Here is a 72,089-nt window from a genome sequence, read left to right as displayed (position 1 = left end):
CAACCTAATTGAAGATACCTTAATGAACCTACACTTAACTGAATACACCACCACCTATCAGGTTAGAAAAAATGTATCGGATGAAATTTAGCTATTATTCCCCTACACCAAACCTGCAATTCAAATGAACGAGTTCCCATACCATTTTTCAATTTTTCCTCCTTCCACCCTGAAGTGGGGAAGCAGACTCTAATTTTAGCATAGGTAATTTTCTTCCTGCTAAATACTAAATTCATATTTCGTACATATTTTCATTTGATGCTTGTACCTCAAGATATGTTGAAGTTTGGAGAAAAAATCAGCCTATATATATACACACTCTCATCCCTCGTCCTAATAAAAATCCTCTATTTTTAAAATCGGTTAAGAAATAATCATGAACGGTCAAATGTTTCCGATTGTCCGTAACTTCCTGCAGAACTAATATCTACAATTACGTCGCGATACAATGTTGAATAACCCAGCACTATTTACTTTCAATCAAGAACAATATCCAACCTGGCCTGTAAAATACAATCAGAACTTTCAAACTAAATCACTTCTTCAGTTTTTGGGCGTGGGCGTCGCTTCCGAAATTCGTTAAATCGAGGTAAAAAAATCGGGGGATGAGTATAATTATATAATTATAACTTATTTCCATCTTCTTTGAAAATGCGTGCTATTAGTTAAAATACCACTGGACTGGTAAACTTAATTGTGGTGGACAAACACCGTGCTCGTGGGCATTTGGAGTTCTCCCGTTTCCCCCTAGTTTTTTCATTCCACCATTTAATTCATTTCTCATAATCACCATCTCCTTTAACCTAACTGGCATAACCGTGGGACATAAAACGTGAAGATTTCATTTCATTTTAGTAGACTTGACCGAAAATCTCTCCCTGATTTCCTCCCTACTTGTACATTTAAAAAACACGTAGGAGGCGAATTATTATTTAGCACTGTATCTAGAATTGAAAACATTGCTGGAAGAAACAATACACTCGTGTATATTGTTGATGCATATATGTACTACGAATTTTAATTTAAATAAATACAGATTTTCGGTCAATATTCCTTGTGATTTGATTAATTCGAAATAGTTGATTCTAAACTTAGCAATCAACATTACCTATCCCAGCAAAATTGCAATTTACTCAAGGATTTGGTTTTTGAGGTGCGTACAATGCTGAGTAAAACGCAAAATAATAGTGTACGAACTTTGAATCGATCAGCTCGAATAACCCACCTACAGTAATAGTATAAATTCCTTATAATCAAAGGAAGAACACAACGCCATCAAAAGTAATTATATGTTTCAATATGTTTGGTCATAAAAACATTTTCCCCAATTACATTCTTTTCCTTGCAAGAATATTCCGAAAATGGATAAATCTTTCCATCCTAATACCAATCCAAATGTGTCATGCCATCAAAAGCTCTGCAAAAGATTCCCTGAATCTTTACCAAAGTATATAATATTTATGGATTTTAAACGAAATAACTGGATCTAGAAATATAAAATATTTCTTATTGTTATTTAAAGGAAAAAATATTTAGATTCCCCATAATTTTCCAGGGGTAAACGTGAAGGGAACGTAGGCGGACGACCTTGAATCCCTTCCAAAAAATTTCTATGGCATCCCCCACTTCCTAAAAAAATGCAAGGGCAAAGATAGAAATGGGGGACGACGTGATATCATGCATCACCCTACTTTTTCAGATCCACTGTTTCCCCTGCTTTTTTCTAGACAATAATTTAAATCGGCTGGTGGGAAGAAGTCGACATTCATTTATTTAAGTCAAGTAAGTTCATATAACTGTCCATATATATCCAATTAGAAGCAAGAATTTTATTTGAACCTCATTGGTTGAGCAAAGGAAAGCAATAGTATACCGATTTACACCAAGAACAGTAGATTTCAATATGAATAAAAACCAAAATATACAGGAACAACCTTCTGAGGTACCTCTTCTAAAAGTCAATGAAAGTTTGTCTATTCCTTTACGTTAATAATCCGATCTTTTGAGGTATAACCCTTTAAACCCTATGACCAGGAAGATAGCTTTCAGTGGGCCGATATTGTCTCAAGTTCCCAGAACATAGAGTTCCTGTACTATCATTTCTTAATTTGCACCTAACTTTGCTACTTTGTATCTTTCTATCTATCTATCTATCTATCTATCTATATATATATATATATATATATATATATATATATATATATATATATATGTCACTTCTGACGCTTGAAAAACACAAAAAGACTTCATTATTAATATGGAAATTTGGATCTTTGCATACAAAGATATGTTTTTGAGAACTGTGCAATTTCACCATTCTACGTACATTCCTGGCTTAGGCTGCTGAAGAACGCGTAGCCCAACCCAGGATACGTTCAAAGTAAAAATTGTAGGTCCTTTCGCGGAAGCACAGAAAAATTGTACCTACATTTAGGTATTACCTGTGCAACATTTCGAAACCCTAGAATGATATCTTATGTTCTGGCAGGGGACGAACATTTTGAAAAATCATTGAAAAATTCAAAGCATTTAACTCTTTTATTAGTAGTATGTATACCTCACTTCTAGCGCATTTCCCCTCCACCCCCTAACTACCAAAAAATTACGAAGCCGCAACTAACTATTACACTTTAACACAAAAGGATAGCGCAAAGTATCCCCGTAACTACAATGTTAAAGTGAGATCGCATAGGCTTTTATGACATTTAAAATCATAAAAACTTTCATCTAAAAACTTACAATCTAAAATCTTACATCTAAAACTACATCTTTTCTATCTTATAATGACCCCATGGTAGGGTATTGATCCCGTCTTTTAGAGCACATCTTTTATCGTCTACACAACTTAAAGCTAACTTATTTACTTCTATACTGTACAAATCGTGTTTATAACTTCTAATTAAATTCATCTTCTTATAAAACTCCGTTTGACTAATCAAGCAGTCCTTATATTCGTTAAATATAAGTTCTTTATACACGACACTCTTCTTAACGCCTTTAGCTTTCTTACAACACTTTTCTTTATCGAACTTACCTTTAAAGTCTTTATCTGTTAAATCTATTTGAGGTGCTTTTATACTGTACATCTTACTTCTTAAACCTACAAACTCTTCTATGATTGTACCTTTAATCTCATCCTTCATCTTACCAAGTATTTTCTTATTGATCTGTGGTATGTTGTATCTATTGTTTTGAGGGTAATCACTTGTATCGAAGTAATCAATATAATCTTTCATATCTTTGTACACATCTTTTGTTTGAATGTGGTAAATGTAACTATCTGTGTCTGTGTAACATATTTCTATCTTGTCTTGATACTTTGGCTTCATCACATTATAATGAAAGTCATACATTAAATACTTTGAAAGATCTAATATACCCATTCCAACATATATAGGTTTGTTAAAGGTTAGTTTAGTTTTATTTAATACTATCGCACATAAGTTCTCTGTGTAAATAGTTCTACTTTTAAAGTTTGGTTGGGCAATTAGTTTCTCTACTCTAGCTGGATCACATTCTACTTTTATAGGCTTACATCTCTTTCTAATGTTTTCCATTGTCTTCCCGAATACACTGTTGTTCATCAGCTTATAGAAGTCTTTCTCAAAGTCATTTTTTGCTTTTGTTCTCATTTGTGTGTTTAAATCTATATAGTTCTTTAACCAATCTGATTGCTCAAACTCTATTACTCGATGTATCTTCTTAAGTTTTAATCCAAGTGATAGACACTGTTTTAAGTTTCGATAGTGAATCACATATTTCTCTTTATCATATAGAGTTGTTAATAGCTTTGATTGTTTTGAACCAGGTGGGCATATATTTTGAGGAACTAACGGATAATCTTTGTGATAGTCATGTAACTCTTTTGAATATTCAAGATCAACTTCTAATATGTAACCAGTATTACAATTATCAGGTATGCTTGCGAAATCGGTTTCATTTATCTCTTCTTCACTCAACCATCTAAATTCCTTATACGGTAGATACTGATTCATAGCCCATCCATATGGATTGTTTGCGTCTAAGTACATTAGGTAAGAATCATTTTTGTTCTTATTATATTCTTCCATGTATTTATTATTTGCTTTTACATATCTTTTGGAACATTGACTAATACCACCTCTTATACCTTTCTCTATCATCAATACCATATCATAATCAGTTAGTAACTCTAGTTTTATATTTGTCATCTTTAACATTGCATCCCAAGCTAAACCTGGTGCTGTTATATACCATGCTGGATCAAGACCATAAGTCTTAAGACATGTCTCCCTAAAGTTTTCAAACACATCTGCTAATAACAGGACATTAGTTTTTAGATATAGATCATGGTATTGTCCGAGGTTATTAATTTTAAATGTCTCCCATACTTTCTTTGCATGCTCATAATCCTCATCACTAATATGTGTGTTAGTTAACTTGTTGAAGAATGCTTCCTTTGATGGTAACTTTCTCTGTCTAAACTTATTCCAGTCACTAACATAATCATACGGGTAAACACATTTTCTTATTACAAGTCTGAATTGTTCTTCACTAGTGTAGAAGTGTTGTGTATGAATCATTTGTTCTCTTGTTAGGTTTGACGATAGTTTATTTAAACTGCAAGTCATAAATCTAAATGAGTCTATGAATTTTAATTTGATGGTTCCAACAGTTTTACTGAATGATATATATCGTTCTTCGTTATTAGGAATTGAATCTATTTGCTCTTTATTACATCCTAGCTCTTTAATAAACAAATGGGAATCATATCCTGTTAGATTATGTATAATCACTGGTACAAACTTAGGTACTCTCACTTTTAGATTACAACTATTACATAATGCAGCTACAAACTTTCCAGTTATGTGATCATGATGTTTAACTTTATGATTATTTGTAGTATATATTACTTTACAGTAAGAACAGTGTGTAGACTTATTGAATTCTTTTCTCTCCTTACTTGTTAAAGGTACTTCGTTATTCTGTTTATATATATTCGATATCTTTTTGGCTTCTTTCTTTAACATACTTATGAACTTCTTAGCTGCATCTTTACCTCTATACACAACAGGATTTGTTTTAGTTCCATCGCTCTTTACAATATAGTAACAGAATCCAGATGGTTTATGTTCTTGATATTTCTTAGTATATGATTTATTTTGTAGATAGCATTCATTACAACCCATAACCTTGTGTAGTAGACACTCTAAGTCAGCATAAATCACAAATGGCATCTTCATCGTATATTGGTAGTTCTTAAATTCAACGTATGTATTTTTGGTGGCATTTCTATTTTAACAGCTTCATGACTAGAACAATCTTTCTCATGTCTATCTAATGCATCTTGTGAGTAGAAATATAACAAACATCTATCACATAAATATTTTCGGGCTCTCCACTTAGTCATTTGACTGCTAACTAACCTACTCAAGTCTTTTATCAAACAGTAGTGTGTTTTATTTTCTTCTTTTACATATAATAAATTAACATGTGTTTGTTTTTTGTTTTGAGTGTTATATAAAATGTAGACCATGTATTGCTCGTTGTAGGTATAAACGTTAATGGATATATCAAGTATTCTTTCAATTTTTGGAATATCACTTAGTTTTACTGGAAAATGAATATCTTTTAGTTTAGATTCTAAATCTATGAACACGTGCTTATATTTTGATGGTCTTTGGGGGTCTTTCTCAACAGGATGTAATGCAGAAGAAATCGCATATAAGAAACATTTTTCATCCGTGTTCTTTACATTGATAACAGCTTTTTCCGTTTTAATTGTATCTGGTAGTTCTATGTATGATGATCCTTTATATGGTGGGTATTTATTAAGTGCTAATTCTAAAAAGTTAATATTGATAAGAGCCCAACCAGAACCTCTAGCTTGGAACTCATCCATTCTTGTTCTTAATATTTGTTTTGCAGTAGTTATAAATTCTTTTAAGTTGGTTGATTGATGCACTTCTCTATTATTGGTATTGAAATAGAAGGTCTGTATTTCTTTTCCTTTCTTATATTCACAGTTTATCAAAAGATTAAATTTCAATGAATTATGTTTCTCTAAGCTGATGTTTATTCTATTTATTAAAGCTTTCGATGTTGAGGTGATATATTGTTCTAGAGGATCATGTTCTTTATAATCGGTTTTAAATCTCCATGTTTCTAATCGTTTTTTAAATGCTGTTTCTTTGAGTTTTACATCAATTGGTACTGATTCAGTTTTTACTTTTGATTCTTCAAATAATTCTTGTTTAAATGGGAATATATTTCTAATCTGTCTTCTGCTTTGCTCATCTTCATATTGTTTAAGAAGGTTTATTAGTTCATGTTTTCGTAATCGGGAATATCTTTTGATTCCCTTCTCTTTACATTGTCGTCTTAACTCTATTACAGTAAACTTACTATAATTACTCATCTTATTTATACTATAGAAAATCTTACTATACTCTTCAATTTTTATCTACACCAAAATTTTTTACTTCATTTTCGTCCATTTTTTTAACACATCGTACAAACATCTGCATGTGCCTACATATGTTTAAACTGCGTGTTAGTCTAGAACTTTCATGGGAAGACCCATCAAAGTCACATATACACATATTAAAATTAAATCATTTTTTTAAACTTACACATCAAAATCATCATAATCATCACTACCATATTTATATTCATCATCACTATTCAAATCAGATGTTTTTTGTTGCATTATTAATAATTCTTTTTCCTTTAACAGTATTTTCTTCTCTACTAGTGCTGCTAAAAGTTTAAGATCATGATAAATTAGTTTAAGTCTATCACGTAATAAATCAAAATCTTTCTCCATATTTATTATATAGAAAACCAACAAAAATGAGATAAATTTAAAAAATGTGGTTGTGGATTAACGTGGGGTATTGATTCGATACCCCCTAACTTCTGAAAATTTTTTCTTATAAGAAGACTGGTTACTTCAATGCTACTAAGCTGTGCCGAGATGGTGGAAAGAGATTTGATCATTGGTTAGAAAATAAACGATCTAAGAGACGTGTAAAATATTATGAGAAAAAGCTTGGCTCCCGGAAAATCGGGAACTTCAATAACGCGACTTATGAAATCAAACTTGGTGGTATCAAAGCCAATAATGAAATATCAGGTACATACGTTTATAAAAAATCAAATTCTTTCTCCATATTTGTTATATAGAAAACCAACAAAAATGAGATAAATTTAAAAAATCTAAGAATAAAAACAAACATGACTAGTGCTAAGGAAATATTATCTTACAAACCTATATTTGATTGTGTATGTAAATATTTAGATATTGGTGGTTATAATAATGAAGACAAAATAAATTTTAGCGTGTCCATAGGTATGTTAGATCATTTGTTCAAGAAAGCCACTAAAGAAAACAACTCATTTCTTATACAAAACATTCTCTATGCAAACGTTATGAATTTGTCTGCTGAAATATTAGTTTCACTGACCGAAGAACAATGGCTATCTATAGGTTATGATGATTATGAGGGGGAATATAACTATGATCACATTACAGAAGACTTCATACGTAAATATCTGCAGAAAGTTAATTTAAGTGAAATATGTTTATGGAGAAAGTTATCGGAAGAGTTTATAAGAGAATTAGCTGATAAAGTTGATTGGGAGATTATTTCAGGAAGCCAAGACTTATCAGAAGACTTTATAAGAGAATTTGCAGATAGAGTTGATTGGAAAGAAGTATCGTATAATCAAAACCTATCTGAAGAATTTATTAATGAGTTTATAGACAAAGTTGATTTTGATGCTATATCTTATAGAAACACACTCTCTGAAACCTTTATACGAGAACATGCAGATAAAGTTTCTTGGTGGTACTTATCTGGAACTCAACAATTATCAGAAAACCTTATAAGAGATTACGCTGACAAAGTAGATTGGGAAATGATTTCAATGTCTCAAAATTTAACAGAAGAATTTATTGCAGAGTTCAAAGACAGAGTTCATTGGGATAACATTTCAATTTATCAGCACCTCTCTGTAGATTTTATATATTTATTTATACATTATGTAGATTGGAGAGCTATAATAAGAAAATATCATAATAATCCCGATTTAGGTGGTATATTGAATTTAGCATTCGATGTTACAGCAGATGGTTTGTTTAATGTTTAACTAATTATCTTTTATGGATATTATACCATAAAAGTCGTAATAAGAATGAGTAGAGACCGGACTCATTGATGAAAATTGTATGAGGTTGTATGTTTGAAAGGGATCCAGTGCTGGTGGACCCCAGTTGTAACTTTAATTATCTAAAATATTAACCTATCATACAAGCAATCAATTTCTTTAACCAAATCTTCTTCTTATAAGGACGTCCGAAACTCATTATCCTTAACTTTACGAATCTCTTATACTTAAAAACAAATCAATAACAAACTCATCACCTTCTTCTCCATGTGCATTCTTTAGGTCTACATGACAACCATGCGAAATAACACAATCATACTTTTCTTTTACTTTGTTTAGGAGGTTAATTGAGTTTGGGTCTTTGGTTTTAGACAATATAGTCTGGATATTTTTCTTGTAAGCATTGTAATCTTGTCTTTATGTTACACTCTTGAATTCTTCCAACCCAATACCTGTAACTCTCATAGCTCTTTACTTGTTCTCTTTTGTCTGTTTCGTACTTTTCTAATATCTTTTGTAGTTGAATAGGGGAGAGATTCTTTTTAATAATAACTAGTTTGTGTACTTTCCCCGGATCTTCTGTATGTTCAGCTGCTATATCTCTAAGTCTTGTGTTTTCTATTCTTAAATCGTACATTTGTTGTTCTATCTCTTCTACTCTTCTTTGAAACTCTTCTTGATCTTCTTGAATCTGGTTAAAATTAGAAACGAAATAGTCTTCGATGATCACAGGACATTTTTCGTAAAAGTCATGTGATATCCAAAAAGCAATAGCTAGGAAAATTCTTTTGTATACATATGTTCCGGAAATTATATTATTTATCTCGTTACCTGCAAGTTTCTTTTCGTATGTTGAACTTTTTAAGTGGAGAACATCTGCTCTATTTATTTTTTTGTTGTAATATTCAATAAGATTCTTTGAGTTAACCAATCGTAACCAATCTTTAAACGGCTTACCACCATCTTGACACAGTTTAGTAGCATTAAAGTAGCCAGTTTTATTTTCGATAATCAATCTAAAATCACCAAACAAACCATACCAGTAATCATCTTTAATCTGTTCATAGCAAATATCGTTTAAACTAGGAGAATTATCCATAGTACCCCTATTTATTATATAGAAAATCTTTATTTTTAACTTCATTTCGTTACCAGCTAGCTTTTACTGTGTAAGATGAGTTTCTGAAGTTCCTAGAATCCTAGGAACTTCGAATTTTGTTGTAGTAATCTAATAACTTTTTTGATCCTTTATTTTCTAACCATTTATAAAATTTCTTCCCTCGCTGTTTCTTTATCTCCTCCTTTTACTAGGTATGTGGAGCACCTCCTATGATTAAAGGAAACGTTTTTCTATTATAATATTCTATTAGTTCTTTTGATTCTTTATTTCTCAACCAGTTATCAAACCTTTCTCCACCTTTGATTGTGTACATAGAGCGGTTGGTAGAATCGTCCCCATCCACCCTTTTTTTGTTGATAATTTCCACAGCCGGAATATATCTTCTCCAGTGCGTTTTTCTGTAAACAATGAGTTTTCAAAGTTGCCCGAATTCGGTCCACTTAGTTTGTTATTGCAGTATTCTAATAACTCTTTGGAATGTTTATTTTCTAACCATTTATAAAATATCTTACCTCATTGTTTCTTTATCTTCTCCTGTTATTTGATAAGTAGAGCGCTAGAGCACTTTTGCTCCGACCCTTTTTTTTTTGTTGTATTGCTAATTATTTCATTCCATATTTCTCCTTTCCCACCTGCTACTTTTTTGATAATTTCTACAGCTGGAATTCCGGCTCGGGAAATTTCACCCGTGGTTTTAACGGGTAAAAATTTAAAACATCCATAGAAGTTGTTCGAGGGGGTAGCGTTTTGCTACCCCCTTATTTCATTCAAACTATCCTTTTATCGAGTTGTTTGTCTTTTTGAGCAATGGTTTTGTTCTTTTCCGAAAACTACTTCCCTTTAAATGTTAGTTGATTCTGGAAGCTGGTGATTATCTCGAAGAGCTAGTTGGGTTGCGTTAGTTTGTATTGACCGGTTTGTCTAATCTTTGGTAGCACATCTTCGTAAACCCAATCTTGAAATCGCTCAGCCTCTTTCTTTTTCGACATCATGATTAGAGAGTACAGGCCTGGTTCTTGATGAAGGTTGTGTGAGGGTGCACGGTCGATAATAATGTGTCAGTATTTTGGACACTTGTAGTTTCCAGGTCTTCAAATCTACTCTGAAATTTTGGTCTTACGCTGTCTTTAAGGAGTTATCTTGAGTTTCCATAACCTAGTATATCGCTGATGTCCTTAGCTTTGAACCACACATTGCTGTCTTTGTCGAGTACGGTTGTTAAATGTTGATTGTTATAGATGAAGTTGAGGTCTTGTAACGACATCTTTGGTTATGGGTTGTTTCAAACTTTGGAGCTCATTTTTACTGAAGGTCACTTTCAATTAATGTAGAGATGTGTTGTAACTGGCTAAGGACTCTGTTGCCTGTGTTCCTTAAGACGGTAAACAAATTGATAGAGTTAATATCATACATCTGCAAACAACTTTCATCTTCTTTCTTTAAGGTCGGCAAGCGCGTCTAATGTACTGTGGACCTTAACGCATAGTAACAAAGCTGTCATCTGTAACGTTCTTTTCTAGAAGCACAAACATATTCCTCTCAGACTCGTCTTTGTCACATTTGGCTTAATTCTTCTATGTCTTTTCTTATCTTGAACCGTTCCTATGGTGTGTACTGTTTTCGAGCTGTTTGTCTTTTTGAGCAATGGTTTGTCCTTTTCCGAAATCTGCTTCTCTTTAAGTGTTAGTTGATTCTGGAAGCCGGTGATTATCTCGAAGAGCTCGTTGGGTTGCGTTAGTTTGTATTGACCGGTTTGTCTTATTGATGGTAACACTTCCTCGAACACCCAATCTTGAAACGGTTCTGCTTTAGGCTTTTTTGATCTTAGTAAGAATGAGTAGAGACCGGGTTCGTTAATGAAAACAGTTTGAGGATGAACCGTAAGGTGAGCGTTTTGCTCACCTTTAAAATCTCTATATGCCCGTTGATATTTTCTTCTTACATGATCTCTGATTGCTTCTTGTGGGTTTTGATATCCAAGAATGTTCCTAACGTCCTTACCCTTAAACCATATATCTCCGTTATCATCGATCACAGTTAGAAGCTCTTGGTCTTGAAATTTAAATACACTCATGGTAACGGGCTGGACTTATAGTTGTTTAAGCTTGAGTGATTCATTTTCGTTAGTGTGTTGAAGTTTGATTAAGCGCTTGATAGACTAAGTCTATAAAGCAAGGTTTAATAATTTTTAATCATATACATAACATCACTAAAAGAATACCCTTGATTTAGAAGATTTAAAACCTTAACACAAAGATGACCACATATAACTGAATTAAAGTCTTGTATTCGTTCGTCATTGTAAAATAAGTTTTTAATACCAAGATATTGTACTAGTTGTTTAGGAGGAACATCACCATAAGAATCGAACACGTACTTTATGTTGTTATCTTTCCAATAGCATATCCAATGAGTACCAATGTTTTCTGATTTATCAAGGTTAACTATACCACACTCATGTACATAGGGTTTTTGTGGAAGTTCATCACTCATAAATACACCTCTAAATCGTTTTATCTTTAATTCTTTAACCAACCTCTCTATATCGAAGTTGGTCAATGGTTTTAGTTTTTTGACTTCTTTGGTTTACCTGCCCCCTGCTTTTCTTCCATAGCCATATTGTGTCTTTTTTGTTCTTCAAGTTCTTGTTTATTCTTCTTAGCATCAAGTACAGTTTTAGTAATTGCTGCTGCACCACCTGCTAATGAGCCAACTGCTCCTAAAGCTGCTAAAATGGCTGGAATTGTAAAAATAAAACCATCCATATGCTCTTTCTTAATCTTTTTCATTTGTGCAGTAGTTAGAGTTAAATCCATTCCTTCACCTTCTTAAATTTTCTTAGATTTATCGTTAAGTTGTTTCTTTGTTAATACATGATCAATATTTAAATCCTTTAGTTCACTGTAAGTATCACTAAACATACAACTTTTAATAGAACACATCTTCCTATTTATTTAAGAGAAAATCTTAGTTTGTAAAAATACAGTTGTTGTTGCTCCACCAAAATCAATTAAGGAATCATTCTCATCTGTTATCCTTAACTCAAAATTATCAACCTTGTCTTTCGATATAGGGAAAAATAATGGATAAGTAGGCTCATAAATAATACTATGTTTAAACTCAGCATCTGTTTTAAATGATGCTATAATTCCTGTTTCTCTATGTGTGTATTCTGTATCTTTAACGAACATACCATCTGCTATATTACAGTGAACATTTATTGTATCGAATGGGTGAAACTTTGGCAACTTACTTCCAATATGTGTTTTGTTCTTTTTTAAAAATTCAAGAGCACTAAACCCGAGGACAGTATCTAAATTTCCTATTACGATATCAATATCACCTGTTTCTATTTTTACTCTATTTGTTATATGATCCTCTTTTAACGTTATGTTTATGGAGCGAGATTTTAAATAATCATTAAGACTGTTTAAGCTGTATTGACCATTTGGTATAAGAACAGGTTCATCTCCATAGTTAAACCACGCATTATGTGTAACGTTTGGTGTTAGATATGTACTGTAAAACCCAACTAGTCCTATACTTAAATTGCTGTCACTGTTGTCTAATTCATAAAAGAGTTTCTTTAAAACAGAAGTATCACTCGTTAACTTAAATACCTTAGCCATTTATTATATAATAAATGAATGAGTTTGATTTACCTAGAGATAATCCAAGAGAGAAAGTAATCAAGTTAATAGAAGATGTCATTCAAAAGTTAGAATACAGTTTAAAGAAGAAAAAGAGAAAACTACGAATTGTTAGATATGCATACTACACTTTGATCACGTTGTCAGTTATAGTTTCTGCAACAACTGGATTTATTAATACTTTTATACCTGTAACAATTTACTCAATATTAACAACGTCTCTTGCAACTGGAAGTGCTATAATAACAGGTTTGTCTTCTAAATTAAACATAAGCAAAAGAAAAGATGAATATAAAACCATTGTCACTTGTATTAACTCATTTAAAGAACAGTTAGAGATGATAATAACATTAAATGGTGGAATGAATAACGAATGTATAAAAGATACGTTGCTTAAGATCAGAGAACAACTTAAAGATATAAGATCATAAAAGAGACGATTTTCTCTATAATAAATGAGTAAAAAAACTATTAATTGGGATGTAAAAGAGATGATAAAAGAAACAACAGTTAAGAAAAGAAATAGAAAACTTATATCTGATGATATTCGATGCCTTATAGTGGGTCCATTTGGTTGTGGTAAAACTTTTTTGTTATTTAACTTCTTATTACAGCCAGGTTGGCTAAACAATAATTACTTCTACATATATTCTAAAAGCATGAATCAGCCAAAGTACGTACAATTAAAAGATTGATTTGAAAAAGCAGAACTAAAGTTCAATAAACAAATAGCAACGTTCTTAAGCGGTAATGATTCTATTGTACCTATTGATGAATGTGAAAAATACTCTATAGTTGTGTTTGATGATTACATTTTGGAGAATCAAGATACTTAGAAATTACTTTACAAGAGGTAGGCATAGACATTTAGACTGTTTCTATCTTGCGCAAACATATTCAAAAGTACCTAAACAGCTTATAAGAGATAACGTTAACTTCCTATGCGTATTTAGACAAGATGATACTAATCTTACGCATGTGTATAACGAGTTTGTTGGAGGAGATATGTCTTATGATAAATTTAAAGGGGTATGTTCAAAATGTTGGCAAGAAGATTATGGTTTTATAGTAATTGATATGACAAGGAAGGTAAACAATGGTAAGTATAGGAACAAGATAAAACAATTCTTAAACGTTTGACGTTTTTTCACGTTTATTGAAGTCCTTTAACGTTTTTTGACGTTTAATGACGTTTTTTCACGTTTATTGACGTTCTTTGACGTTTATTCGTTTTCTATATAATAAATGGACGAGAAAGAAATTAATAAGAATATCAAGTTAAAGGAGTTCTTGATAAAGGGCTTCAAATTTTGGAAGAAAGAAAGAGCAGGTATATATGATAAATTTAAGACGCAAGAACAACCTGTAATTGATGCTATTCAAAACTTGGGAAGTGAGATCAAAGAAGTAGCAGAACAAAATAAAAATCTAATAACTGAACTTGTTCCAGTTGTACATAAGACAGCTTCAATAGCTCCTAGTCTACTAGAAACACCTAAAAGGATAACTTATGATAGTTCCCCAAGTAGTAGTGATACGCCTATAACAGGAGAAATAAAACAAATGAGAAAACAAATTAAAGACAGAGTGGAAGGAGTAGAACCTTTAACAGCAGCACAATCATTTGGTAAGGTTGCAACGAAATATTATAGTAAAAGAAGTGATAGTGTGTTTGGAATAAGAACTGTAGAAGAAGATGGAAAAATAATAAATAAGATAGGAAATTCTGAAGTTAAAGTGAATGGTGATGATTTGATAATTAATGGTAAAACTCATAAAGGAACAGAAGGTCTATGGGAGTTGTTAACGATGAATACTAATAAAGCCATTGAAGATTATGATGATGATGATTTTGAACAGTACAAGAAAATAATAATAGAATCAGATGCTGCCTTCCAAAAATATAATCGAGATAAAAAAGTAGCTTCTAGTAGAGGTTCTAAGTACATTAATATTATCAAGCCTATTTGGGATAATTATATTAAACCATCTTTACCTCCAACTCCTAAAAAGAACACGACACCTGAAAGGACTGGCGAAGGAATTAAACAATATACAGAGATACCTAAAGAATATATATGGATGGATGATGTGAGAAAGTTAATTGATCGGTTAATAGTTATAGATGGAGAAGAAAAGGCCGGTAATAATAACTTTTATAATGAGAAAGTAGGTATAGTGAGTATGATTAATAATAAGCTTTCACAATTTATTCCTAATGATCCAAAAGGTATAGGTTATTTGATTAAGATCTTAAATACATTACCACCACGATTCTGGAATGATGAGAAGCTTGGGAAAGGATCAGTAAATGACTTGATTAATAAAGTCCCATTTGAATTACATATTCCAGGATTTTCTTATTGCGGTCCGGGAACTAAGCTACAAGAAAGATTAGAAAGAGGTGATAAAGGTATTAACCCATTAGATGAGGCTTGTAAAGCACACGATATATACTACAGAGACAAGAAAGGTACAGAGTCAAGACATATTGCAGATAAGGAACTAGAAACTAAAGCATGGAAAAGAGCATTTAGTAGTGACGCATCAATTGGTGAACGATTCGCTGCTTTTGGTGTTGGTACTGCTATGAATGCTAAGGTTAAGTTAGGATGGGGATTATAAGTTTTCAATTGTTATTATGTATGATTCTTTTATGGGTATATCCCATAAAAGCGCCAAGGGGGAGTTTTACCCCCAGTTACAGAACGTTCATCCTCAAACAGTTTTTATCAACGATGTTTCAAGATTTTCTTTATAATAAATGGATAGTGTTGAGAGTTACGAGTTACAGAGTTTTAAAGCTAACAAAAGAACATTTAACAATTTGAATGAAGCTAACAAAAATATTGAGTTTGATTTCGATGTGGGGGATGGCTTCATACATCCACACAAAGCAGATTGTCATATGACTTTTGAAGTTGTTGGTGCATCAGTTGGAGGAACATTTGGCGCAAATGATACTATAAAGCTTGTAGATAACTTCTTCCCATTCTTCTTTTCTCAAATTGAGGTTAGAAAGCATGGTGTTGTTATAGATAAGATCGAACTACCTGGAATAACATCTACAGCTATCGGAACATTAAAGATTTCCAAACCAGAAGTTGAATATCTAAAACAAGCAGGATTTGAAACAGATGATAAACTTGGTCTAAGAAAGGACTTTAGTGTTTTGTATCCATTAAGATTAATTCCAGGCTTTTTAAGTGATTATAAAGAGGTTGTGTGGAAAGGTGGATTGAGAATAACATTTACAAAAGCTAACAACAATAACGATGTCTTGTACAAATAGGCTGGATCAGGAGCAAGAGCAGCAGCTCCTCATGATGGAAAAATAACAATAAAAAGTATGGAGATAAGAATGCCTATTGTTAAATACGAATCTAATTTTGAAAACAAGTTAAAGTTGAATATTCTTAAAGAACCTAAAATTATGTTTTCATTCCATACTTATCAATGTGTTCAAAAGACTGTTGCAGGTTCTTTCTTGGAGCTTGATGTTACTTCTCAATTTAATTCTAGACAACTTGATATGCCTGATTTCGTAGTTGTAATGTTCCAATCTGATAGAAGTGGCAAACAAACAGTAGATGCAAGTAAGTTTGATCATTGTAAGGTAAAGAATATCTATCTTAAGAATGGGAGGAATGAGGTATTTCCAAAAGAATCAAGAAACTTAGATATTGCTAACAAGGATTATTTTAAGATGTACGAAGATTATACTGCATTTAAGAGAATAACATGTGGCAATACCGAAATGTACTATGGTCCTAAAGAGTTTATAGATAACAGACCAATGTATGTGATTAATTGTAGTAAGAGGAAGAATGTATCGGTAAATCAGAGAACAAACATAAAGATTGTAGTAGACTTTGCGGAAGCTGTGGCTGCTAATACTATATGTTATGCGATTTTAATTGGACAAAAGAACTTTACATATGATCCTAAGAATGAGAAAGCAGTAGAATAGTTTTAGATAGTTAAATGTGTGTTTGTATTGTTTTATGGAAGTTTTTCCATTAAACGAAATTGACAAAAATGATTAAATATTTTTGGTGAAGATAAAAATTGAAGAGTGTTGATTGATTTCTATATAATAAATACGATGGCGTGTCATATTGAACTTTTAAATAAACTTGGAAGTCTTGAGTAAAAACAAGTTATTGGATTAAGAGAATTAGAATTAAATACAGAATATAAGATTGTGAAAATGGAAAAGATTAAAACTAAGTATGGAAAGAGCATTTTAGTTGAGGAGTTTAAGGTATTTCTTCCACTTAGATTTACAAAATACTTAACAGATAAAATGATTGATGAGATCGTTAAAGATGGAATAAAAATCAAATACACTGGTCTAAAAGATAACTATCCAACTGTGAATTCTGTATGTAAATTTCAAATGAGGATCGGTTTTGCGAATCCAAAAAATATCAAAAATCAGCAAAAAAATGTTTATCAGAAGTAAAAAAATGGAGTGAATAGAATGGATCCTCAAAAGAAATTTATACTTACTAATAATTTCAATGTAATTGTGAAAAATGTGCAAACCGAAGTTCAAGTAGTTTTTGATATTAACAGCTGTCTATTCAGCTTGAATTATGATCAGTGGACGGAGTTTGAGAAGTCATTGATTCCTATTGAGAGCGAGGTTAGCAGAAGATTCCATTATCAGTATCCGAACTTGTAATTTTAGGTATGTTTTAAGTGTATAAGTGTTTTTATAGTATCAGGACTATAAGAACCAAGACCTTTGGGTAAACAGAACATAATGTCATTTAAATTTTAAAGATATATGTTTAAATAAAGGATTTATTTGAGTTTTTGTAAGTATATCCTTAGTATTATGCAACCTACAAAACATTCGATAGATAGTCAATTTATTTCTCTATTGATTGCCGCTTGAATTTTGAAAATTGGTGAATATTTGATGAAGTTCTAGCAAATTCGAAATTTCGGGAATTTTTTACGTTTTTTTGAGTTTTCGGGAAAATGTTATTCTTTAAAAGAGTCTTAAAATTTTATTTGAATTATGACAGTTTTTTTATTTTTTCGATTTAGTGAAACTTTGTAGAGATATTAAAAAAGTGAAAAATATCCTCTGGGTTATGCAACCATTTATGCATTTTAAAAAATTGGCTATGTTATTAGTATTCATTTGCCGTTTGAATTTTTGAAATCGGTTAATTAGGGACTGAGCTATTGAATGTTAACGTTATTTGGGGGTGAGACTGCCAGTGTTGCCAACTCATTTTTAACAAATATCATATTTATTAGTAATGGGGTGAATTCATCCCAATATGTTTTAAAGCGATATCTTGAAAAATTAAAATTCTGGAACGTTCCGAAAAAAATATTGAGTTGGCAACCCTGACTTTTTCTTTTTTCTTGCAACTTAGGATTTAGTTCTGATATTCTGGTATCGCTGAGTGTTGATGGGAAGGAAGGAAAGAAACAGACTCAAGAGATATTTCGTCACGGATTCAATGACGTCATGTATGATGTATTCTCCTTCGAGGAGAATACGTCAGATAGAGCGCCCTCTCGACTGCTAGCTAGAACTTCTGTTGAAGGAAGAGAGGCTAATGTACATATATGTATGTTGATATGAGGAGAAGGAAAGAGAATCAGATTAGACGGTCCTGTGCTGGTACTGGAATCGTTCAAATGAATCAGTGACAGATCACCTATTCCAGTAAATGCTATTTATTATACATTCTTGCTTGTATTATACATTATGCTTTTTAAAGTTAAGTTTTGGCGGATTTTAATGATTCAAGTGTCAAATGAAAGCTTAGAAAATAGAGATTAAGATGCAGTAAATATATTTTGTGTAGAATTCCATTGTAATATTTTAGGTGCAAGTTTTAATGATTTTAAATGTCATAAAAGCCTATGCGATCTCACTTTGCGCTGTCCTTCTGTGTTAAAGTGTAATGGTTAGTGGCGGATTCATAATTTTTTGGTAGTCAGGGGGTAGAGGGGAAATGCGCCAGAAGTGAGGTATACATACCACTTTTATTTCTTAATTCTATGTATTTATTTCAGAATCTGTCGCAGCAGTAACGACAAGTTGCGATTATCTGTATTTAACTACCATAAAAAGTCTGAGAACCCTGGGATAATTATTTCTCTTCTCGCAGTTGGCCTCAACTTAATATTTTTCTTAGTACTACATGAACCAAATTCTTTCAATCATAATAACTCTTTTTTTTTTAAGGAAAAGTAGCAACATTTTATAACTACACAGTTATATTTCTTCAAATATTTCATTCATACAAATATCTGTTAGATTAACTAACTAACTAACTAACTCTATGGCCTATGGAACCCGGAGGTTCAGTGCCGCGTTCACAAAAGCTCTCCACTGACTTCTATTCTTAGCTAATTGGATCCAGTTTCTACTTTGTATTCCTATCTCTGCGAGATCCATCTTAATATTATCCTCCCATCTGCGCCTAGGTCTTCCTAATGGTCGTTTTCCTATGGGTCTACCAGTCAAGACTTTAAAAGCGTTTCTACTTTCTTCCATTCTAGCTACATGACCTGCCCACCTAAGCCTCCTAGACTTGACGACCCTAACAATGTTGGGTAAACCGTATAAACTATGTAGTTCCTCGTTATGAAGCTTCCGCCATTCCCCATTCTCGTTCCTCTTGGGTCCGAATATTCTTCTCAGGATCCTGTTCTCAAATACTTTCAGTCTATGTTCTTCCCTCAGAGTAAGCGACCATGTTTCACAACCATACAGAACAACAGGCATGATTATCGTTTTATATATTTTAAGCTTCAAATTCCTCGACAGAATTCGCGACGACAAGAGATTATGAACCGAATAGTAACACGAATTCCCTGCTTTTAGTCGACATTTAATTTCTTCGTGAATATGATTTTCGTCTGTTAATATTGATCCTAAATATTTGAAAGTATTCACTTTATCAAAAGTATTATTTAATATTTTAACGCCTCTACAATTTGCCGTATTACGGTCCCGACGCACTTCCATGTATTTAGGTTTATCTGTTAGATTGGAATGTTTAATGTTTATATTATGACAAACGGAAAAATAATTGTATGCAATATAAAATTTGTGGACTGTCAATTTCGGGTTTATAAAAATTTATCGCGAAGGTTTCCCAATTCACATTTTATAATGACCCTTGAAGGTGAATAATGGCATACTCGTTCTATATATCAAAGTAGAACGAAGACTTCAGTTTTAATTTCATCCAACTTTTCTGAAGGAATCCGTAACAAGCTATGTAGTTCTTTCCACAGCTTCGGTGTGGCATGGGAAGTCAGTGAATGAACCATTCCAGTCCAATCAGTTGGAACCACTTCTTGCAGCACGGTTTGCAGATCCTCGGATGTTATGATATTCAAGCCTGGTAGTGGGGTTATTTGGACCATATACCAGTCGATCATGTCGATGTAGTTGTTAGCTTCAAAATTTATTTTAGGAATGATGAATTTGAGAACACTATCTATCAGCTTAACCTGTTGCTTCAAGTTCGCTCGCTTTGGCTTTATAGCTCTTCGAACTGCAAGAATTCGAATGTGTGCTCTTTCATCAGTTAGCATTGCAATCAGAGTGTTTCTGGAGATGCGAAGAAAGCATTTAGAGAAATCATAAGGTCGATCACGTCTAGGTGCGTTTTGTACAAATATCTAGAAGTCACAATGAATTGTTGAACCTGCTGAGCTCAATCGTTAATTCATTGTTGGACTTTTATACGGAATCAGAATGGAGCATAAACTCTCATAATGAACTCCACAAAGGTATTTACGCTGTGCGAAAATTTTGTTCTCGAAACATACAGTCGTAAAATCTTGTTCGCTGTTGTCACTAAGCGGGACACGTTGTGTTGCCCTGAATGGCGAATGGATAATTCTGCTTGACATATTTTTGAGGAAATAGCAAGAGCAACATCCATCAGATATATTTGATTGTTACTCAGACTGAACGGATCAGCCGAAGCATTGTATAATTAATTTTCACCTAAGTTACTCACCGGCGTTGCTTGCAGCCGTCCAAACACTTTCCAATGCTGCCAGTGTAAGAGGAAGTGGGCCATCAAGGATCTGGAACAAGTGACGGAGAAATAATTTTTTTAAATGAAGTAGGCAAAGAGCTATTGAATAAGTTTGCCTAAGTTCAATTCAAGGGATTGCAGTACTCAATTGTATGTTCCCGTGTTTACTGGTGTTCTATCAAAACCAGGCAAAGGAATGTTGTTGACATCTGAGGGCACCTTTGTGACACAATTGTTAATACTTTCAGATATGCCAGACTGGATCCAGAGGTAGCTATAACGTGTCCAAAATAGACAGAAAAAGTTTCGTTCACAAAAGAATAATGTTCTTCCATTAATGTTCTCTGTCTCGCCAAGCTTTCCTCTTGACAATGCGTTATCAAGTCGGCCATCAAAGTAAAGACCTAAAAGATAACAGTAGATAAGGGTCTTGAATTTTAGCGCTCCTCTCCTCTACGACTGACTAAGGCAGCCCTATAACTTCTAACCCTGCCCTCACTGACCAAAGTACTTTACTTAACTTATACACCACCAACATTGCCCAATACGCCCTGTCACCGATAATGCTCAACATGTTTTATTAAGTACATTACTGCATCACATTTTATTAGATAAACCACATTCATAATTTTGTAGCAGTTTTCTTTAACGCATTACAGGGTTGCATATTGCTAAGGATAAATAGTTTTATGATATAACCATAAAAACTAACTTCTTAAATTGTATGTATTATATGTTTATATATAATTACAAGTTTGGATACTCATACTAAAACCTCCTGCTTATGTCGTACTCTATGGGAAATAATGACTTAAACTCCGTCCATTGGTCATAGTTTAAAGAAAATAAGTAAACATTCACCTCAAAGACGATTTCAGTATGATCCTGAACTTTCTTGATGATTACGTTGAAGTTGCTAGTAAGAATAAATTTATGCTGAGTTTCCATACTCTCACTTCTTTCCAAGCAAAGTTTTCATGAACTTCATTTTTGTTTCTAATAGTCTCGAATTTCGTTAAGTATATCATTAATTCTGTTAAAATATAACTTACATTTTCATCTATTAATTCACCAATTACATAAAGCTTATTTTTAAACAACTCAATTTGATTCACGTCATTTTACAATACTGTTATTTGAAGCTATATTAAATCTTGTAGACAAACCAGTGATAACGGCTGAAGCAGAATCAAAAGCAGTTGTAATAATTGAATACACTGCAATAATTGAATAAATTAATAAACCCTGTTGAAGTAGGTAGAATTTATAACGTAATAGCAGTAGTTTACACACATTTTATTCTCTTGAACTTCCTTTTGTTAATCCTTAATACTTTTTCAAGGTTTAATATAGTATCCTCAATTAAATAAATTAAATTCTGTCGTGAAATGTTACCTGGAATATTCATTTTATTAAATGAATTTTTATAGTCATATCATAAAAAACACTTACAAAGTAAACAAATTAAATAAACATATAATTGATTATATTTTATCAATCATTTTTTCTTTATCTACATCCAATTTAAAGTTCTTCGTCCCAATCTTAACAACAAATCAGATTTTAATTGGTATCACTTTGAAAATTAAGTCAATTTCAATTTAGTCCTATCACTTAAAGTTACTGATTTATGTTTACTTGTATTAATTACAACAATTGGTCTATTTTCTTAATACTCTTTTGGATAGTAATGCATCTCAGTGTTTTTAATTGTAACTCTCTTGCATATCGTATACATCTTATATGCTTTTAGAAGTTTGAGTTTCTCGATATCCAAGTTCAAAGACTCTAAAGGAAAAGATTCATTTCTAGAACTACGAAACTGGATATTATTGACTTTACAATAATGAAAATAGCTTCAATCTCTTTCTTGATTATCATTGCTATCCGTTTTGAAAAGACAATTACGAAATTATGCATATGAAATTCAGTTGAGTTAAGTTGTGTGTTTAAACCGAATTCTAAATAGTTGATTCTAACTGTCTTCTGTAAACATTGATATGTGTTCAAGGAAATGGGAATGTTAATCTATCCTAACATGTTAGATCTGAGGAAGGTACCATAATTAGGTTCATAACTAACAACAGGCATTCTCAACTCCATATTTGTAATCTTAACTTTACCTGGATGTTGTTGATCATTCTCATATGTTCCATCATCTTGTTTTGTTTTCCAAAATGCAATTGCATAATCATCAGAATCGCTTCTCTTAAACGTATATTTTAATCCTCCTATCCACATAATATTTTTATAATAAGAACAAAATCTTGGCAAAAGTCTTAGCAAAAGGCACTATTTCTTCATCTCTCTCTCGCGAAGTAACTCCTTGTCATTCACATTCATCATAACGGTTTGCTTCTGTTTTGAAATCGTACATGTATTTACAGCTGTCAAAGTTAAACCAGGATAAACCTATAATATCCAATATCTGCATATGCTTACTAACTTGTATTTGAGAAAAGAATGTGGAAAGAAATTATTAGTATCTGTAACATATTGACTAAAAGTGTACTCTCAATTAGTGTATCTCATCGTTAATTTAAATGTTACATACATATAAGCGTAGTAAGGATGTATAAACCTTTACCTACATCAAGATCAAACTCAATAGTCCTGTTTGACTTATTTAAATTTTCAGTTGTCTCTTGATTAAGCTAAAAAGACTATAACTCATAAGATTTTATTTTATCGATATTTATTGTAAGAAATTTTTTTTATTTTTATGGACTCGAACATCTTTGTTTTTATTCAGTTCGCTAATAATTTCTGAAAAACTATATCCATCTGTAAATATGATTAACACTGTAATATAAAAACGTCGGCAGATTGCCTCGTTATAATGTTGTATTCGATTGCTAATGTACTATATATTATGATGACCAAGATATTTTATAAGTATTTTTGGTGGATTACCTCCGAATGAATCCAACACATATTTTGTTTCCCTTCCCAACAACAAATCCAATGCGTTCCTATGTTTTTAAACGCAACAAAATTAACGATATCACACTCATTCTTCTTCGGCTCTTTAGGTAATTCATCACTCATAAATACATCTGTAACGTTTGTTATCTTGAGCTGTTTGACAACATGTATTAGATCGGAGTTACTTAAAGGTTTAATTTCTTCTTTTTCTTTACTATTATGGGCTTTATATTTTTTGGAATCTCATCACTTTTTTCTGTTCCATTGCTAAACTACGTCTCTCTTGTTCTTCTATTTTCTTTTATTCTTTTTCACATCATCTACCGCTTTGACTATAACAGCAAAACCAAGAACATCTATTAAAGGTAAAATGGTTGGAGTAGTAAAAATAGAAATTCCATAATGATCGTGTGTCTTTATTTATTTGTTTATTTTCTAACTTGTGGTGTATAAAGAGATAGAGACAGAGTTGCCCTTTACTTAGTTTCGTTTATTTTTGTTTGATTTGTTTCGCGGTTAAATGTGATCAATATTTAAATGTTTAAGTTCGTTGTTAGGAATAATAAATGTAAAACCTTTCAATTAAATACTTATATTTATTACAAAATTAAGAACATCCATAACAATTAAACACAATACAAGTTTAGAGACATAAATATTTAAACCTAATCCAAACCCTACTTTTGTATTCATTGCTAATACAGTACCTACAGCTGGTAAACGTTCTATTATCAAATTTGCATATTTAGTAAAAGCTCTTTCCCATGCTTTAATTTCAAATTGTTTGACTGCAAACAAAATTTGTTTAAAGGATTTATACCCTTATCTTCTGATTCTAAAGTTTCTTGTATTTGCCTAAAAGGTCCGCAGTAAGTATATCCTGCAATATGTAACTCTGATATTCACTTCATGTTTAAAATCCTATTCATAAATCCTTTTCCATACTTCTCATTTTACAAACTTTTAGTGGTAGCTTATTCAATATCTCTATCAAATTACCTATACCTTTTTTATCTTAAGAGATAAATTGTGAGAGCTTAGAATTAATCACTTCTATAATACCTACTTTCTCATGATAGAAGTTAGCATTTCCGGTTTTTTCTACTCCATCGATAAACGTCAATCGATCAATTAGTTTTCTCACATCAACTATCTATATGTATTCTTTTCGTAATTCATTATATATCCTGATTCATTCTCCTACTTTCTTTATTGTTGATGATGGAGCAAAAGTTGGTTTTATATGTTCATCCCAAATACGTTTGATAATTTGTTTTATATTTTTCGCTTTTACTAGATCATTGTTTTCTTGTATTTGGCTCATTGTTATGAAATACATTTAGAATCAATTACTATTTGTGTATATTTTCTTTAGATCATCATCATTATAGTTTGTTGCATTATATTTTTCAGTAATTCCCATAAACATCCAGTTCCTGTGTAATGCCGATTAGTAATGAATAAAGAATCGCCATCAATTTTAACTTCCGTATCCCCTATCATATGTAGATTTTCCCACCTTTATCATATGGTTGTATTGCAAAACTTTTATCATCTTTTGTTGCATAATATTATGAAACAGTAGGACCAAAATAGGTTGTTGTTAAAATATCTATTTCTTCTATTGTATACTTAATTTGCTTTCTCACATGTTTTATTTCAGCTGTTATTGTTGTACCAGTTTCACTTCTTGAATTATCATACATAGGAGATGTCACTAACAACCTTGTATCTTCTTCCGCACATTTATGTACAACTGCAACTAACTCTTGAATTAGATTTTTATTTCCTTCTGCTTCTTTTGATATATTTTGTCCTAAATTTTTAATTGCATCGACAACAGGCTGACCTTGTTTTATGTTTTTCTCATATTTACTTCGATTAGCATGTGTGACTTTTTTAGATCTTTTAACAAGCTTTTCCCTCAACTTGATAAATTTCTTTAGCTCTATTAACATCCATTTATTAAATAAAAAAAACGAAAAACATAACACAACGTAACGCAATATAACACAACATTCACGTTCATCCACGTTCATCTAGGTTTAAATTAAACTTTCAGAAACTCTTTGGGTTTAATATAACACATCAAACACAACACAACGTAACACAACATCCACTTTCATTTACGTTTACTTACGCTAAAATAACATTTATAATACAAAGAAAAAATCATAACACAACATAACATAACACAACATCTACGTTCATCTACGCTCATCTAAGTTTCAATTACTCTTTTAGAAACTCTTTAGTTTTATTTTTATATTTACCATTATTAACTTTGCTAGTCATATCTATTCTTAAGAAATCATACTCTTCACTCTAACATTTATTGCATAAAGATTGTAATTTTTCAAACGACATATCAGATCTAACAAATTCATTTTTATATGTTTAAATTTACATTGTCCTGTCTAAAGATACAAAAAAGTTGAAGTTATATCTAATTAATTGTTTTGGTACTATAGAATAAGTTCGTCCGAGATAGATACAGTTTAAACCTCTATGACAATCTCGAGTAAAATATTCTCTTACCTGGTTTTGTTCTTCTAAAATGACATAATCAAACACTACAACAGTATCACTCTCACATTCATGTAGGGGAATTGTCTCTTCGCTGTTTCCTCTTTCTACTGCTACTGTATCTTTAACATAATATTATATATCTCGCAAAAGTTGTATTAATTGTTGGGGTTTAGGTTGATTGTGGCTTTAGAATAGAAATAAACATTGCCCAATTTAACTAGTCTAGTGCCAACAAGAAATTATCAATCATTTACGTCATTTCATCACATTCGCTAGGCCCAACTATTAAACATCGAATATCATCAGGAAATAATACAGCATTCCTGTTCGTCTTCGTAGTTGTTTTCTGTTAATCTTACTTTAATTTGCCAATTATCCATTTTATTTTATTTCATAATATAATGAACGAAAGTATTTAATTTAAATGATTACTGAACTGTACTATATGAAAGCAAGTTAGAAATAGCTTTTGAAGGATTTTACTCAAGATACTTAATAACAAACATTACAGAAAACAATATATATACAGTTAGTATAAAATGCGAAGACCCTATTAGTAGAAAATTATTACCTATTTCACAGCAAATCTCAGTTCCACTTGGTCAACATAATATAAAAAATTCGAAGAATTATCTAAATCAATTGGAATGCGTTTCATCTGTATTTTAGGAGATAGTGTTAAATTTACCGAAGACAGAAAGAACACTAGGGTTAAAATATTTAAGAAAAGTTGTAATATAACCTTCGATACAATTAATAATGTATTTGGTTTTGGTGAGAAGAATTTACTTCAGCAAAGATAATATTTTGGTGATAAGTTACATACATTTAATACTATAAATATTCAATCTGATTTAGCAGAATGTGTGATTTTAAAACACAATGACACAACATACAACGAATCAGATTTAATAGAAACATTTAGAAGAAATGCAGAGTTTAGATAACCAATCATGTATGAGCGCAAATAAAATATAATTTTCCCAATACACCGCTATAAATTTAACAGTATCAAGTTTGAACTCGAGATGAGAGTAGTGATTTAATTAATTTTCGTTGAGCTCATATCACTATTCTTGCTGGTAAGTAATCTGATTTATATATATATATATATATATATATATATATATATATATTGTCAACCCCCCTTGTCGTGCCTTTAATAACATGTACGTAGCTCAAATGACAGGAAGGTCGTCCTCCTAACATTTTCTATAATGTCAGGGAAATTCTTTTACTAATTTCAAAAGTAAACACAAGACGAGTAAGGTTTAGATACATTGTATTTTCAATTATAAAACATGATATGATAGTGTATTGTGTTATGCGTAGGATGTTCAAACATTTCCAGATCACAACTTAATGAGTCTGATTATATTCTCTATTTGATGATGTAAAACAAATAGCAAACACATATCCTCTGGTTTGCTGTTGATGTAGTCTCTAATGAAGCTTAAGGTGCAGCAGAGTAAACTGCAAAAATGTTGCTAAAATGTTCCACTGAAGAATGGCTATAGTAATTGTATTATGAACTTGTTGACCATAACTCTCGAATGACTTAAAGTATAACTCGTCGAAATATTAAATAACATTCCTTTGCCGACTCACTGACTGAGACCTCTCGCTGTTAAATCGTTGTTTAATCGCTGAATGCCGTCTAATCGCAGAATGATGCTGATCTCAATTTTCAAGAGTATTTATGTCAATCCATTTACTCTCCAGACTGCCACCTTGCTTCATATTTGTCCACGTGTTTGCTATCTCATTGCCGAAATTAACATTTCTGCAATGATCATCAGATAGACAAAATCTCCAGACGTATATCTCCGTAATCTGGCAATTTCGTTACATCCTAAAATTTTATGTTGATGTTAACAATTGACAAACATAAACATTACAACTTATTCTTTCAGCATTTCTGACACAGCATTATTTCTGTGTTTTTCTTCGTAATCACAACATTGCACATTAATACATGTGTATTTACACCTGGCACAACCAAAACATAGACAGCATAATTTTGTAATTCATTTCTTTAACCTAATTCTGCAATTACTTAACTTTGAGTTTTTTTCTTTTAGTTCTTGCGCATTCATTTTATCTTTATTTGATCTAAGACTTAAAAATTTTGAAAATAAAATTTATCTAACTCCAATCCCTCAATACGGCCCCCTTTGAAACTCAAAGGTGCTTCGCATCAGATCCAATCGAAACCTGAGATTGGAAAATACTATACAAAATTACAAACACACAAACATATATTATAACCGTATTCCTTTCCCGTAAATGAAAACAAAATTAATAACAAAATAAAATCAAAACATAAAAGAATAGATTAAATATTTACAATTTCGCGCATTAATTTGCGTCATTCAAAATATACATTATTAAAATAAACATTCTCCTGCCATCTGTTGGCTCTTTTACATATTACAAGCTCTCAGATGCTTGCACAGTTTTTTACACACTGCTCTCTCAATGTTATATATATAGATATGTAGTCCCATACGGAAATTTCCTTCTATTCCTTCCATGTATTGTTTCCAACTAATATATTTTTATAGAGTCATCATAGTTTTTACTTCACTTATTCTCATTATAAAAATATACTGCATCGATTATTGGTTTTAAATTCCACACGCTTAAAATGATATTTCACTATTTATATAACACATTCCTTCACCAACACTTAATTATTGTATTTGTTTTTACCGTCACCAATTTTTTATGTCACCACAACAACTTATAAAATCATGATAATTCATTATCATGTCCTTTGCAACACTGTCGTTGTCCTTTAAACTTGCTGAGTTTGAATTTTTACACCTTGGCCTTGAACGAAATCAAAAGTGATTTCCGTCCGCATTGTGTGTCTTTAGTCGCTGCGACATAATTTCACTTGCGCAATTATTTGCAGTTTTCTATTAATTTTACGGTCAAATTACCGATAACTCACAGGGTATTAAATACAATTTAGTGTGTTTTGCGTCCATGTCCATCAATTTTGTTTTTACGTCGTTCTCTGTCTGTGAACCACAAAAATTATTGTGTTCGGACGTACTCGTAGAATCTGTTGCATTGTCAATACGTTTGGTGATATCTTCTTGGTGTTTGTTATGCTGCTTGCTATTATTTACATCAGTATTTTGTGAAATAATCATTCCCTGCAAGTTGTGATCTGATTTACTGTGACTAATGTTTTCAAGTATAGTGTGTGTTTTTTCGACTACTCTTGTTCAGTCTTCCATAGATTGGAACATAGAGATAATGTTTACTAGCTGCATCTATCCTAGGTCTTTCATATCCACTTTCAGAATTAGTCTCGCTCATTGTACTAACCATTTTACATTTTTTACTATCTAATTTCCTTATTTTTACTATAATATAGGCTGTAACTATACTTATTACAACTACTAATATACCAAGTACGACAATTGCAATGTAAAAGCATGACTCGCTGCTGTCCATTATCCCGATAATCTGTAGTAAACAGACGAAAACTTTATTGACTTGATGATATAGTCAACTAATTATAGATAGTTAACATATTATTCCCTTATTTCTGTCTATCATTCATCAGAATGTAAAATTACAATTCGTTTATTGTACGATAGTCATTTTTTCCTTTTGTTGTACCTTTTCATTGTATTTCCTTACGCATATTTTAACGTTTTTGATACAATGTTTATCTCGTCGTTCTCCTATTATATGTAGCTTCTCATCTTACTAAAATAGTATCTTGAAGTACATCTTTAATTTCCGTCGTTTTTTTTTTCAACTTGTACTCTACACTATATTGTTGTTGTCATATTAGTACAAAATCTTTTATTTTAAATTATTATTTAGGCATCTAGTACACTAACTTATCTACTATTAATTATTTCTTATAATTTCAGATAATACCAATTATTTAACTTTAATTCTCTCATCTAACGCATGCTTTTCGTGTTCTGAATCTTGCTTTTAACTCTCTCTCACACACGCAGCGAGGCGATGCGCTTCTTTCAGCCTTCAACCATCTTGATGGTTCGCGACCACCTGACAGGGCTTCGTGCCTTCTCGTTCTCGTCCGTATGACTTCGGCATTTCGGAGAAATTCCTCCCAATACCTTGGTCACTATAGCCTAACGTGCATCCAAGCTTCTTAAAACATCCTAACGTCCTCTATCATTATGTTGCTAATAAACTTAAACAATTTAACATATTAATCTAAAATATACGTATTAATGTAATCTATTCTCTTTTTTTCCTACATACATTTATTATTCTTTATTTTCTCTTTCTATACATATATAATATTACTATACTAAATACAATATCACTAGGTAGTTTTAAAAAAATCACTTAACGTATTTTGTCGTGTATACACAATATTCATTAATATTTATATAAATATTTCATTGCTGAATTTATCCTATTCAGTCTTTATTATTACTATTTTACAGATTCTATTTTCTCTTGCTTACTTCTATATATTTAAAATTATAGATCTTGTAAGTGTGGTTACTCACTTTCCTCTTTTTGATGTTCTATTTTCTAGTTTTCCTATTTCCTGTTTATTCTTATAGGGTTACTATTAGTCTATTAGAATACCTTATCTATTAACTATACTTAACTATGTTCTTTCAACTATTCTTAACTTCTAACCATCGATCGTCACTCCGCGTCCGTTCTTTTCCTTACCGGCTACGCTTCACGCCTCGTGTCTCTAGATTCGATACCCCCTTATTCAACTTTAGTCTAGATAAAAGGTAAGTACCAGAATTTTTATTTAACGTTTTAATTTTCCATTCTTTTTCAGCATTATTTTAGTCAATGTATTTCTTCAGGTGCTTCTTATCTCATTATTATTATTATTATTATTATTATTATTATTATTATTATTATTATTATTATTATTATTATTATTATTCTATCTTATGCATCTTCTTTTTGCAATTTATAATTTCTATTCGCTCTGTAAGGTCTACAATACAACACAATTAAAGCCACTATCGTTAATATTAATACGACTATTATCCAAAAAAATTATATATGTTATGTACTCGGTCGTAACAACAAGCTGTGGAACAGTAGTCTCAACTTTTAATTGTAACAAATTTTCTGTTAGGTTATGATGATTTTTAGCTAGTGTTCGACCCACTTCACACACAAGAACTTCAGTTTTATATGTAGAGTGTTAAAAAAATATTGTGCATGTTTACAAATCTTTTAACATCTTCGTTTGTTAAAATGTGATATGATTACTGATTACTCAATATATCGCTCATCATATTATTTTTTTCTATACTCAATCAAATTTCCAATGAACTCTGAAATTAATTAAAATTATCGAATTACTATTCTTATTCTTATTTATTAATTTATTTAATTTATTTAATTTAATTACTTATTTATGTATTTATTTATTTAGTTATTTATTTATTTATCTAGCTACACCTGAGGAATACTCAATGTCAAATTCTCTAAAATACAAATATCTCTAATGGTTTATATTCTTTAATTTAAAGAAAATCACTAACCCGTAAGTACTATGGACCGTCTCTCAGACCGCTGCGATTTTTCGTATCATTATATCTTCCACAGTCTCACTACTACAAGTGGATCTTTTTGTCTACCTTCCTGTCTAGCAAATGGGTACGTGTTGTGAAGTTCGTGTTATAATTGATCCCCTGCGCGGCGCTGGAGGGGTCGAGCGGTCTCACAGACGTACTATAGTAGTTACGTGAGTATTTTTTTGTTCAGTTGTCTTTCGTTATCTACTGATTATCAGCCGGTTTGTGTCTTACTGTGTGGCACAGCTTGCACCACACATCAAATAATGACCCAGAGATTAGAAAACCTAAAATAATCATATTTTATAACATGAGTAAAGGCGGAATGGATACTCAAGACAAAAAAATGTACAGATTACACATGAAGTCGTCGAACAAGACGATAGCCATTGACAATTTTCTTTATGCTGGTGGATTTTGCGTTTGATGTCAATGCGTATGTCTTGCATCAAGTCTACGCTAAGTCCGCAGTGATGACAAGACTTGATTTCATGAAAACGTTGGCAAAAGGACTTGTTAGGGCTCACATAGAACGTAGATTGTTCATTGGACATCTGCCACGAGAACCGAGTTTTTCGATCAAGAGCATACTAAAACTTTGAAAATGAGTTTCCTACCATCGCGCACAAGTAGTTGAAGAGGAAAACATAGTCTTCTATCCACTTGAGTTGTAAGCGGAAACGAAAGATATTCGTGTCAGCGGTGTGGGCCTCGGTACCAATTTCCTTGCAGTGCAGAGAAAAAAATTATATAAGTGTCTACCTCAAGAAATTGCATGCTGTCAGAAAAGTTAGTGCGATACTTTCTTTACCGGCAAAAGGTATTTTCTTTACTTTCGACATCGTATAAGAACTAAAATTAAGTTTTATTCATTACCTTTTCACTACAAAAAATGTAACAGTACAACTATAACAGTACTTTCTTGTAAGTTTTACAAAGCTAAAATTACATGTTTTTTTCTCCGTTTTTATTGTATTTTTTATTCTCAGTGTATCTATAAGAACACTGTACTTTATATTAGGGTTACTTTGACTACATAGTAACGGAGAAAAAACTGAATATTTCAACAATTACAATTTTAGAATAACAATGAAAGCACTGTTGCAAATTTTGTCTCTGTTCTCTTTCTCATTGTTTTAAAAATATAAAGCTTTTTTTCCATCGTGAAATTACTATGTTTTATTTTTCTATATGCAACTAAGATATGTAGGATAGCATTTTAAAAAATATGCAATAAAACTACTATTCAGAAAATGTGAAACAACAATGCGGTCTGACAGACCGTTCCATAGTATTACGTGATTATTTTCGTCCATAGTACTTAAGGGCTAATTTCAGTGACCAATACATGTTTATAGGTTCAGAATATTAAAATATCTGCGTTTCCTCAGATATTGATGAGGGTTTGGTTCAGTACCAGCCGCCTTACTAACTGGCCAGTTATAAACACGTGTTGTGCACAGTTTTTTTTTCACTAATTTTCTCTCTTAAAAAATCAAAAATTCCATTCTTCTGCATATCCTATTTCCATTCTTACTCATCACTATCCGAATCGTAATCTTCTTCTTCTTCCTCTTTTTCCTTCTTCGAACTAATAAACGGTTTAAGACGTCTGATGTCTACTGTGTCGACTTTCTTTTCGCCTTTCGCTGTCTCATACTTAACTCGATATGAGTTATTATTAATTTTCCCTAATATACTGCCTCTGATATTACATCTCCCACCAAAACATTTTGGAATACCAGCTCGTGGCATTTCTTGATGAAGATTTGCTGTACGATCTCGAAACTCGGTTCGTCATACTTCTTCTCGATCTGTTTTTTCTTTGCCTTGAACTTCTTTTGTAGGTTCCTATAAGCCAACTTCCTTGCCTCCCTGATGGTTTGCATTCTCGTCTCATTGTCCACATTTTCACATGGTATTTCCAGATCTTGTTCTAAAAATGTCCTGGGTTCCTTTCCAGTTAACAAATAATACGGTGAATACCCAGTTCCGTCCCGTATGTGAGTATTCATCGTAAAAATTATACTGGGTAGTACCTCATCCCAATTCGTGAACTCTTTATTAATATAATGTTTTATTATTTGCTGTATGGTTCCTATCGCTCGTTCCGCAATTCTCACAGTATAATGGGCATCGGTATTTGCAAAATGAAGATTCATTCCGAATCTCTCAGCCATTTCTTCCATGATTTTGCCTCGGCGACTGCTCAATCTGTCCATATTAAGAAATTCGGGAACCCCGTGCTTCGTAATTATTTCTTCAAATATTACCTGTGCAATGATTTCTGCCGTAAGTTCCGGAACAGCTCTTGCTATCACATACCGTGTCGCATTGTCTACAAACACTAAAACATATTTATTTCGATTATTTTTCGATCTTTTAAATGGACCAATTTCATCAAGAGTTACAAACTGAAACGGTGCATAATTAGGGTAGGTCTGCGCATGAAATTGCGTCCTTCCAGATTTCCTCTTCTGGACTTGACAGCTAATACACTCCTTTACTTTGTCATAAAAGAACTTTTTCATATTGAGAAAGTAAATAGTACGCAAAGCTCTCTTGTAACATTTTCCATACGAAAAATGACCTCCGCCGTACACGGAGCAATGGATATTCTTAAAAACTTGATCCCGAAGTGAAAACGGTATACATAACAATAATTTCATTCCACATGCCATTTTCTGTATTCGATAGTTTCCCATCCTTTATCGTATACCATCTAGACTGCTTTTCCGCTTTTACATCGGTCCCGTTAGGATCTTCAATTGCTTTCACTATTGGGCCGAAAAATACATCCTTTCGCTGTAAATCTCCCACGTTTATGTTATCGTCAAATGTCAAGTTCACCTGCAGATCATCTTCTTTAATCGGTAATGCATCTATTTTTTATATCATATTCTGTTGGTTTAATTGTCGTATTACGCGACAATACATCAGTCGGGTTTTCCTCCCCCGGGCAATGGATTGGCGTGTAATTATATTGGACCAATGCCAAACTTAATCTTAGTAATTTAGGAGATAATTTTGATGTCGTTTCCAAATATTTCAAACATCGACAATCGGTCCAAAGTTCAAATTCTTTATTAAACAGGTAGTAATTGAATGCTCTAAATGAGTCCACCACCGCCAGGATTTCCAACTCTACGATATGTTTTTGTTTTTCATGTTGCCTCAACACTTTGCTATAATACGCCACAGGGGTCCACTCACCACTTTTTTGTTTTTGCATCAACACAGGTCCAATTGAACGCATTGAAGCATCTGTGTACACCCGTGTCTCCAGTTCTTCACGAAAAGGTGCAAAATGTGGTGCCTCCAGCAAGGCGTGTTTTAATTTTGAAAAACCCTCCTGGTGTTCATCTTTCCATACAAATTTATGGCCTTTCTTCAAAAGTCAAGAAAACACTGCAGTAATTTCTGCATAATTTTTGCAAAACTTCCCGACATAATTTGCCAACCCAAGAAATGACTTTAATTCTTTGGGTGACTTCGGTGGTTTGAAAACTTTAATCGCTTGAATGATCTTCGGGCTAATTTCATATACAGCGACACCTACTACGTGTCCTAATGCTAAAACTTTTTCTTCTACAAATTTACATTTTTCTACTGACAATTTTAGTCCGTACTGTCTTAGTCTCTGGAAAATGGACTTCAACACCGCGACCATTTTCTCCTGTTCGTTCCTTTAAACCAGGATATCATCCATATTGTATGATACTGACTCTGGACTAACGTTCGCTAACGTCATTGCCATTATTTTCGTATAAATTGCGGGCGATTGCGAATACCCTATAGGGAGTACTTTGTATCTATACGCCCCAACGCCTGGGATATTGAAAGCAGTACAGTCACGTGACTCTTTTGTAATAGGCACCGTATGACATGCCGCCTTAATGTCCAAAGTTGAATAAACTTTATGGCCCCCCATACACGTTAATATCTGGTGCATGGGCGGTAATCCAATGCTGTGATATCTAACGTGCCGGTTCAACAAACGACAGTCCAAAACTGTCCTTATAGCGCCCGATGGCTTTTTAACAAATAACATGGGATAATTATATGAACTATTCGACTCCTCTGTTTTAGCAATATGTTAATTTGTTCCTTTATTTTATCACGTAACGCTATCGGTATGGGATATTGTTGGCGTCTGAATGGAACTTTAGTCTCCAGCTCAATATGATGTTCTACATTTTCAACTCTCCCTAAATCATCTTCTCTCCACGCAAGAACATCAGCAAAATCATAGCATAAATTTTCAATACTTTTCCTAATTTCAGGTTTAGTTTGACTACCACACTTTATTCGAGATTTATCAAAATTTTTTCGTGCTTCTAATATTTTGTGAATTTCTTCCGGTGATAACCCTTCTTCTCGCAATTCCTGCTCACTTTTGCACTCCTCCGCATATCCTAGCCTTAAATTGCGTATCAACATAACTGTTCTATTGGCTGGGTTAACAATATCTAACTTGTTATCTTCTTTACATAACAAAACTCGTGGTATAAAAATAGACTTTCTCTAACTCTCGATCGGGCTCTAATAAGTATTCGTTTCCATTCCACGAATTTACTAAATTTACTTCAACAACGGTTCGGCTCCTTGGGCTTAATTTTACTTTATGAGCTAACATCCATTTTGGTTTCATGCAAAATTTCACCTCAATCGCTGCACTATCCAAAACTGAAACTGTGTCAACAGTAGTTTCCTTTCGTACTTGAGGTTTGCCCAATCTTTGAACCAATAATTTATTATTTTTATAGTCAATTTTGCAATTCTGCGCTCTCAAAAATTCATTCCCGATCAAAATTTGATACGGGAAATTCTTAATTACCCGAAATGCTAAGTGAAAAGTCTGATTTGACACTCTAAATTTTACTATTGCTATCTTATTAATAACCAACACGTTTTGAGTGACACCCTTAATTTTAGTTTCTTGTGGTATTACTCTTGCTGTAGGTGGAATCAATTTTTCGTCTATAATCGAAATTTGCGAACCGCTATTAACGCTTTCACTTCTCTATTTTCAATATCTACTGGTAAATAAACCATGTTATTTTCTTGACTGATTAAGGCTATTACTTTTCTAATTTTCCCGTTTTTATACCCTGTAAATGTGCCTCTCCCATTTACAGAAGTATTTAGTTTAAATTTTGATTACCGACAGGTTGGTAAAATGTTGTCCCATTTACTTGAGTTGGAACAACCTGTACGTATCGCGGTTGTTGTTCACTCTGTCCTGAATTATGACAACACATCTGTCGAGAAAAATTACTCTTATGCCAACTGTTGTTCGGTCTGCCCCGATTGTTTCTCCAAATATTACCTCTATTTCCGCGATAATTATTCCGATAACTACCATTTCCACTATAATTATTCCATCTATTTCCATTTCCATTTTGAGTTCTACTTTGATTACTCCAATATCTATTATTAATCCTGCGATATTGGTTTCTACCACGATTTCGAAAACCTCTGCTATTTTCATATCGTTGACTCCTATCTCCATTATTTTACTCGTTTGTTTTTCATCGTCCTTAAATTTTGTGGATAAAGTCAACTGTAATTCCTCGATTTTCTTTTCTAGTTGCGCTAACTGAGATAAGCTTGGTGGTTCCTGTTTTACGTTTGTATCTAACATTCCTCGCATTTCTCTTCTAAGAATCAATTTACCTTCATCTGAATCGCTATCCTCACTATCCGCCTGTTCCTTGATTTTCTTTACTAAGTCTTTTATACCTGTCTCTCTTTTCAACCTCTTATCTATTTTACATTTGTTCTTTTCTATTCTCTGTAAGTCCTCTACAAACTTATCTATTGTAGAATAAGCATTTGTGCCGACTTTCTCCATATAATATGGTTGGAGACCACCAACAATAATACCTATCTTTTTCGCATCTGACATTTTAGAATCCAATCGTTCGCACATTACGAGCATGTCATACACGTAATTAATTATCGGTCCGTTCTCTTAATTTCTCTTCAATGTCCAAAGTGACATTTGTCTTAGTAAATTCGGTAATTATTTCTCCCTGTAACTATTTATAGGTAATCTCTGCTAAATTTTTCCGCTTAAGGAACAACTTAAGCCATTGTCGGCCCGTTCCAGAAAATACACTAGGCAATAGCTCTTTTCTCTTCTCTTCACTCACGCTTGCCATATGACATGCATCATCGAATTCGTCGAAAAATCGGATGATGTCATTGTCTGATCGTAAATCAAACTTCGGTAGTTTATTAATATCCGCGTACACCGTCACATTCGAAGCCATTTCTGTCTTATTCTCAACCTCTGATTCTTTTTCTTTATTATTAATATTATGAACTTCTACAGATTCTACTCTAAAAACTAGTTTTCTGTATGTTAACTAACTCTGTATCACGTTGTAAAATAGACGGAAAGTCCTCAGTAAATGACTGTGGCACCAGACTCGAGGGAAAATTGCTAACTGGACCTTCTTGAAATACTACTTCCGGAGTTTCTATACTTTGTAATGTAGGTTTCTCGTTTTTCCTTATCTCCGGAGTTCTACCCTCAAATAAATTATCTATTTCTAATGAAATCCCTTTATTAGCCTTTTGTGCGCGAGTCTTAATAATTCCTGTATTCATTTATTATATTTATTTTTCATACGTAACTATAACTATTAACGTCTTATTTCTCTATATAACTAACACCACATAATACTAATTAACCTTAGCCTCGTCTAATAAAATAAAATAAAATAAAATAAAATAAAATATCACTAACATATTTCTATATACATCACAACTTATCTTACAATTCTAAATCTTCCGGGGGATCAAACTAAGGGTCGCTTTCACCATACCAAAGGTGATTAATTTAACAATATACAACCGTGAACCTCCCGGGAATCGAACCAAGAAACGCCTCCACCATGTCATTCGGTGGGTAATTTAATACTTTAAAATACTGAACCTCCCGGGAATCAAACCATGGATGCCTCCACCATGTCAACTGAACATGGTGATTAGTAAGCTAATTTCTTACGGCGGAAAGTGAACTTCATAAGTTATGTAAAGAAGCATTGTATTTTCAAATGGAAAACGGATTGTGATAGTGTATTGTGTTATGTGTAGGATGTTCAAAAATTTTCAGATCACAACTTAATGAGTCTGATTATATTCTCTATTTGATGATGTAAAACAAATAGCAAACACATACCTTCTGGTTAGCTGCTGGTGTAGCCTCTAATGAAGCTTAAGGTGCAGCAGAGTAAACTCCAAAAATGTTGCTTAAATTTTCCACTGAAGAATGGCTATAGTAATTGTATTATGAACTTGTTGACCATAGCTCTCGAATGACTTAAGTATAACTCGTCGAAATATTAAATAACATTTCTTTGCCGACTCACTGACTGAGACCTCTCGCTGTTAAATCGTTGTTTAATCGCTGAATGCCGTCTAATCGCAGAATGATCCTGATCTCAATTTCCAAGAGTATTTATATCAATCCAGTTACTCTCCCGACTGCCACCTTGCTTCATATTTGTCCACGTGTTTGCTATCTCATTGCCGAAATTAACATTTCTGCAATGATCATCAGATAGACAAAATCTCCAGACGTATATCTCCGTAATCTGGCAGTTTCGTTACATCCTAAAATTTATGTTGATGTTAATAATTGACAAACATAAACATTACAACTTATTCTTTCAGCATTTCTGACACAGCATTATTTCTGTGTTTTTCTTCGTAATCACAACATTTCACATTAATACATGTGAACTTACATCTGGCACAACCAAAACATAGACAACACAATTTTGTAATTCATTTCTTTAACCTAATTCTGCAATTACTTAACTTTGAGTTTTTGTCTTTTAGTTCTTGCACATTCATTTTATCTTTATTTGATCTAATACTTAAAAGTTTTGAAAATAAAATTTATCTAACTTCAATCCTTCACCAATATGTATATAATAATATGGATATCTTTGGCAACATTAAAAGTAAGGCATTCATTAGCGAAGAGCTATTAAGGAATTTATCTGTGCCTAAAAACCAGAGTGACCTAGATAGATTTTACATCAAATAGTACGACATGGCATGATTTTAAAAAGACATAGGTTGATCAGCAGTATTAGTAATGTAGCTAATACAGTTTATCAATAAGATGCAGTAACTATAAAACAACTTAAGTCAATAAATAGTCAATTAGAAACTGATAGAAAGAAATTTGAAGGTGTATTGAAATCTTTACAAGGCACGTACTTAAAGAAAGATGAATTAGATTTAAAATCAAATTATTAAATAACTTAAATATTCGGGTAAGTGATAGATATATACTCATCGAAGTACAATTAGGTCTTTCACGTGATGCAATTACAAATGATGATGTCAAGTCAACTCAGAGTTACATAAATTTGTTACAAACAAGATTTCCATATATCAAACAAAAAATCTTCATTATGAAAAAGGAAACTATACATTTATTGTATAGATTCAGAACTAAAAATGTTAAAGATCATATCTTTAGTATATTTAATTTATCGAATGGTTATAAGTTTCTTTATAATGGAAAAAATGCATATGGAATTAATTCTTGATAGATATTTTCTACATATGTTTTTAAACAATACTTTAATTGAAACTTTACTTTTAGACTTTAAACAGGATGATGTAATTACGTTTTAAGCAGATAAAATTTGAGCTTTCGTAGAAGCTTTATTGGAGAAAATGTCAGCTTTGTTATTCATTAATATGTACATAGAAATAGAACTTTCATAATTTTCTATATAATAAATAGGATTTATTCTGTTAAGTGTAAGAAATCAACAGATACAAAGAAATATACCATCAGAATAGAGTGAAAAAATAATGGTAGATATACTAAGAAGCTTATATGTAGCGTATGTGCTATTAATAAAACTCAATTCGTTAAAAAGGAAGATTGACTAAAATATGGTAAAGGTGTTAGAGAAAACATTATAAAAGAAATTCACAAACGTACAAGAAAAAACCATCTTAGGTTGTGTTGTTATAAAAGGTACAGATGATCTTTGGCAAGCTTATCTTGCAGAAATGGACAGTGTAGTATTAAAAGGCGTTTCCACATTAAATAAAAGCTATAAGTATTTCTAACGATTATTGATGTGTTTTCGAAATATGTGTTTGCTTTTCCTGTTAAAGATAAGAGCGGAAAGAATGTTGAAGAAGCGTTTATATCAGTATTAAAAATTAGAAAACCTCGTAACTTACAAACTGATAAGGAAAAAGAATTTTATAAAGAGGTTTTAAAGTGTTGATGAAGGGATATAATGTCCATCATTACTCAACTTATAGTGGTATAAAAGCCTCCATCGCAGAACGCTTTAACAGGACTCCTAACAAAACATGTGAAAAATGTTTACTACACAAAGAAGTTATAAATGGACAGCGATATTACAAGAATTTGTTAGCGAGTATAATAATGAAGTATATAGAACAATTGGAATGAAACCCGAAGCGGTTAATAAAAAGAATGAACAAATGATATTAGAGAAAGGGTTTAAGAAAGAATATAAGCTTGTTAGACCTAAGTATGAAATTGGGGACTATGTTCGTAAAAGTAAATCTAAAGGTTTGTTTGAGAAAGGATATACATGTAACTGGTAAATAGAAGTATTTGTTATAAAAGATGTTATTCTATCCAATCCACCAACATACAGAATAAGTGATCTGGATAATGAGGATATAAAAGGAAGGTTCTATGAAAAAGAATTATTAAGGACTAAATATAAAGATGAGTACCTTGTTTAAAAGGAATTGTGTAAGAAATGTAATAAATTATATGTTTAATGGCTAGGGTTTGGTGATTCCCATAATGGTTGGATACAGATAATGTTGTAGTTTAAAATGTATTGACTTTTATGGCGCGATGTCTTAATAAAAGTGAAAGCTTTTATGAATTATCCCAGACAAGTAAATATCGCATTATGTCTCTCAAAGTGGTTTGTTTGAAGGAAGATAGTGTTGTTCCTAGCGGTATGAAAAATATTCTTGTGTATGTGATCTCTATTGTTCCGAAAGTGTAAGAATAAAACCTAGGCACATTCGTTTACTTAAAACTGGAATTAACCCTTAAACCGAAACACCGGTCTCACAAGCGGACAGTAAATTTTAAATTTTCAGATTGGCAACGCTGTTCAGCTAACAATCACCTCCCCCATTCTACCTTCCTAGAAAACCTTTACACACAATTCTGTAGCGTTGGTTGTCAGTTTGGAGTTGACATTCTTGTGTATCGTGCGCTTTTGTAAAGACCCACCCTTCTGAGAAACCGGATGTTTTTGATTACGTGTGTTTTATCTCCCCCCTAAAATACTGGTGTTTCGGGTAAGGTTAAATTTTTTGTATGCTGAAGTCTGTAGTTGGGACATGATTTTAGTGGTTTGTTTGCTCATTTGAAGAATTTCTAAAAGCATTTTACAATGGATAGGCTTCCAGCTAGTGGGTATAAAAGAAAACAACAATTGTGTCTGGCACAGATTTTGAACAAAGAATCAGAGAGATTTCTTATGGAAAGATTCTGAATCAGAGAACGAATCTGAAGGCTTAGCCGATTTTCATGATTTAGAGAATGATCCAGAGAATGTTATTCCGGAAGAACCAGAATAAATTGGAAGAAACGCAGTCGATCAACAAGAAAATACAGGTGATGAAGATGAGAATGACCCTTTAGAAGCAGAAACTTCAGTATTCTCCGTGAAAGTTGTTCCTGATACGATTGATGATCGGTGATCCTATGGTCGAAATAAGTTCAAGTTAGAAAGTAAAGAACCATCAAGCGCAACAAGGACATCACATCATAATCTTCAAAGAGACCAACGTTTGCCAGCGCTTACTGTAAAAGGCCAAAGGATGGGAAACTCGAACGCCATGTTAGGTCAAACTCAAATCAAGTACCAACCTTTCAAACTTCAGAAATACAGATTCTGTTGAAATTAAGGCTTTGATTGATTTGCTAATGTTAACATCTATTTTTAATTCTGGTTACGAAGACATGTACTCACTTTTCTCTAGTGATTCTACAGGATTACCTGTTTTTAAAGCTACAATGCTTGTAGAAAATTTCGAGATTCTACTAATGTGTCTACGATTTGACGATTCATACCCCCGAGACGAGAGAAGGAAAACTGATGGTCTTGCCGCAATATCTTACATTTTTTAAAAATTTATCTCCAATTCACAAGAAATGTATTGTCTCGATTCAAACGTAACAGTAGATTAGATGCTGGTAGGATTTCGAGGAAAGTGTGCTTTCAAGGTGTGCATGCCAAAAAAGCCTTCCAAGTATGGAATAAAAATCATGTGTATGGCTGACTCTTACAGGTCGTATCTTTTAACGCATATATATATATACCGGCAGGGACAGTGACGGAGTAGGACTTTCAGAACAAGAACATAAATTGCTGAAGCTTACTCAAGCAGTTTTAAGTTTGTACAGACCAATTGAAGATTGTAATCGCAACGTTACAGGAGGTAATTGGTTTAGCTCTGTTGAACTAGTCGAAACACTTAAAGAGAGATCTCTCACTTTTGTTGGGACTCTAAAGAAAAACAACAGATATATCCCACCAGAATTTCTACCTCAGAAATGAAGACCTGTAGGTTCAGCATAGTATGGTTTTTCACGTGACACAACTCTTCTCTCAGTTGTTTCTAAGAAAAACAAAGCTGTTTTGCTTTTATCGTAAATGCATCATAGCATCAAAATGGATCCTGTCAAAAAGAAACCAGAAATAGTTGATATTACAACATTACAAAATCTGGTGTCGCTTTACTGGACTTCAAATGCTCGTTATATTCTGTCAAACGGAGAACCAGACGATGGCCATTAGCAGTATTTTATGCTATCATCAATATCAGCAGTGTAAATTCCTTTATTCTCTATTTGTGCTACAGTCAAAAACCTATTACTACTCGTTTTCATTTTGTCAAAGGTTTGGCTCAGTCGCTTACTGAACGACATCTCAGAAAAAGATTGGAAGTTCAGAATCTTCCCAGGGGAATCAAAGAACTGATTCGCTACTGTCTACTACCTGGGGAGGACATTACCGCTGCTGCGACTGGAGTTCCTAGCAAAAAGATGGAAAAAAGGAAGTTATTAAGGGTTTCTTATTAAGGGTTAAGTTAGACATATCGAAATGACACTTTGGGAAAATCTTTTCTACATCAAGTTTGAGATTAAAAGAGGATATAGATGTGTGTGTGGGAGTAATAGATGGTGGATATCACTGGGAAATTATGGTAGTACTTAAGAAAACAACGTCGATATAGGGTCTATTTGTGAACTATTTAGAGTTAACACAACCTTAGATTTTTTAACTTCCTTCCTTATGGTGAAACTATTCTTAATAGATTTCAGCGGATTGCACAGTTACTTTTAATAAAACATGAAACATTACCAATGGAAGTAATTACTAAATTTGATAACGAAAGCAAAAGAAATTCTGAAGGTTTTCGATCATCAAGCCTCTTCTAAGAGCGTAAAATTGAAATGAAACTTTTTTTATTCATGAAAAATACGAGTACTATGGAAACTCATAGTTTAAATAACATTTGCTCCAAACAATTAAAAAATATCTATTTTTATATTTTATTTGGTGATTTTAAGTTGACCAGAGATAGAAGACACGATGTTTTATCGCTATTAAGTTGTGGCAGAGTGTAGGTAAGAGGTTTAATCATTGGTTATAAAATAAGCAATCTAAAGAGTTAATAGAATATTATAAAGAAAAATTAAGACGGGACAACACAAAGAAAGGACTATATATGAAGTGAGCTAACAAAAACTTGAACAATGTATAGGTCAGTTTAATGAGTTTAGACTTGACTTTCAGCAGTTTTATTATGAAGAAACTTATAAGACACTTAATGCTAAGAAATTTGAATCACTGATACATAAAGAATTAGATGAATTTAAATACACAGGTGAGTTTATTAAGTGTGAGTTAGTTACTATCAAAGAAATTATAGACGAAAACCAAAATGTTGAATTAAGCTAAGTGTTAAAAGGTTTGGAGTTGAAAAAACAATTGTGATGATGTGGAGTCTACGTCTCACAAAAATGAAATAAAACTATTTTCTTTGTGAAAAATATGAGTACTATGGATATATTTTATAGTTGAATCGATATTTTCTGCGAACACATTAAAGATAATATTTGTTAGCGTTTGTTTGGTGACTTTAAATTGATCATAGATAAGGAGACGGGATACTTCAACGCTAATAAGTTACGTGAGCATCAAGTAAAACCATTTAATGATTAGTTAACGTTGATTAATTCTAAGAACATTCTACATTATTATAATAAAGCACTAAGTAGATCAGATGTGCTCCATTTTAAACATGCAACGTGCGAAATAAGGCTTGAGGGTAATGAAATAAATAATTTAATTTCTGGAACATATGTATACAAAAGAATAATTCTCAACATAGCTTCGTGGTTATCGTTTGATTTTTAAGATAAGTATAGTAACGTTATCGAATATACTTTACCCAGTGCTTTAAGCAATACCATGATATCATTGAAAATCTACAAACTAGATTAGAAGACATCGAACAATCAACGAAAACTTAAGAATTCAAATTGTAGAGTTCAAGGAAGTACCAGCACTATATACTAATGACAATTCAAGAAATAATTGTATAACCATATACAAGAAAAACAAACTAAATAATCCTTTTCCTTATTAGGCTATCAGATGTTAGAAGAGAAGTTTGTACAAACCTCTTAATGAGGCGTACAAGAAATATCCTAATCATGAGATCATTTACGAAATGTTTAGAGACCCTAACAGTGCTAAGCTTTTTAATCTAATGCAACAAGAACGAAATATTTCTAAAGGTAAAGGTAATGAATTTGGACACCACTATCACAAGAAGAGATGATTAAAGAAATTGATATTTTGTATGAATGGTTAAATCTGTATAACATTTACGAATAATAATTATAAAAATCTCTTCTAATAGGACTAAGTAGAAACAGAAGCTCGGTAGGGATCTCATCTTTAAATTCTAAAACGAAAGCTTTTGATATACGTTGTCTCAACGAAATTACTATCCAACATACTCTATGAGCGTATTATCTTATAAAGTTGTCAATTAAGGTTTGAAAAAATGATATATCTTCCCAATGACGTATCTCAGCAAACTCTCTAATAAAATCTTCAGATAGGTTTTTGTTTGATATAACCATCCAATTCACCTTGTCAGCGAACTCTCTTATGAAATCTTCTAATAATTAATTGCATGTTATAGTCAACCACGTAATTCTATCTGCAAACTCTCTTATGAAATCTTCTAATAAGCCTTTCCAATTAATCTTATCCTTATATTAAGGTATAAAATTTTCTGTAACATTTTATTAAAAGGCATATAACACAATTGCTCATCTGTTAGTGTATGTAATGTTTCATCTGACGAGTTCATAATGTAGGTCTCAGTAATATTTTATATAAGGCGTTCGTTATTTTTCTTAACAGCTTTTTTTAAATAAATGATTAAAGATACTAATAGATTAATCTAATAGATTAATTTAATACAAAAATTAATTAAATCTGGATTATCAAAATTAACTCTTTTATGAAAAACATAATCTGGATCACATTCAGCATCATTAATAAATCTTCTTCAACATTATCTAATCAATAACGCACACGATTGGATACAGGGGTATGAGATAAATCTTGTTTAGGAAGTGACATGTTAGATTACGATTTTCTATATATAAATATGATCAATTTCATTTTTGGAAAGCTATTGAAAATGAAATTATTTTCAACAGCGTACAAGCTTTTTCGAAAACCATGAAACTGACATCACAATTGAAACATTTAAGAAAATATGAATAGAAAAAATAATATGCTAAAATATAAATCACAACAACCCAGGGAAGAAAATAAAAGCTGAAAATCTATGGTAAATAAACTGCTTCAAAAAAGTTTCATTGCATGAGCTGATTAAATTTTATGCAAACTAAGATTTGAGACAAGATATAACTGGACTGTTGCATATTAAGAAGGTGAATTGGGATAAGGTAAGCAAATTCCCAAAATTGTCAGAAAACTTTAGAAGAAAATATAAAGATAAAGTAAATTGGAAGTAAAATATCATGTAATCAAAAAATATCAGGTTGAAGCATTTGAAGATAGAGTTGATTGGATAGAAGTTTCGTCTAGACAAAAATTAGCAGATTTTACAAACGAATTTATGGACAGCACACATTGATGTTACAATGCAAGTCAAAAAAATCATCTGAAGACTTTATAAGTGAATCTGAATATGAGTTTAACGATGATGTTTGGGCACAATTGATGGTTTCTCAGAATTTGTCAGAAGATTTTATTAGAGAATGTTGTGATAAATTTAAAGACAGCAATTCTTGGAACGTTTTAGCAATTAAATATAAGTTGAGTGAACTGTACGTTAGAGATTATGAAGACAACTTTTCTTGGTTTATCATATCACGTGATCAAATGTTATTTGAAGATTTCATTTTAGAGTATTGAGATATTTTTTATTAGTGTGAGATTGTAAGATGTCATAAACTATTTTCTGGTTTTAAATTTACATTTATCAATGGACTTTATGGTGACATAGAGCTAGCTGATAATATCATTCTATTGGTCCTCGGAAGGATATTTACGAAGTTAAAACCATATGCAAACCTATCATTTGTAAGAGATATTTGAGAAAGCGTTTGTGTTTAAATGATAACTGTCCATTATGTAGGAGACGTCTTAAAATTTATCACGAAATCATTGAAAGTGTTGATAAATTTTATTATGATATACGTAGAATTTTAAGATGCAGTGAAACTTTTCTGACAACGTATAAATTAGAAATGAAAGAGAAGATGAAACTGAAAGTGAAAATGAGTCCAGTAATGAAAATCAAATTATAAATAGACGAAGAAGAAGAAGATAACGAGATAGACCGAAGAAGAAGAACATAAAAAATGAAATTTTAAGAAAGAAATCTTACAAGAGTTGTAATATCGATTTGAAACATGTCTACTTATTACTTAACTGGAAAATCTAAACAGAAAAACTGCAATATGTTAAACTTACATATCTAGATAAGTCTAGGTTTTATGAAATTACACCTTTGAATCTTATCAACATGAAGAAAGGTTCAAAAGTATCAGTTAATTTAGATGATACACTCAAAGCTATACTACCAGACAGATACAATGAAGACACTGAACGAGTACAGAGGAATTTGAAAAAGATAGGAAATATTTATGCAGATTGAAGGCTTGCAAACGTTTAGTAGTGGATTTACAAAATATATATACTTATTTTTGAATCACAATCTAGAAACTAGATTAAATATGCAGCGAAATTTAAGTAAGAACTAGGCGCTGATTGATCCTGTGGTTAAGAATAGATGTTCCTCCAGGAGGCCATCATAAAAGTAAAATTTGATAAATATTCTCCTGTAATAAATAAGATGAATTATAATAGACATACTATTATTCAGTTGAAACAACTCGGCAGAGAAAAGTATATTAGAGGTTTCTCCCGACTGTGGAAATCTGAACTTATTTAATTACTAGTAAAAGACGATCTTAAAACATTTAAGGAAAGCCTAAGAACCCAGAACGAATTCCCATTCCAAGAAGACATCTTTGGAGAACGGAAAGCTAAAAGACTAGGCAGAAAGGGAGCTATACAATTATTCCCATTTGAAGAAGTATTTGAAGAACCAAAAGTAAAAACTAAATCAATACCAATTGATGTAAAGCTCCAAGATTAGAAACATTTAGATTCAAAACAGATTACAAACAATAAGAACCTCTAGAACAATATATTACTTCAACATCGAAGGCTTTAATAAATAGACTGAACATAGGCTTAGAGAAACATGTTTCGTTGCGAGCTCATCTCTTGATACACTGTCAATATAAGAAAGGTTAAGGAATTCAGAAATTTTACTTTAACACTAAATAACAAAGAGATATTCCAATCAACCAATCTAAAAAATCATAGCTGATGCTAAAGAAATATTAAGAACAAGAATGGATGAGTTCCAAACTAGAGGTTCCAGATGGGCTCATATGAATATAAGCTGCTTACAGTTAGCTCTTAATAAATATGGATCTGTAGAGGATCATCATACATAGAACTACCAAATGAAATTAAAAGGAAAAAGGCTGTTATTAATGTAAAGAACAAGGATGGGAAATGTTTCTTATATTCAATTGCCTCTGCATTACATCTCGTTGATAAAGACCCACAACTAATACTAAAGTACAAGAATGTTTCATAGGCTTGGAAGAAACATTAAAAGACATTGATTGTTCAGTAAAGCTAAGTAACATCACAAAAATTAAAAAAAGACTCGATATATCAACTAACGTATATACATACAACGAAAAATATATGGTGTACATTTTATATCATACTCAAAACAAAAAAGAAACTCATGTGAAACTATTATATGTAAAAGAAGAAAATAAAACACACTATTGTTGGATTAAAGACTTCAGTGATTTAGTTAGTAGTCAAATAACTAAATGGGGAGCTCGGAAATACTTATGTGATAGATGCTTGTTATAGTTTTACTCACAAGATATATTACATAAAAATGAAATATTATTCTACTCTCAAAGCTGTGAAAATAGAAATATCACTAGAAGATACATATACTGAATTTTAGAACTACCAATATAGGATGAAAATTACATTTTTGTGATTTATGCTGATTTCAAATGTTTACTTCATAACGTCATGGGCTGTGAAGTATGTTATCCAGAAGACAAATCATATGCAAAATATATCAACAGCATAAGCCGTCTGAGTTCTGTTATTATATTGTAAAAAGTGATGGAAGTAAGACAGATCCGGTTGTGTATAGAGTTGAAGACGGAGCTAAGAAGTTCATAAGAATGTTAAAGAAAGAATCCAAACAAATATCAAACATATATAGACAAAATAACGAATTACCTTTAACAAGTGAACAGATAAAATAATTCAACGAGTTTGAATATCTCTCTTACTGTAAATTAGAATATATTCCAGAGAATCAAAGTTAAACATCATGATCATGTAACTGGAGCGTTTGTAGCTGAATTATGTAACAATTATAATTAAAAGTTAAAGTACTTACGTTTGTACCAGTTATTATGCATAATAGGATATAAGTCCCACTTATTTATAAAAGAGCTACGATGGATTTAATACCTAATAATGAACAACGATATATATCATTCAATAAAAAGATTAGAACTATGAAGTTAAAATTCAGAGATTCATTTAGATTTATGTCATGTAGTTTAGACAAATTATCATCAACCTTAACAACAGAGGAAATGACTCACACACAAAACTTCCACCCTGATAAAGAACAACTTAAACTTGTAATAAGAAAATGTGTTTATCCATATGATTCTGTTAGTGATTGAAATAAGTTTGGAGACAGAGAATTACCACGAAAGGAAGCATTTATCAACAAACGTAACACACACATAAATGATGAAGATTATGAGCATCCAAAGAAAATATGGGAAACATTTATCATTCATAATCTCTGACATTACCATGACGTATATCTAAAAACTGATGTGTTGTTATTAGCAGATGTATCTGAGAACTTAACATGTCTAAAAGCTTATGGTTTTGATAAAGCATGGTATTTGGCACCACCAGGTTTAATTTGGAATACAATGTTAAAGATGACAAATATAAAAGTAGAGTTGCTAACAGATTACGGTATAGTGTTGATTATAGAGAAAGAAAAAGATGCGGAATTAGTAAATGTTCCGAAAGATATATAAAAGCAAACAATAAATATATGTAAGATTACTATGACAATAAAGAAGATTCTCACATTATGTACTTAGACCCCAATAATCTTTACGGATGGGCTATGAATCAGTATCTGTTTATAAGGAATTAGATGGTTAAGCAAAGACGAGAAATCAGAATGAGATTTCACAAGTATACCTGATAATTCTGTTACTAATTACATATTAGAACTTCAGTATCAAAAAGTATTACATGGCTATCACAACGACTATCCATCAGATCCACAAAATATATGCCCACCTGGTTCAAAACAATCAAAACTATTAACAATAATATATAATAAAGTAAAATATGTAATTCGTTATCGAATCTTAAAACAATATCTATCACATGGATTGAAATTAAAGAAATTACATCGAGTAATAGAGTTTGAACAATCAGATTTAATAAAGAATTGTATAGATTTAAATACACATTCGAGAACTAAAGTAACAAATGATTTTGAGAAAGACTTCTATAAGATCATCAATAACGCATTATTCGGGAAGACAATGGAAAATAATAGAAAGAGATATAAGGCTATAAAAATAGAATGTGATCCAGCAAGAGTAGAGAAACTAATTGCTCAATTATTTTAAAGATAGAATTGTTTGTAGAGAGAATATGTGTGGAATAATAATGAGTAAAACCAAATTGGCTTTCAGTAAACTGATATACATTGGAATGAGCATCTTAGACCTATCAAAGTATTTAATGTATGACTTCCAATATAATGTGATGAAACCAAAATATCAAGACAAAGTAACAGTATGTTATACAGATACGGATAGTTATATTTACCATATTCAAACAAGATGTATACGAGGATATGAAAAACTATATTAATTACTTCGACACATGTGATTACCCTCAAGATAATATTTACAAACTACCAGAGATCAGTAAGAAAATACTTGATAAGATGAAGGATGAGGTTAAAGGTACAATAGGCTTGTAGGTTTAATAAGTAAGATGTACTCTATAAAAGTACATCAAATTTATCTGACAAAGACTTTAAAGTGCAATAAGGAAAATAATTGTAAAAAACGAAATAAGTAAAAAAAATGTTGTATACAAGGAACTTACATTTAACGAATACAAAGATTGTTTATTCAATCAAAGAGACTATTGTATGATGATGAATTTAATTAAAAGTTATAGAGATGGCATATTTAGCATAGAAGTAAATAAGTTAGCATTAAGTTGTGTAGATGATAAGAGATGTATTTTAAAGGATGGGATAACTACCCTGCCAGGGCGACATTACAAAATAGAAGAGTTGTATGTGTAGTTATAGATATAAGTTAGCTATATGAGTATACTTTATGGAAGTAACTACAAAGTTTTGCGCTATACTGAAGTAAATAATATTTGTCAGCCCTCGTATAATCATGACAAGATAGATGTCGTTAAATGCTGTTCAAATATATATATATTGTTATGTTGCTGATAGTTTTCGATTTATAAACAAATACATTAAAATGTTCTTATTATTCTACTCTCATATATGTTTCAAATAAATTCACTCGTTAAAAATAGTTCAAACATATATACTTTCTATTGCCTCATATCAATAGGTTTCGATTGAGGTGGAAAAGAAGTGAAAGAACTAAGGACAAAAATATACTGATATGAATTTCCAACCCTAAGGTAACAGTAATCCTACACACTTTCTTTCAACTATAACTGACTGACGTGAGCTGTCATCTGGCGAACGTTTCTATAAATAGGTTCTTGCTCATGTTAGTTGAGTAATGTGGAAAGTGTATTTCCATACTTTAAGTCGGTCGTTCAGAAATTTCTATGAGCGACGATTGTGAACCAAAAATAATCAGACATTTCAAAATACACAGACAGATTCTCCGCGAGAGAATGTAACTAGGATATAATTCTTTCTTAAGATGAGATGAAAAACAGAAAGAGAGAAGCGTGAAATACGTCTGGCTGAATTCCAAGACTACTACAAAAGGAGAAAACATGTTGACTGTCTCTAGCCATTATGCAAATCACGTACATATGCGAGAAGAAATTCAACTAACATACATATATGTGATTGAGATGAGACAATATATATACGCAAATGGCTCTGTGGGTCTCCTATACATTCTAAATCTCAACTTCTCATTAACGAGCCATCTGTGGACCAATTTGAATGAAACAAAAAGGTTTGGAGATTATATAGTAAATGAAATTGTTTTAATCTAATGACTTTCACCATAAACTATCTACTATGTTATTCCCTCTGTTGAGTGGCGTATTTAACAGAAGGTATGGAATATTAGCGGTATCAGTGGCGTATTGAACAATGTCAGTGGTGTATTTCTTAAGTAAAGTCACTGCTGTCAGTGAATGTACGTTTAGAACGAATAATTGGGTTGTAAGGCCAGTAAGGGGCGGAACGGAAGGGTGAGCTAAACCTGAGATCTTTATCTACTGAGGACCACATGCATTTTCCAAACTCTAACTTCTAGTTTCTTCACATTTTGAGATTTTTCTGTTGATATTTTGCTTTTGTCAACCCCTAACGTGTATCTTATACACTGCTTAGTCTAAGTCTTGCAATACACATGTGGCTATTGCAGCACTGGCTTGAAGCTATGTCCAAATCTTTGACTTAATATTGCGGAATTTGTGAGCTTCATTCGCATTTTTGACGTGATGTAGAAAAGATTGCACACTTGCACCGAAGTCCTTTTTCATTTCGTGTGAGACTTCTAGCTCTGAGCACGGTTAATTTGTTGTCGTGAACTGCATATCATGCTGCGATAACGATGAGCCATGGAACGAGCTGGTTATGGCATTATTTTCAGAATTACGAAGAAGAGCACTTGACTTTGTCTTGAAACGCTTTTTAATTTCCCTCGTTTCTTGCACAAGAATCGGGCAGACGCACATAAGTCACTTTGTTTTCTAGTTGGTCATAAATGGCTGTTCCTTTATGTGGAACTTTGAGTAATTCGGACACGTGCAATCCTTCAAGGTGGACCACTTCCAAGCTAATATGCCAAAGACAAGGGAATCTTCTTTAAACTTTTCAACAGTTACTTTCGTTACTGTGCTATTCTCAATTCTTTTATATCCCGCTTTGATGTCGATATATTTCTTGCAATACGGGTTAATGATATGTATCACTCGTTTTGTCGAAACAGTTGGAACTTAGGATTCAAAGCATAGTTCCTACAGTTTTAGAGACACTTGTGATGGATTACAGAACACGGAATTACCTTGATTACCACCAGAAGCAGATTCAATACGCCACGTTCCGTAAGTACATCTTATTACATCTTCGTATGTTAGCAGCATTGTAGAGATATATTTTTGTTGTACAAAATTTAAACAATCCAATGCATCTAGCTTCCAAAACTTTGTAAACTTTGTCATCATTTTGATGAAATGCCATTATTGTCTGAAGTTTTATTTTGTGCTATATACTAAACCCCAACAAAGTTCACACACGAACAGGCTAAGCACAACAGCGACAATCACCAGTCAGCAATATAAACCGCTTATGCTGGTATGGACCTCTAAATGATACAATAAGCATTCAAATTATTGAGTCTACATTGTTAACAATCATTCATCAACACTGTAACAAAACAAACTGTCTCCAAGGAATAAGACTTGACACGCGAAATGGTTACACCTTTATCCACACTAGAGCTACACGGCATATCGTACCCTTAAATAGGAGTAGTAAGAACTGAACTAAGAATATTTGCACTAGTTCTCATCAGTCCAATGTTTGAAACCACTACAGTGAACCTATTATAAAGACTGTAAACTTGAAACACATTATCTATTCTGGTTAGATATGCAATTACAAATTTTGTAGGTTCAGATTACATACGGAATGGAATTGCTTTGATTGTTTGAAACAAATGAATATTATTTTAATTTAAGAAATCTTTTTCTAGTAATTTATTCTTAATGAAAGTTTACGCGTATTGCCAGAACGGGATATATACAGTATTCCACGATTCTGAAAATTTGCACAATATGCAGTTGCAAGTTTCTTCACTACGGAAAAGGCACATTATTATGATAAATTAAGGTACTGTGATTAATATAATATATGAAGACACTATGATTAATATTAATCTGAATGAATCATTTTAACCCTAATAACTACAATTCTAAAATGTTGCTGTTTTACTTGAGAAAATGAGTTATTGTGTTTGAAAGAAAATGGTTCGTGTACTAGTAAGAAACATATAAAGTTCAGGCCAACTGGCAGAAGAGAAAATATTATTCTGGGGTTCTAAACCTTTTAATAGTAATTAATTGTATGTAAACACAACTTTTCATTACTAACATCAAAAATGCTGCGGAAAATGTATAGTATAAAAAATATAAAAAATCAATTGTTTACAGACCCTGATAGAACATAAAATATCATTCTAGGGTTTCTAAATTTCGCACTGGTAATACCTACGTGTAGGTACGACTTTTCCGCACTATCTCGAAAGATCCTACGGGTCTATTGAAAATTTACACAATTTTTCCTATTATTTTACCAAATATTTGAAAACTCAGAGACCTTACTAGAATAGAATATATTATCCCAAGATTCTGAAATTTCGCAGGCGTAATACATGAATGCAGGCACAAATTTTTCGCGCTACTGCAAACAGATCCTCGATTTTATTTACCACAAGCTGTCTAACTTGATAACCACGTTTATCCGCACAAAAATAGCACAATTCCATGAGATGATTGATGTAGATGTTATCAATCAACACGAGATTTCATAACTGGAGTCTTATATAATATAATTCTACGGTCCAAACCAAAGTCAAAACTGAAGTTCAAAGTCGGAGATTTCGTTAGTCAGCAAATTTAAGCAAATATTCGAGAGAGGCTCCAGACATAATTGGTCAACTAAGATATTCTGGTTAGGATAAGTTTTCTGATTTAATTCTCCAACGTATCGTTTAACTGACTTGAAAGGAGAATTATTTACTGAACTCTTGTATGAATCAGAGCTAATGAAAACATAATACTCTTACACCTATCTAATAGAGAAAGAACTAAATAGAAAGAAATGTAAAATATATGTTTAGTGGCTAGGCTTACACCAGAAATACAAACTATGGATTGTTCCAGAAACTATGGTTTAGTATGTGCACAGTAAGAAAATATTTACACGCAACTAGTAGTTGTAACATGGATCCAATCTCTATGCGGATTGCTCCCTTTCAACATTTCTTACCTTTTTTCTGGTAGTTCAGACTGTCGGAAATCTACATTGGTTGTCTTTGATTTAGAGTTGGGACAAAGTTATATATATATATATATATATATATATATATATATATATATATTGATATTCTCCAGTTCCTTAGAACAGCCTAAACACACATAGCTTCAATCCACTTACAAGCATGTAAAAACAAACATGACGCGCACTTCGCTACGCTTAGCCTACCAGCTATCCTACTTCAAGACTTCAAGCCAAACTCCGCTGTAGTTTTCGATGACTACATTCTCAAGAGTAAAACTGGTGTATAAAATTACTTTACTCAAGGGAGTCATCAAAATATAAATTTATAACTTGTTTAAACGTATAGTGAAGTACCCGAGCAACTTATCTAAGGGAATGCAATCTTCCTATGCATAGTTTTCAAGATAGTAGTATCTTGAGGCACATCTGTGGCGAGTATGCAGTTGGTGTTATGTCATTCGAGAAAGTTTGAAACGTTATGCTCAACATGTTTAATGAGCCTTATGGATTGTGTCTGATTCTAAAGGAATGCGTTTCTTAAGTAAGATCACTAACTTACCAAGGTTCTATTAGACTTATAAAGATAAAATTCATCGGTCATTTATATCATTAATAAGCTACCCTTCAAGATGCAAAATTATCTGGTACTAATTTTGCGGTAAAGACATTTGTCTCAATGAACAATTAGGTAGAATCATTAATAGATTCGATCAAGTTTGTGAGAAATTAATATTGAGCATGAAAACTTAAAGGACCTTGATGTTTGCTACAGAGCAGATTAAGACTTAGAAGGTAGAACATTTAGTCGTGTATTTCGCAATGACGGCAGTATGAGTGAAAGGATTAGCAGCATTAGTAGTTACTCTAGCTGCAACTACTTAATCCAAACTAGGATAGGGGGTATAATAATACCAATTCACATATACAACCAAAAATGAAGGAGAAATGCTTTAAAATTGAAGTTGAACCTAATGAGGACGAAAATATATTGTAGCACCAAGGCAATATAATGGCTCTATTTTAGAGATAACCTTTTTATCCATTGTATTATTGAATAAAAATCATGTCACTTATAAAATGAAAGTAACTTTATCAGGTAGTACAATTAATCTGTGAACTACTGGAAAGCTTTTAAGCGTTAACAAAGGTGTAGAACTTGGTCTAGTACAAACTGATGTTGGACAGAATCTTCTTGAATTTTTAACTATCGAAATATTAATCTGAACTGAAACATTCCTCAATGAGTGCTTGTATCAAAAGATGAATACATATAAACTACTAATATCATGGCTATATTTAAACCCTGTTTGGAATTTGTTTCGTTAGTTGTGCAGCTAACGTTTGCATTTGATGGTTGGCTAGACTGAGAAGAAAAGGTTGTGTGCTAAATGAGAGTGGTTAGATGCATGTACACAAATACTCAACATTTATTCATTATTTTCCCTTTGTGAGAAATATCAAATTGTGTTCAATATACTACATTGTATAGTTTGTGTGTTACATATATTTTTATTACACAATTAGTGCTTTTCAAAGAATCATTGATTCATCATATGTTCCGTGTTGTGACAAGCCTGTATTTGAACTTTTGAACATATACTACAAGAGATGAATTATAATTTATTGTTTAAAATTAATGTCCGTGATGTACGTGTCATTGAGATTAGAGTAACAAATGAGCCTATTACCTATGAATTGCTATAAGAACTATAATATTGATGATTAATAGAAGTGAACCAGATATCTAAATAATATCTAAAATCATAAACAGCTCGAACATGGAAACTATTGAAAAATATCAACTGCAAGTTATCTACCCAATCGAGGAACAATAACTCAGACTGATCATGTAACATGATCCAACGCACACATGAGAGAGAGAGAGAGAGAGAGAGTGAGAGAAAGTTTGTCTATTTGACGGGGAAAAATTACTTTTACACTAACTGATTCTTTGAAACCGTTCGAAAATCATGAAATGGAAAAATCCACCAGCAGCCTTGGCGGGTAAAGGGACAGCGTCTGATCGGGACAAGGTTCAAATGACTAAAGTAGGGAAATCATGGGAATTCAAACCTTCACATTACAAAGAATACCTATAATAGGTTTAATAACTTGTCCTATTTACCTTACCTGAAAATGTAAATTTAACTAATGATTTTCATAGTTGGTTTTGTAGTATGTGTGCTATTTAAATTTAATGTATCAATAAATTCTTTAAAAAATTAAGATTTTTAAATTTTAGTAATTTGTAAGTTTATTTTTTTTTCATTTGGAATCTAAATGAAATCGTTATTTCTAAATTTACTATATATTAGTTGAATTTGTAGTATGTTTGATATTTACGATTTTAATTATCAGTATATTCTTGCCATACATTAAATTGTTTATGTTTTACTAATTTATAAGTTCTTTTCTCTTTGGAGTCATTATTGATATTAATTTAGTAAATATTTTTCTATAATAAAATCCCCATAGCTTAAAATAAAATTTTAAATTTAAGAACCACTCAATTGACAATTACGTTAGTAATAACCTGGTAACCTGTAAGTTAATGGAAAATGTGTTTATTATTTTTAGTGAACTCAGAAGGAATTACTTTATCAACTAAAGTAAATAGTGCGATATACTATTAAATGATGATAATTGTAGCCGATGAAGAATTTTCTTTATTACGATTTGACATTTAAGTAGACGGTAAAATAAAGTAGTTTTTATATTTTCTTTTGAAATAATAAGGGTTGAAAAATGTCATTTCCTTCTGAAGATAAAATAACATTTATATTAAAAATCGAATGACAATATGAGATAGATTTTTATCAAGAAGCAACATAGCATGAAGAGCAAGTTTGTTATATGTAAACTTGTTTCATCGGTATAACCCATGCTGATAGATGGCTCACTGCAATATTTGCACACTAATATTGTTCGGTTAATACTATCTAACTTCATTTAAATTTCCCTATTATCTTAGATTTTGATATCTTAAATGACTATCCTACTTCATCAACACTTTAGGTATATATCATTAAATAACACGTCATTACATTCAGAAAAATGATAGAGTTCTGGAAAGAGTTTCGCTTGATTCTTTAACTCTTACAATCTACCTCTATCACGTTTCAAATCATTCATTGACTCTAAAACTTATAACTCACATTGTTGTTAATACTACGTTACAAAGTCTAATAGAGTAGCACCGTTATTAGTCCTAGTAAGATCCACGACGCCTCATTTAGAATATAATAACGAACTATCTGTTTAAGGACTACGCTTCAGTAGGTTTTTCTTGCTTTACGAGATACAGAAAAATCGTACAGATAATAAATTTACCAACTATCATTATAAATATGCATTAAGTTCTACTTCTGCACAAGTGGACTGTTTTAGACAAGTATCACGATCTTCGAGATTTAAAAGCTTTTGGGCCTGTTTATAAATGCAGGTGCATCTATACTTTGTTACTCATTGATCGAATTTTATCCAAAAAGTTAGTCATTTTTGTTTTAGTATTTAAAGAGGTAACTATAAAAGTAAGTATAATTGAACTCATAAGGAAAGCATTATTTGAAAAACTATATTAAATGAGTAATTATTTTTAAAATATTATAACATTTACTCAATTTTCGTATAAAACACTTCTTTCAAGTGTACAGTGTTTCCTTTAAATATAAAAAATGTATTTTATTATTAGTTTAACTGACATTTGAGTAGGTTTATCTACTTTACAAGTACCAGAATTATCATTCTATCTTAACTATTATTTCTTGTTTTTGTTTTAGATGACGCAGTATATACAACTTCCTCAAAGCAGCGTCCTTCTCTTTGTTACGTTTCAATTGACCCACTGTGTCTCAGATTCTAGTGGTAAGCAATTTACTAATATAAAAAGACGCATAAATTGCGAAAGAAAGTGTAAAGTACAAAAATGATTCATCTAAATTTATTATGCTGTACCTTATGTCTAATTTGCAAGTGCAATGGGATATCAGGAAGGGACAAGCATTTAGATAAAACCATAATTCATTAAAATCGACTTTATTTTTCCAAGAGATGTTAACTGTTATTGGTAATCGAAATCATTACCACTGGATACCAAGATTTATTCACAAGTCATTAAGCATATTTACAGCGCGACTGTTATAATCATAAAAAAATATTTCTTACCGTTTTCTTCAATTCATATTCTTACTCCGTACTAAATATATAAACTAGTAAACTATAAATTATAGTGAGTGAATATTATGTACACTATTATGTTTGAAGATCTTTTTCTAGCGTATATTATTGCCTATCGGAAATAAAATTAAGTGATTTTCATATATGCAGCTATGCTCAGTATGATACAACAATTTCAGTCAGAAATATAACTTTTGAATTTTAAAGCGCCCATTCTTTACAACAGCCATATATAATAGAAAGCCTCCAAAATATTAAATCTGCATTACTTACCCGGTATTGACAATACATTTGCTGTGTAATGTTACAAAATGAATTGTGAACATTTCTACCTCTTGATTCTAAAGTCTAAAACTTATTCAGAACGTGATATATCCAGTTTTCCAATAAAGAGAAAAGCAAATATTTTCCTTATGTTTATCATTAGTGAATATTTTGGTTCCCGTTTGGACTGGTTACGTTTTTCTTTAACAGAAGTGCATGGTAAATGGATTTTCGTTGAGCATGGATATTCGTCGCTTGATTTCCAGTCATACAAGTACGGAAAACTGTGTAGGGCCGCGGAGCACAGACGAAAAACATTTGGAAGGAAGGAAATCAACATTTAGAACATTCATTTTGTCGGAGAGATTTCACGGGGTGTGTGGTAGTGGATATGAGGCATCTTCCATTGAATGCCTAGCGCAGTGAATTAAGAAAGTTAGAAACTGTAAATATTCAATTCCTGCGGAAAGGTTTTATATTGAGTCATACAACCCTATACTTGGCTAAGTCTCCTCTGATTCTTCTAAGAAATGATACATAATGTAAAGGGTACATGTACTTAAATTAGATATGCTTTGATCACTTTTCTTTAGAGTGCATACCCAACATGTTCTGGATTTTTGTCGCACATTATTATTATGTTTGGATATCCTGAAAGAAATCTGTGTGGAGATTAAATTTTAACTAACGTACCAACATGTAGCCGAAGTAGTTCGAATGAAAACTAACAAGTCAATATGGAGGAAGATAGTCACTGATCATTATTTTAGTTTGGTTATTAACCACTGAGATAGAGATAAAGATAAATAAGTCAAGTTTTTAGATTGTAATATTTTCTCAGCATAAATTGTACTGTCAAGAAGTGTCAGATTAGGGTGAATCCAGTTGCTGCCCGAGACATATGTGATAGAGTACTAGTAACAGTACTCAAGATGTCAGGAAGTTTTAAGTTAAAAGCTCAAAGGGTTTATGAGATACAGCTACTAGAAGTTCACATGGAGGTACATCTTAAAGTCTACTTCAGTACGTTGTCTTATGATCAGTGATGACACTCCAGCTGCCAGTGTGTTCAATGTGGAACAAAGTCAATTTAAGATGGAATAGCATTCCTACCGGACGATGAGGAAGAGAGGATGAGTGAAGATCAGAACAACACCTGATGTGAGTGCAGTGGTTTGGGTACAAAACCTCGCGGCCAGAACTTCGCGGCGACAACCTCGCGGACCAAAACCTCGCCTGGCCAAAACCTCGCCTCCCAAAACCTCGCGGCCCAAACTCTCGCCAGGCCGAAACCTCGCCTGGCCAAAACCTCGCCGCCCAAAACCTCGCGGGACAAAATCTCGCCGGGTCGAAACCCCGCCTGGCCAAAACCTCGCCGCCCAAAACGTCGCGGGTCAAAATCTCGCGGGGCCAAAACTTCGCCTGGCCAAAATCTCGCCACCCAAAACCTCGCGGGCCAAAATCTCGCCGGGCCAAAACCTCGCGACCCAAAATATCGCCATACCCAAAATCTCGCCTGACCAAAATGTAAATGTTCCAACAGATGATAAGGATGACGGTATAAAAGACGCTGTTTCAGAAGAAGTATCACGGGTATTTGACCAAGTCCCGCGATACCATATGAAAATTCTATTTCTGTATTAGAGGATTTCAATATGAAGGTAGGGCGACAGTATGTTTTTAAACTGGTTATAGGGAAAAAAGTCTGCATAAGGAAAGTAATACAACTAACGATGTTAGTTTCGTGAACTTTGGAACATCCAAAAACTTAAAATTTTAACAAAAATCTAATAATATTTATGAAAGTATGAAATAATATATGAGTTTTTACGACGTCCCTTGATTATGTCCTATAGGTTAAAGGAGACGTAGATGACCAGAATGAAGGAAATGATCGAATAAAGAAAGTGGGAGGAAACGGGAATAACCCGAGAAAGCCCACGCACACGATGTTTTGTATCTTCTTCTTCTTCTTATTATTATTATTATTATTTATTATTATTATTATTATTATTATTATTATTTGTAATGTGGAATTGCATATTAAGAAACACATTGGGTAAATTTTAAAGAAAAGTTTCATTCGCGGCGAGGTTTTGGCCCGGCGAGATTTTGGGTGGCGAGATTTTGGCCCGGCGAGATTTTGTCCCGCGAGGTTTTGGGCGGCGAGGTTTTGGCCAGGCGAGATTTTGTCCCGCGAGGTTTTGGGCGGCGAGGTTTTGCCCACGCGAGGTTTTGGCCCGGCGAGATTTTGGTCCGCGAGGTTGTCGCCGCGAAGTTCTGGCCGCGAGGTTTTGTACCCAAACCATTGCACTCACATCAGGTGTTGTTCTGATCTTCACTCATCCTCTCTTCCTCATCGTCCGGTAGGAATGCTATTCCATCTTAAATTGACTTTGTTCCACTTTGTTCCAAATTGACTTTGTTCCACAACATGTTTCGGCCGCGAGATTTTGTCCGTATCCCGAGTGCAGTATCTCTATCTTTCCTCCATGATAATGCCGGTTGTGTTCATGAAAGGAGAAATTCTGGGTCTGATGTATGCTCTAATGGTTGCACTAAACGATAGATTTCCTGCAGTAAATTAAATCGATTCGGCTAACATAATCTTAACATCATTTGCTGGTTAAACAGCGGATATGAACAAGCAGCATCTTAAAACTTTCTATTCGAACGTCATGTGGGAAAAGCATTCCAAGTTGTAGGGTGAAAGTCCTCCTGTTACTTGATTCATGGTCTGCAAACAAAGACGACAGGTGTTCGTAAAAGTTTACCAGCAGCTCTTGCATTCATCAAACAGCTCATACTTGGTGGATGTAGTGACATGATTCACCCTCGGTATGATCACTTCTTCCATCCAGACAAATAATTTGGTCGTTTCATCACCGATACAGTAATAAGAGAAAGTAAAGTGAATATTTGAAATACTGATTGATCATACATCCTCAGTCATACATAATTTACCAGTTCAATGATCCTACCGAGAAGACCTAAGAATAAGGAAGAATTATAGTAACTATATTGTAAGTTGGTGAGAATACATTTAATTCGATGTACTTTACCAACCAAGTATTTTAATATTTCAAAAAAGTTGAGAATTAAATACATAGATGTTTCTGTCATCGACAACGGAAAAATCACAGTTATTCCCGATCTCGTTTTGCGTAACGAGATAAAAATAGAAGGTGTTATTTGCAAAAACGTTTCATGTCAATTTGAAATTGACATCAAATAACCAGTTTCCTGCTACTTATATCCATTAAAGTGAATGGTGATGCCGTTAATTTTTAGCTGAGGAAGAGTTAGCTTTGAAAGACTTCATACAATCGCGTACCCTGAGCCATTTAACATTCATTCATTATCCATTACGTTGTTTCATACCACATTTAATTACACTGGAATAAAAGGTACTTCTTTTGTTCCGGGAAGATTAGGTTTTCTGAAAGAAAGACTGGTAGTTAACGGATTATGTATATAATTTAGTCGTTTAACGAATTTCGGAAATATAGCCAAACGGAAAGTAATATACGGGGACTGAATTGAAAATAACTAAAATTATTTCGTTAGATCGGAGCTACGTCAGCGATATTTAGGTCATTTATACTCACATGGTCCCTTATTATGAAATGAACGTAGGTCACAACATGTAATTAATAAATGATTCAGATTCGGAAGGTTAAGAACTTCGAATTGCAGAATCTTCTCTGTCAATTTCCAATTAACCATTTGCATATAAAATATTTTTAAACACCAACTACTATCTATGTAATAGGTGTATTGATAATGAGAAAGAAAACAACTCTATGATCATTCGTACTTTAAGTTTCAGGTTTAGAGCATTTTTCTCTGACAGTGATAAAATAGACATCTCTATAGTTTCCTTTTACACATTTGAATTATAATGTATACCCTCGGTCTCACTCACGTATGTACTTTCTTTACGAGAAACTTAACACTAACCTGAACTTAAAGTTTATTTGGTTACTGTTAAACAAGCCGCGTAAGATTGACAGTCAGCTTTCGATTGCTGGATTGTGAACTCCGCGCTTTTTATGGGAAATGTGGAGGCATTAATCAAAAGGGAGGAAGATAGGAATGACCGTTTCGGGAAAATAATTATTTTTTCATGTTAACCTAGTTAAAGCAGTATCTGGCTGGCTGAAGCACAGGAGAGGCTTCAATGGCGAGGGAATATTAGTAATTAAATAACACAACGACGTTCTCGTGTAACAAAATGGTTACAAAGAAGAACGTTTAAAAAAGAACAGAACATTATATAAAGTGTATCATATAAAAACATCCTTGGCGAAGCATTTCTGTAGCAGGTAAAATACATGGAATAACTTAGTTTGCCGCTAGGTAAAATCGTGGTGCTAGTGTAGCTTGCTTGGAGCGTTACCCAGACTACCTCATACTACGATCCATTGTGGTTTCTCCTGTTACACCCGCTTCCTCTGTTCTGCGTTGGAAACTCTCTTCCTCCCCCTACACAATTCTTGCTCAGGGACGACCTTGGAGGCAGGTGCTATATAAGGAGTCGAAAGGCGGCCCAGATAAATTCCGGGTAGCAGACAATCATGATCCATAAAATCGATTAGACGTATCCGTAGCAGTCTCTGTTCTAAGCAAGGTATGACAATTCCTAGTCTCTGCGCTGATCTTTTCTGTAACATGTAGAGTTTGACTTCGAGTCACTAAGCCGCATTCCCCTTCGCAAAGCCTCGGTTCGACAGACTACTATGCCTTATCGGTCTCGTTTGAGTCGTCTCTGCGTTATTCTATTTGTTTTCTTTTCCTCACCCTTTTATTATTTTCCCTCCCTTTCGCGATTTTGAACAAGTTGAAGCAATAACTGAATGCCTGAACACATTATGAAACTCAATGTTTTGCAATAGTCAACAGGGTAAAATGATAGCCCTCATTTGTAACGGAATTAGTAATATGACATACTGTATGTAAGGAATTAGTGTTCACATCCTTACGTTTTGTCTCTTGTACTCGTTTTCTATATCTATCCTAATATTGTAAGAAACTCCACTATTCTGAAGTTTCTCTCTTCACTAAACTTCTCCTACAGTAGAACGGATACAAGTAAGGTCTAGGTAAATGGAACAAATATCTGAGCTACAACTTTTTCTCTGAGTTTTTTCTTTCAGCTTTACTTCATATCAGCGACCAAAGAAGGTAGGAATATCTGAGATTAAAAACGGGATGTTAACTAATTAAAGCCCCGCCTGGCAGGAAGAAGGGAGATAGAAAGAAAAACGATTCCCAACTTCATATAAGGCAAGATAGTTTGATGAAAAATGTCTTAAGTGGAATAGTGTGTGCTTCCTACTTTGCCACGAACATACACTGTGTGGTTTCTATCACACCACTGTGTGGTTACTATGGAGCTCCAAGCATAAGTAAACGGCCGCCGACTTACAACCGATCGGCCGTGCCATCCTCATCCACCAAACATACCCTGAAGCGTATCAGTTGGTGGAATTTACAAGAGGAAATAGAAATAGCAGAATAGATTGTAGCTGGGCAGGTCGATCCTAGGGCCATTGTTGAGATAGAATCCACCCCAGGCATTGCACCTAACATAGAGTCAAACCCAGTTCAGCACAAAGAAACAAAAAACGAAATTACTGAAACTAAAGCTCATAAAACCTAAGATGGTATTTGAAAAGACAACTTACTCTTTACGCGTAAACTTATCCGGAAGCAATTTACTTTCCAGTGAAATACAAGCTATCAGAGATTTCATCTCAGCTCGCGCTACAACAGTTTAAATTTGGAACTTCTAATCATGTTATTAGTAATGAAGTTAGTGACGCGGATGTAAGCGCTAAGTCTCACTTCTCTGGTACCATTATCGAACCCAAAGTTTCTGAACAGGAAGCTCAAAGTGAACGCAAGGAAAATGACTCGTATTTCTCGAATAAGAGTCGAGACGATGAGTTAGTTGAACAACTTAGGACATCATTACAAACTGACTTTTCGCCAGTGATAGGAGCCTTAGTGCAACCTCTGATTAAAGGAAAGAAGAATAAAAATATACACCGTGGTTCGCTGCTTGGACCAGGCTGTAGAAAGGATAGGAATACTTTTCCAGGCAGACCCGATTGTTCCTAATGAGGACTTATCACCAACAGATCATGTAATAGGGAAATTTGATATTGAGGTTCGAACTGAAGGTCCTGTGTGGAGAATTGACACTAGCGTTCAAACAGCCTTTAGGTTCCTGAAAATAATCAGATTGGAAACGAATCCAGATTTCAAATTTTACGAAGTGTTACTACCCAGACCAATCGTATAATGTTTAACGCAAACCTGTCGCTTGAATAGAAGCTCGCGCACGTAGAAAACAGACAATCTGCTTGATGTAGTTAAGCGACTTAGATGGTCTGACGGAAACGTTAGTCATTCCGAATCTGAAGACGATAATATGGTAAGGGAATCATGGTTGCAATATGAGTTGAACCGCTTACAAGTTGAGGAAGAGTCTCTCTCAAAGGAGGAGATGGGGCATTCCTACACAATAAGTAGTGAACAAACGTCGTAAAATCCGTTGAGCCCTAAAGATGATCTTAACTATTCTTATTGGGACCCACTGGTAACATCAACTCCCCAAAGGACAGCCCGAGATCTCATATCCACTAAGGAAAGCGGAGAAGATGATGACGTCAACCTTGGTATTAAAGCGAGACCTTCAGTCGCGGAGGGTAACGAAAATTAAGATCTTCTCACCTTCATCCTTCAAGCCATAAAGAAGTAGAACAAGATGCAAACAATAGCGATTCGTGGTCGGAATCTACAGTCTTTGAAAATATCGAAAATGTATTTTAGTATGCTGAATACGGACCGTCAATAGTGTGTTTAGAGAAATAGAAAAATCAAAATCTTCTTCACTCCTTTCTTTACAACCGGGTGCAGTTCAGGACAAAGACAGTGTCAAACCAAGTAGTAGCTTATTACGTGCAGCTTACACAAGCACGGAAAATTGTACTAGTGAATCACCAGCCACCAAATAAATGAAAAGTATCAGAAAAATTGACAGTACGACCACTGGAAAATAGTGTTTGTTTCTCCACCGAGTAGTGCGGACTCACTGACAGTGGAGCCAACACGTTAGAGAATACATGATTTAGAACGGAACAAAGTGCATAAGCACAGAGAAGGGGTTTAAGTAGGTCAGATTCTACGACAATGTTGGCGGAAGTCGAGCCCCCACAGAAAAGTCAGACGATAGAACTAATTTCTCTCCCTGTGAGAGTGATTCAAAGGAAATAACTAACTGTCAAAATTCAGATTCAACTCAGGATGTTAGTTTAGAACAAAAAGATAACATTACTATAAAATTTGGAGAAGAATTTAAGGCTAGTCCGGTAACATCATGAAGATGTAAAAGTGCGGGTCTCTTCAGGGGTAAAAGTGCGGGTGACGCCGTCCGCCACCTCGAAGAAATATGTATGGCATCCCCCAGCTCCTAAGAAAGCAATGTGCAAAGATAGGGAAGGGGAAAGGCATGGCACCGTGCCGCTACTTACCGTGACCCCACCTTTTCAGATCCACTTTTACCCCTGCGCCTAAATCTAGCTTAGAGAAGCCTCGGACTCCAAATTTCCGTTTTAAAGGAAATTGGCAATATTCACCACCCAAAGGTTGTGCGCGGTGGGCTCAGTGGTAGATCGTTCACCTCCGGTACTTGGGGTTCCTGGTTCGATCCCAGCTCGTTCTCTGTGGACTATGGTCGACAAACATCGTGCTCGTGCGTTTTATCGGGGTTCTCCTGTTTCTTCCCTCTTTCTTCATTTCTCCACTTCATTCCTTTCTGTTACGCGCCTCTGGCGTGGAGACCTGGGTTCGATTCTCAGCGGGAGTTTATGTGGTTCGAATATTAGGATAAAATGGCAGGCGCCAAACCGAGCGAATTATTGAGGGTAATACGTGTTCTTTACTACTTTACGGATCATTTGAACAACACAATGCAACGATATTTAGATTTTGCAGTAGTTCTGCCTGAGTATTGTTCATGTACAGTAATACTTGGGGTTTACTATTTACATAGATAGGTCTTAGCTGTTCTGCGGGACCATATTGTCATCACTGATGCATATGAGAACGCTGCTCATAAGATTTACTTTGAACCGCCCTGACAACAAACAGCGGCGAAGGAAAGAAATAAGCGGAATGTGAATTCCACTAACTTTGAATATGTTTCGCTTAATGAACGCAGGTATGAACGCATACAAGAAAAGAAGACGCAAAAGCAATATCTAGGACGACTTTGGAATTTATATTCTAACGCTCCAGTAGATCCGATTACAAACAGTGTTATTTACACTATGCCAAGTTATAATCACCGTAAACGCTGTAGAAACGCTATTCCTAACTCTCCACGCTCTGATTGGATGCAACAGACTATAATTTCCCGAATTAACGAAAAAACAGCGTTTTGAATTCTCTGAATAATTCTAATGCGGTTAGCGAAGCTACAAAAGCCTCGACACCGTCCAAACGGTCTCGACGGCGGAAGCGACGCAGTAGACGAAAGAAGCAATCATCTTCCCTCACGTCGAACGTTGACAGTGCCCACTGTCCGTGCTCATCTTACCAGGTAGATGCGCAAGGAGTGACACACCCGAACCTCACAGAAATTCCCATACATTATAATTGACAGTGCTTCGTTCGAAAGGTTATGGGTTCGTGACCAATATAGACGAACCCCAGAATTTGGAACGATAACTTAACAAAATTCACAGCTTCCCCGTGACTTCCTCCATATTGCGGTCAGCTCCTAGCGACCGTTCGGTGTCCCCTATCGGGCGGAAACCCACAGATCGAGAGTAACATTTTGCGAGTGAGAGTTCTACTGGGTCAATCCCAGCAGGCGTCATTGTGAGTTCTGAATAGGACGCTAAAATAACACTTATCCCCAACAAACTTCGATCTCGACCCCCTAATCTCCCTTCTAAAATTTTACCCACGTTCTCAGCTACGAATGGCGGTAAAGCCAACGCATATGAACTGGACAAGCAAGGGACATTTACTTCGACCACTGACATTGTCAAACACCCACAAGTGACACAAACCACTACTCAAATCGAGGCTACGAAGGAGGAGTCTTCACGACCGTCTTCCTCTCAAAAAAACGATAGTGTGTATCCCACAACACAGGCTAATGAACACGCCGAATTGACTTATTCGGTTCAGATAACTAACTCTTTAAGGCAACTAGACATTAACAAGATATATCTGAGTTCTTCTTAGGAGAATGATAAAGAACAACTACCAGTAGTAGTCTATCAGGCTGTAGACAGTCTAACAATTTTTGATATTGCATTACCATATCGTGCTGAATATGGCTATGAGGAAGAATATATAACGAAGGTTGACATCCTCAGCAGGTTGACATCCCTGGTGACTCTCAACCTCCGAGTGGTATACAAACATGGTAACAGTGCGAATTCACAACATTAACAGTACGAATAATAGCAGACAAATTAGCATACCTCTGGTGAGCTTAGGTTCAAGGGATACCGACCGATCACTATCTACCAGGAGACATTGTGGTCAGAAGATTGATTCCATCTCCTGGAGAGGATCCTGCCACGGATGATGATAGAGAAGAACAAGTTCCTTCTCTCTCTGGATCCTCAACTTCAGACCCCGTTCGCATATCACTAGATCAAACGGAAGAAACGCCCAAACTTACTTTTGCGAGGAGTAAATAATGTGTTAATAGCAGACTCATCATTAGAACCGGGACATTAATACCTACCAGGTTCCGATACTCCCCTTTCTCTTTCTGATTTTTTGAACAGTTCTGATGAAAGGGATATTTCTGATGAATGGGATGCCCTATCATAATTCTTTGAAATATATTGTCCTAAATCTGATTAAAATATGGACGACCAATTTGCCGGTTGTGTAAAGGTAAGACGTATAAAAACTGACCCGACGGCTAAATTGTTATCTAACAAAATATTTGACAAATACTTAGATCTATTATTATCCCAGAACTTTCCAGAGATGGCAGATGAACAAAAGCGGGTAGGAAAACAATTTGACCCTACACTTTTAGATACAATGAAGAAAAGTGCCATTCCGTCCTGTAAGCCGGGTTGGATTGTGATACATGATAGAGAGTAAAATGCTTCAGCACAGAACCGCAATCCTGTTAGTTGCATATAAATTTTTCTACTTACCATGTCATTTTATATTTGCTCCCTTATTATTAAAAAAGTGTCGCTACTTATTAAATTTTTAGGAATGGATGAGACTCCTTATTCTAGAAAATGTTTTAGAATGCAATTCTACACGTACGGTTTCGCTATGTGCTACAAATACAGTGTTCATACATATATTCTGCTGTTCTTTAAAATAGCCAAGGTTTAATTTGAAATTCTACCAACATAGTCTAGTAACACTAAAAAGCGGTTGTCACTATTGTTTGAAAAAGAAATCCATCTCTATATAGGAACTCAGTAAGTATAAATTCATAGCAATCAGGTCATGTAACAACCCTTTACCAGTACTTTCTCTAATATAAACGAAAGCAGTCGGTACATAAGTTACATATCATTCTCGATGTATATAAGGCGTATGTAAAACATTAAAATAATGCCAACAACTAACACTGAATGGATACGATGAATACACGGACGTTTTAGTTCTTTCTTACTACGTTGGTCTAACTCCGGTGGGGATGCACATCCACTGAGGGTAGGATTTCCAGCATCTATTAAATCGAGCTCGCAATTGGATACAGACATGCCTTGCTTGTAGTGTTCGAATTGTCTCTCGAGTGAATGAGGCGGGCCATGATGTGATTTCGTCTCATACTGTCTTTTCCTATAATATAAGAAACAATTCTTCGTTCAAGATGGTAGTTGGTAGGGCGGAAAACCGCTCATGAGGTCTATTCGTCTCAAATATTTATTTTATTCATCCTTCACGGCTGATGAATTGATCGTACGTTAGAGGCACTTACATAATACAACAGAGACATTGGTATCCGTAGACACATCCTTCGTAGTCCAAGTACGCCTATTAGCGGCACTATCAACTGCCACCTGTCATACCTATCAACAAAAAAGAGGAAACAAGCACACGAAAGTATTATTATCACCTACCTCACTCCAGGAGCCACTGTAAAATTTTCCCCACCACCAGATAGAGCCGGACACTCCTCTTCCCCACGTGTGGTCGCGTAGACTGGAGCACTCCTGGATTTCCTATACCAGTTCTCGCCGGAAGCGAGAAACCGGTCATTTACGTAAAACGTCGCGCAGTAGACGCGAAGAAATCTTTCTACTGTGTGGAGTACTACCCGCCAAACTCGTGGCGTTGCCGCGCGAAGCACAATCGCAAACGCCGCCAGCAATCTGCGGATAAATTTAATTGCATCTTGCTACGGGCTTGCACAGCGGACAGTGTTCACTCATTACTTGCCAAATAGACTTTTGCTACTTCCCAGGATAAGAAGCGTTAACTGTTGTCTTGTCGGATATGTGGTCTCACCCTAGTCCCCAAAATCTGTTTCCTTAACAGGACATACGTTTGTACTGACGCTGGAAACAGTGGATTCATAAAAATAAGACTGTTTTTATTAATGGTATGGCATATTTTGGAGTGGTATAAATCTTGTTTTGTATTCGTGGTATACCTTTTCTCATGCAAT

Source organism: Thermobia domestica, chromosome 2 (genome assembly GCF_964235325.1).
Source record: "Thermobia domestica chromosome 2, izTheDome1.hap1.1, whole genome shotgun sequence".
In the NCBI taxonomy this organism is placed as follows: Eukaryota; Metazoa; Arthropoda; class Insecta; order Zygentoma; family Lepismatidae; genus Thermobia; species Thermobia domestica.
Note: the sequence above shows the minus strand (reverse complement) of the source record.